At 37.1% G+C, this 72,089-nt stretch overlaps 1 protein-coding gene across 1 annotated transcript; it reads right to left on the bottom strand.

The window, feature by feature from the left end:
• Positions 1-25,413: 25,413 nt before the first annotated feature.
• LOC134528849 (uncharacterized) lies at positions 25,414-34,854 on the bottom strand. The gene is made up of 5 exons (XM_063362516.1): positions 34,138-34,854; positions 32,592-33,831; positions 30,601-32,182; positions 29,760-30,096; positions 25,414-25,449 (listed from the first exon to the last, which is right to left on the bottom strand). Exons 1-5 carry the CDS (start codon positions 34,852-34,854, stop codon positions 25,414-25,416), a joined length of 3,912 nt encoding a protein of 1,303 aa, XP_063218586.1.
• Positions 34,855-72,089: the final 37,235 nt, after the last annotated feature.

Genomic DNA, 72,089 nt, shown 5'->3' with positions numbered 1-72,089 from the left:
AATTTCAGTTCGACCCGGCAGATGACGCTGCGATTAGATTCAGGGAAATTTCCTGTAAATTTTCGAATTTAAAACGTTTGGACAGAACAATGTCGGTTAGGTCCGCTATAAAGATATATAGAGATATATATGTAGAAAGATATATAGAGAGGTAGAGATATAAATAGAAAGATAGAGAGAGTTATAGAGATATACAAAGAGAGATAGAGAATTAGAGAGATAAAGAGAGATGCTTAGTATACGTTTAAAAAATTACAAAAAAAATTGATTGAGGCATTGCAACGCATGCCGGGCATTATCTAGTTATACTATATAAAACCTCATTAAAATATCCCCCGTCTCTCTTAATCTTCATCAGAATAACACAGCGGACATAAACTTTGCATTCGGTGTTGAAGGAGGCACACCCATTAAATGATTTTAAAGTAACATTAGCAAGTTGGCCTCCTCCAACACAAAACGCTACATTTCTTCATTTCAGTAATTTCATCTTTTCTTCTTTTTGTGGTGTTGCAGCGCAACAGAGAAAGGTGTGGTTGAACTTAAAGTTTTTTGGTTATCAGAATCTTGTTTCACAGAGAAATAGTTTGACGAAGTTGGCATTTCTATGTCTGGTCATGAAAGACATAAACCAATGCTGTCCTGTCAATTTTATTTAATCCCTTCAAAGTATAAAGGTAAAGTTACTCTTTATAGCAAGAAGTAATGAACGATTCAAATTCATGGAATATATATTTGTTTTTCTCGAAGTTTTTATACGAAATGTAATGTAAGAGTTTTAACGTGTGGTTTAGTTTTTGTTTTATCCTTGGTTGTTGGTTGTTAAAAAAAAGAAATAATGTAAAAGGTAGAGAATATAAAATAATTTTAAACTTGAATTATTATAATTTTATTTAATGAAGTTATATATGAGACTAAATGTAAAATTTCTGGATTGTAAGTTGTTGAAATAGCTTGGGAAGTTGGGATTTATCGAAATCCTTGAAGATAAACTTTATACTACAGCGACGTGAAGATTGGTGCAGGAGCCACATACAGAATGGATGTTGAATTGATGAAGCTACCAGACGACTACTGAGAGTACGGTGCCATCATCGGGACGATGAAGAGTCGCAGGAGTGTTCTATCTGGTGTTCGTGTGCTACTTACATTGGTATACTTTTCAAGGTATTGATATAGAGATCACTCTACCAAAGGACCGGTTATTCAGTGGTGTAGCCAGGATTTGTGTATAGGGGGTGTTAAGAAGCACACCCCCCCCCCCCCGGAAATTTAAGTGGTTGGTCCGGGGGTCTTCCCCTGGAAAAATTTGAATTGTAAGATGTAAAATAATGCTATTTTAGCAGTTTTCGGTATTTAAATTTAAATATTGTAATGGTAAAAATTTTATTAATTTTTAATATGAAATTTGTTTGAGTGATTGATAAGAAAATAATTAATGATTTGGTGCTAAGGGGGGGGGGGGGTTCGAACCCCTAACCCCCCCCCCCGGTTATTCCCCTGCGGTTATATAAAATAACTTCTATGAGGTTGATCAGTTGGTTGAGATATGGAGAACTGTAAAATGTTACTATTTATAATTATTTAAACTGGAATCATACTCCAATATAATCATAGTTGCACTAGTGAAGGGCCCTTTGTTTATAATTAAATAGTAAGAAGTCAGTCGATTACTGGTAAGGATGAGTAGTAGTTTGATACCCGTATGATTGTCATTTGTTTAATGTCTTCTTTTAGTTTCTTTATCTCCACTTGTACAACCCCAGAGGAAAAAAAACTCCGACTGAGTTAACTAAATCTTGGCAAAAATAATATCTTAGTTTATTCAATATTCGTAAAATTAAAATAATAATTTATAGAGTATTGATATTAAATTTAGGAAATGAAATCAAATATCTAATTATTAACTCTGAGTACCACCTACCTTGAGCATTGGTATAATATAACTATTATCCAAAATCTACTTAAGGCAGTTGTACAGAAATTGACCGCCCAACGAGAGGCCGAAAGAGTTTGTACAAGTTGAGGATAAAATTTAAAAACTTTAAGTAATCATGACGGATGATGTAAGAACTAAGTATTTCTTAAGATGAAGTAATTCTAGAACTACTTTAGAAACAGACTCCACAGTAAATCCATAAATAATGGAAACCAATAATAATATGGAAGTACAGAATAGAGAAAGGGATTATACAGATCAAGATACTGCAGCAACACCAACGTCAGGCGAAGTAGTTTTACCGAGGATAGAGACTAATACGCTTAGTTTAGAACATGTACTGAGGTTCATGCAAGGAGCAGAGGAAAGGCGCGAGCGGGAAAAACGCGAAGCAGAGGAAAAGGAACATAACCGTACAAAAAGGGAAAATGATGAAATAATGGAAAATTAAGTTCTTGTTCACTAATAAAACTGAACAAATTCGTGAGGATTTGAATGAGACGTTGCAGGAAACGGAACAGTATTTTTCTATGGTATGTAGCAGACTAGAAGCATTAGAAAGCACTATATCTAAATTAGAAGAAAGGGTTGAAGACAAATTGAAAGAGCATGAAAAGAAGTTTCATGATATTGCTGTAGGTGTAGTAGATGATAAACTGGACTTGATTAACAGATATAATGAAGCTAAATTTCATGAGCTACATACACTACATAAAACATCACAGGAGAATGCGGAGACACGAGTCAACAAAGTAGAAGTGCGGTTAGACGAAATTGAAAAAGAGATACGTTTAAATAATGCTTCTTGTACGACTAGAGATATTGAAATGACACATTTACAGAATGGACCTACACAACACCAAAACACAAATGTAGACAGTTCAGCTGAGAACGTTCCGGAGTCGGGAAGTACTACTGTGTTAGTTAAATCTTCGACAACAGATCCAATACTATCTATGCATCATGCAGCCAAGAAATGGCTAGATAATATACCTAATTATTCTGTAAACAGTACAGAATATTCTATGCGATTCATTCGTTTATTTGAGGATTACTGTAAGACGTTTGCACTGTCCGAATCTGACAAATTAAAATTCATAGGTCGTTTGAAAAATACGGCATTTTTTTGGTGGGAATTATTACAGGATACAGTAACAGAATACTAACAGTTCAGAAAATTATTCTTGCAGCAATTCTGGAACACATGTATTCAGAGTAATTTAAGAGTTCAATTACATTCAGAAAAGTTTGACAATAGGAAAACGAAAAGTTTAGAATCACATGTGAGTGAGATGTATGAGCGAACTCGTTACATGGATTGTAGAATGGAGGACGAAGAGTTTGTGGCATTAATTTTGTCTCAATTACCAATTAAATATCAGTTACAATTAACTGGCAGATCATTTTCAAGTATAGCAGATTTTAAAGAACAGCTTCTAGCGTACGACAAACTTGAAAAATTAGAACGAGTGAACAGCAACAAAGAAGGTTACGAACGTCGTAATAATAGCCAACCAACACCGCTATATTAAAATTGGCATAGCAACAAATTTGATATTGCAGGTGAACTGGGACAACCACCAGCGAACACATTAATAGTGAACCAGTATAAGCGAAACTGGTACAATAGAAATCAATAGAATATGAGAAATTATTATCATTGAAAGATTTGTGCAATGGGAGTGCATGACTTGATGTAAGTTTTTGGACATACGCCATTGGTAAGCATTGCTTATCAATGGCGTATGTCCAAAAACTTACATGAAGTCATTAACTGAACACAATACGTAAATGCAAATACTGACGTCTACAGAAAACTCCCTACGTAACGAACACAGGCAAACGTACCACCGTGCTCACAAGACAAGTTGCTGTATGAACACATGTCACGACTGGCATAAGAATAACCACGGGGAATACGTGTGATTTGGGTGACGACGAGACATTTTGTGGACATAATTAAAACTTTAAGCCAACTTCAACGGATATAAAATCAGTTAAGCTTATTTATTATGGTAGCACAGGCAGTACTGTTTATTGCTTGTATAATATATTTTTATATCCCTTTTAGGTAATTTGTTTATGTACTGGGCAGTAATATTTGTTCAAATGTTTAAAATATTTATTTAAAAGTCACCCACTAAATCTATGGCAACCACTTTTGTGATTGACGATGTATGCGCTGTTGGTTGAACCGAGGCAGGCGACTTGATTAAGAGTGCTGCTTTGATAAATTATCACATTGTTCATTTGTTGTGTGTTTTTGTTATAGCCGTCCAGCGACGAGTATTCAACCCCACCACTCAGGGGTGCTGCTTCATAACAATCAATGTCAGTTCGACAGTGAGATGAGCTATTTGTTTGGAGAATATTGCTGTTAATAATATGTTGTATTGACGAATTCTACTGGGCATCTAATTTTCTGACACACTCGCATCCGTTCTTTCCTGCCTTGTTAGGGTTTCCCTATTCCTCTAGTGATACCCGTGACAATATCTTCAAGTGCAACTAATATCTACATGTTGGTGAAAAAAAATTGCTTGGCATCCAATATAACTCGAAGGTGTTAAAAGTGGACACCACGTGTAACGTTATTTATTGCTATGTGATAATTCAAATTATTTGAAATAGTTTTTTTACTAAATGTTATACAATAAATACTAGCGTAAAACAGAGACGTTTGTTAACTTGAAAAACAAGTCTGGACAGCTGAAATATTTTACTGACTAGTTTCACAAACAAATCTCCCAATTATATATTTTTTCTTAGGCATCTTTTCTTGATCAATTCTTGAATACAGTTTGAATATAATTTATTAAATATTAAAGAGAAGTGGAGATAAATAACATGTGCATTTGCAAATTTGACTTAAAAGCATATATTTGTTAGATAATTAAAACTTATATGAACAAAGCATTTGTGGACAATACGTGGTGTATATATATGTGTGTGTGTATATATATATATATATATATATATATATATATATATATACCAGGCCTAAAATTGATAATTTTTAATCATAAGATTGTGTTGGAAAGTATCAAATGCTTTGTTAATGTTGAAATAAATACAATCTTTTATTATATTTGGTACATATATTATATATATAATATGTGTGTGTGTTAAAGATGATCTTCCTGATTGAAAACATTTTTTTTTTCAGAAATATTATTTTTTAGGAATAAATTCATGTGCCAATAAATATTTTTTTCTCGAAAAATTCTAAAATACTACATAACAAATATATTGGTCCATAGTTTGTGACTAAATTTAAACTGTCAATAATACTTCAAGGAAATATATACCGATAAATGGATGAACACTTAACATTGGTATACAACCATTATTAAAATGAAGTGGTAGCTGAAATATTATAGAAAATTATGGCACAGCTTACTACAGCCTGAATCCAAGTCCGAAATATTAGAATCTTAAATAAATGCATACAAATAAAACATATTAATGAAACAAGACCCATCTTTGATTAAAGTGAAAAATTAACTAATATAATCAGCTGCTGCCATTCAATGAAAAAGAAATAAAAATATTGCTGCTACACCCATGTGGCATTCAATTTACTTGTGACTACCCGCGGGAGGGGGCCAGTAGGCTATTTTATCGAACACTATAATATATATATTGTGAATACATATTTCCGATATTATATTGCACTGTTATCTAAATGCTTTATTATTTTTAGAGAAATGAAAGTGGTAGTTACACGGAAAAGACCTGGGTTAAATTTTACAGTTGGCCTCCCTGTGTATGTGATGTCAGTGTCCTTTCAGCGAAATAATTTTTTTTATGTGCCAAAAATTACTGAAATAATAATTCTGGAATGTCCAAGTAGTTTTTTTTTACATCAATTGACCTACCTAACTTGGGTGAGCAAGAACTTATAAATAGGGGCAGGCATTTTTCGCGAAAAGATCTGAACACTTATTAGACTATAACAAGGTATACCCGCACCTGTGGTTTCTTCCTCGTGATTGGCGGCCGAATGCGAGAGAAGTCGTCACCTTGTTTGACCGAGCCACTCAGGAAGCGTTGGATTCTGCATTGAATAACTGTGATTGGTAAGGACCGGAAAAATTCGCGATTTCGACGGCCATCAGGATAGACTGCACATTCCTCTGTACACTCGGACAAATAACGCCAGTTTACTGGCTGCAGACTTGTAAGTCGTCTCAACTGGTATGTCTGTGATTCTATTCTTCTTTGGTTGGAGGTTTATAATTGGTTGAGATTCGTCTATATGAACATTAAGCCAATAGCAAAATCATCTTAAAGGTATATGTATTTGACTTCTAGCGTATCGCCGAATAAATCCGCGAATTTTTCCGGTCTCTAGTGATTGGTGATGTTACAATCGATATGTACCTGGGAGAAACTCTCCCAATAACGAAACAGAGACGATGCTACAGTGTTTAACTTTCATCTAGTCTCGAAATCTTTTCGCGAAATCTGTATCCCCCTACTTATAAATTTTTTAATATGTTCAAGCCCTGTAGCCTCTTGCTTTGTTTGCATGTCTTATGTGTTCCACGGTAATCCGTTAGCGGGGCGCCTGAGTTTCCGTTCTACTGTTGCTGGTTCCAGCTCAAGGTCGTGTCTTTGGTGAAGAATGTCGTCAGGAGGAAGGGGAATGGAATCCCGTGCGTCACGGCGGAACGGGGTGGTTGATGTAAACAGGATGAAAAGTACTATTATGGAAAACTACTACGGTTATAAGTATACAGGGCTGCTTTCTATAACCCAATTTTGGAAACATTTGTTTATATTAGTGCGCGATCTGTTGAGTTGTTTTATGACTGGAACTACAGAAAGTAACCGTCAGAAGCGCTTTTATTTTTGGTGGCAGATATTTGTTTTTAGACTTATGCCAGATTATATTTCCATTGTTTTTGTTACAAGATAACTTTAGGATTTAAATTAAAATCGTTTGAAAAATCGAAAATAGCCCCAAAAATTGTGTAAGGAGCTTTCAAGAAGCGGGGCACCCAGGTTCCCAATAGACCCAGCCTGCTGTCAGCTGACTGGTGGGCCACTTAGTCAACACATAACACTTAGTGATTAAAATGGACTGAATTCTAGCTTATTAAATATTAATAGTCCTCAATAAAAATATTATACAAACGTATAAAGTAGGCAAAGAACTTCCAATGTAGTAATAATTGTTAAATTAAATTATTACAACCCGTATTTCTACAACACAAAACATTACATGTTTCAATCTGTCCACTTGTCAAATAAATGATATAACCAAACCCTTTTTTTAATTTTAAATGTAATAGCAATACAATTTTTTTTATTTCCGTGATTATAACATTGGTTTAATAAATAAATAATAAGATATTTATATTATATAAAATCTCATTATAATATCCCTCGTCTCTCATGATGTTAATCAGACTAACACAGCGGACATAAATTTTGCATTCCGTGGTGAAGGAGACACACTCTCGTGATTATTTTAGAATAAAATTACAAGGATATGTCTCCTCCAACACAAAACACTACATGTCTTCATCAAATGTTACTGACAAAATTTCGTTCGATCTCGAGAAGGTCTCACGTTCTGTCATTATTCGCTTCTCTTATATATGAAACTTTGCATCAGGATATTTTTGTTGGCTTGTTTCTTGTCAATTTTGATTTATTAAAAGTTAATTTCTTCTTAGAATTGTTTTTATCAATTTGTTCTGGAGATGTCATGTGACAAGTTGATCCCTTTGCCCTAGTCAATATATTTTTTCTTTTCCTCTTTCTGTGGTGTTATCAGCAAAATAGAGAAGGATGTGGTTGCACTTAAAAAATTTTGGTTTTCAGAAACTTTTTCACAGAGAAATTGATTGATGGAGTAAGCATTTCTGATGACTGCACATGTTGTACCTACTGCAGTTTCATTGTCATGGTCACAAGGGATTGTATTTTCACAAAGAGAAGGTTTCCTCAAGGAAAAGTCATTTTTATGTCTGACCATGAAAGTAAAAACCAATCCTTCCCTGACATTTTTATTTCATCAATCCATCAGTTTTGTAAAATAGTAAACTTCCCTCCACACACTGACAGATAAGTGGCCAAAACCATGCCTAGAAAGTCTTTTGAGTCTATTCACCAGATCAGTGTCTTGCTCTGGTGAAAATATTTTGGGATTACCAATGGTCATTATTTTATTGAAAATTTGTGCATGGTTAGCATGATTCATTAAATCTCCTTAAAGACGAGCTTCAATGACTTCTTTTTGCAGAGTAGTGAATGGAGCATTGAAGTACAAAGCAGCACAGAACGAACCGCGGAAGTCTGTTCACGAAGCCGGGTATTACGAACAAGCACTAAGTCTAACTGGTGATAGTTATTGAACTTGTGTACGTATATAAAAACGTCGGATAGGTATTATCTCGATAAACCCGCAGTCACATGAGATCTTAATGTCAAAACTGATCTGCCGGTGATCACTGGAGGAATATTCCAACACCATCGAGTTCGTTTCCATTACTTGGCTGCCATTAATCCCAAACATAATGTCCAGGTGGGATTTGGTTCAGTGCACATTGAAGACATAAGTGAACAGTTGTATGGGCTCATTCTGTACAAATAAGTCATGGATCAGTAAATATCCATTCATGTTCTCTCCTTTGGCATCAGTGTGTGATAAATGACACAGTTCCTAGTTGGCATCAACGACTGCACATAGCAACAACCTAAGAATACTGAGCGCATCGAGACCAGATGTAGCCTTGCTTGAAAAAGGATAATATTAGTGTAATCTATTGTAATGCAATTTAGTTTCATCACCATTAGGTGATTGGTGGAAAGATGACCACACACCAACATGACTAATCCATCGTTTCGAACAAACATATCGGCCTTCAGGTGTTTCACTATCATGGCTTTTTTAACCGTGAGATGGAATATCATCCAGATTGAGTAAATTTTCTGGATTATCAGCTCATCAGGCTTAAGGTTTCAGCAGTAAGCCTCCAGTTCTGCCATCACCGTAGACCTCTGCATGTTCAACTGAAGACAACTAGTCATAGTCTAACTAGGATGTTTCAAGTGTTATAGCTTTGGCCAGCACAGGATAGTTCTGTGACATGACAAGGTGGACAAATTGTATGTGCCATATGCTGGCGTAATCTATACACGATTCTGTGGCTTGTGGATATCTCTCAGTCGTCATGTGCCCCTACTCAATCGAATGCAGACAGACCTAATTTTTCCTTAAAGATGAAAGGATGATGGTCGAATAATTGGTAATTTTATCAGCGCATGGGGTACGGTAATCCCCAAACTTTGCAAGAGGTGAACCTATGTATACTCTGCTTACATCCAAATGCATACTCCGGACTTCCACGAATCATTGCAGAATAAGTTTAACCTCGTCTTCCGCACAGTTTCTGTTCATGCGCTTGAAGTGGGAGTCTTTGGTAAACTCAGACAATGGCAGGGGAAATTCTATATTTTTCTTGAAGGTGCAGTAATTTGGTCAGTTAAATAGGAGCCACACTTCCGAGTAAAATTGCAGATAATGACCTTGCAGAGCAGTCATTTTTAGCTATACTAGTACAGACAGAGGATAGAGTGGCATGTTCTACAGCCTCCACTGCCACACCTCCAAGGGCACTGAATTTCATTCCTTAATACGGATTTCCTTCTCTACCACTGTAAAGCCTTTATGCACCAGCATCTTTGTGTCCTTAGATGCCGACGAAACGTTAACATGCCACATACAATGATTTTGCGAGCAGAGCGTTTCGAATCTGGTCGTGCGATTGACTGCGCCTCATTTGTTGTACCTTAGACAGTTAGTTGAGTAAAATGAACTGATCTCTAGCTTATCAAATAATAAGAGTGCTCAATAAAAAAATATACAAGCGAATATAGTGGGCCAAGAACTTCCAAAATAGTGATAATTATTAAATATAAAATTAATAAAACCCATATTTCAACAACACAAAACATTACACGATTTATTCTCTCCACTTGTCAGCGATTTTCTTTGATACCAAATAAATTAAATGATAAAACCCATTTTATAATAAATGTAAAAGCAATAAAAATATTTTTTTCAATTGCATGCATATAAAATTGGTATAAAAATAAAATATAAGCTAATTATATTATACAAAATCTCATTAAAATATCACCCGTCTCTCTTGATCTTCATCAGAATAACACAGCCGACATAAACTTTGCATTCGGTGTTGAAGGAGGCACACCTATTTAATGATCTTAAAATAACATTAAAAAGGATGGCCTCCTCCAACTCAAAACGCTACATTTCTTCATTTCATTATTTTCATCTTTTCTTCATTTTGTGGTGTTGCAGCACAACAGAGAAAGGTGTGTTTGAACTTAAAGTTTTTTGGTTTTCAGAATCTTTTTTCACAGAGAAATTGGTTGACAAAGTTGGCATTTCTGATGACTCCACATTTTGCTTTTTCAGTTTCATTGCCATGGTTGCTATGGAATGTATTTTCAAAAATGCTGGTTTCCTCAGAGAAATGTTATTTCTATGTCTGGCCATGAAAGACAAATCCAATTCTGCCCTGCCTTTTTTATTTCATCCCTTCAAAGCGTATTTATGTTCATCAATTTTGCGAAATTGTGCAGTGACCTCCTCACACTGACAGATGAGTGACCAAAACCACGGCTAGAAAGACTTTTGAGTGTATTCACGAGAACAGTTTCTTGCTCTGGTGAAAATATTGTGGGATGAACAATGACCATTCTTTTAATGAAAATTAGTACACAGTTTGAATCATTCATCAAATCTCCTTGAAGACGAACTTCACAGACTCTTCTCTGCAGATTAGGGAATGGAACATTGAAGTGCGAAGCAGCAGCTCTCATACTTAAATTGCCATTAAGAACACTAATTTTTGCTTGATTCATTCTTTCTTCTGACCACTTCGGTACGCATTCTTTACTTTTATAATTCCTCATTTGTATAATGTAAAAAAATAAAATAAATAATTTAAATTATAAAAATTTACGGTTTTTATTTCTTGTATTATGATTTCTAACTAAGACTTTGTTCTCGTAACTTGTGCTTCCTTTTTGCCTTTTTGTTGATGGAGCTTCCAAATGTGCTTCCTTTTTTATGGTGCTTCCAAAATGTGCTGCATAGGTGATGGTTTAGTTAAAATGTGCTGCCTTTTTGATTATGGTGCTTCCAAATGTGCTGCCTTTTTGTTGATGGTGCTTCAAAATGTGCTTCCTTTTTGTTAATAGTGCTGCCTTTTTTTATTGGATTCTTGGTCCTCTTGTAAGCGTAAAAAACATGGTCCGTTGGTTCAATTGAATATAATTAGCTGACGATGAGGAAGTACGTGAGGTTCGAAAATAACTGGTCTATACGTCTGACATTGATTATGACCTGGTCTCTCGGTCCGAAGACGCTTGGTCTATATGTATGTATGGCTTTGTATATCAACGGTTTAGAGGTTATTCAGATTATTGAAAAACTATACTTTTATGTTAGGCTTATCGGCAACATATTTAATTCGTTAAACATTGTCGTACATTGACTTGTGTTTTATTTTTGAAGAGAGAAAGATTTATAAACTCCACGAAAGGACATGGAAAATCAGAATATTAAATTTATTTAATATTTAGGTACTCTTGTCACTGTTCAAGTAACGCATCGAGGGAAGGAATCCAGCGATGCAATATGTAAATTAATGAGTGATTTTTTGATGAATTTTGGATTTTGTCCCGAATATCTAGCTAAATAATTACACGATTTAAAGATGGCACCCAAATTTCAAGATGGCAGAGGAAACTCGGTAATAAATGATAACTGCACTGTAGCGGGTTAGAATAAAATTATCCAGATGGAAATGTACTCTATAAGACGAGTACACACACAAGATAGTGTACTCCAGCAGGTGGTAGCTCCTGGTAGCATGTACTGAACTTAAAATTTCGGATCCATGATGGTCAACAAGGACAAAGTCAAATTTCAAGGCCAAGGTAAAATTCCAAGATCAAGGTCAAATTTCAAGGTTAAGGTCAAATTTCAAGTTTAAGGTCCAAGTTCAAGGTCAAAGTTCAAGGTCAAGGTCAAAGTTAAAGGTCAAGTTCAAAAGTCAAGTTCAAAGTTTCAGGTCAAATTTCAAGGTCAAGGTCAAATTTCATGGTCAAGGTCAAAGTTCAAGTTCAAGATCAAGGTTCAAGGTCAAAGTCAAAGTTCAAGGTCAAGGTCAAAGTTCAATGCCAACATTTGTGGACACGGGTATGGTGACCAGAAAATTATACTAACATGGTATCGGCACACTCTAGCGGACGAAAACAAGATGGTGGTTTCCAGCGGATGAAGACAAGATGGCGGACATGACATCATATCATCTGACGATGTATGTACCTTGGTAGATCAGTCTGTAGGTGGCATCTGTAGAGGATCTGTTGTTTGTATTTTATTTTTTGCACTTACTGGTTTCAAACCAAGGACCTTTGTCGATCTAATCAATCGTTATATTTATTGCCAACTTATTTAATGAATTTTGAACTTTTTCCCGCATCTTTTGCATTAAAATTACGGATTTTCAAGATGGCGTCCAAATTACAAGATGGCGGGTGTCACAGTTATAATAAATGATTACTGTACTCTAGCGGGTACGAATTAAACTAACATGGTGTCAGTGCTCTCTAGGATACGATACAATAATGATGGATTCCAGCAGACGAGGACAAGATGGCGGACGTGATGTCATGTAGCCTGTCGATATATATTCTATGACATAAGTGGTAGAGGTCAGTCTTTTAGCACCCACTACAAAGGAAAGATCGGTCAGAATTTTTAATTTTTTTTGCCCTCACCGGGTTCCAACCTAGGACTCCGAGCCATGTGTCTTAATGTATGTTTTTAAAAATATTTTTATTAAAATTTTATTATTTAATTTTTATAAATATTAATAATTTTTCATCAGAAACGGATAATAAATAAAAAGTTAAAGATGGCGGCCGTAACAGAAATAGCAACGGTGATGTCATAATTCAAAATGGCGGAAAACAAACTGCCGAAATGTTCGAGAAAACAAAATGACATCATCCAAAATGGCGGAACCAAAATAACCTCCGTGGTCAAGGTCAAAGGTCACGGTACGACTTGTCCCATTACGCTGATGGCCTCTAGTCATACATAAGCCAAGCACCAGCCGAACATAGCTGGTGACAGAGGCGGGTTTTGGCCAACATCCACGACTTCATCATTGCAGAAGTGGGAATCTGGGGTAACTTGAAGACTTGTGTGGTAGAAAATAATACCAGTTATGTCAAGGACACATGTACATACTTGGACTCTATCAAGGTTAAACTAATAAGCCATCTTCTAGAGGAAATTGAAGAGGATGGTCCACTCAAGTATTACATCGTTCTTGAGTGCAATTGTGAAAAGCCAATGGGTACGTGTGAAGACAAGAGGGCCTTAAAAACAACGAATGTTCCACTCTTTGCAGTTCGTGAAGTGGAGGATGCCATTACTGAATACATCTTTAATATATGTAAAGAGGAAGAATACTAATTATGAAAAGGGTCCGGATGGTCTTTATCTGATGTTAAGTGTCTACAACTACACATTAACAAGCTTGATCCACTTCGAACTAGCTCCTACATTGAAATACCTAACTGCATCAAAGAAAAATATGCGGTGGTCAATCTGTAAATACTTAGATGAGCACATACATTTTAAGTGTGAAATTCTGGTCAAGTTAGATGCGGGTGAGCATCTGAGCATGTTAATCAGTTCTACAATGACTTTGAGGGAAGGTTCAACTTCACTTACAACGAGTTTCCCAGTCCACTTCGCAAGATCCCTCTGTTCGAGAAACAGAATCCCCGTGCCTGCATAAACATCTATAGCATCGACGAAAACCAAATGATTGTAACATCACTTCTCGCTCTAGAAGAGAAAAGAACATCACTTCAAACTTATGTTCTTGGTCTTGAAGTATGAGGTTTTTGTGAATATTGTTTTGAAATATGCTGATTTGTGTTTGAAATATGATGAATTGTGTTTGAAATATGAAAATTTGTGTTTTAAATGTGTGTTCACATTAGTAATAAACACATTTGTATTATTATAGAGTAATAATTCTTAGTTAATAAATTAATTTATTGTAATGTGCTTCCAGTTTTTCTTGAGTCATATATCTTTTATTGAGTTTTATTTTTTATATTGGTCTTGGAATATATTGAGAGATATCCGTTTTTATTTTGAATTCCTGAAACCAAATAAGAAATTATTGCATCTTAATCAGGTGACACTTGAATAAAAATTTCCATTATTCAATCGTTAAATAGGTTAAGTACAGCCGTGAAACACTCGTTTGTAAGATGATTCTGTTCCCTCGTGAGGTCTGGCAAAGCCCTCTATCTGTAAAACAAGGCTGGTAATGTTAAGAATGGTGTGTCAATAAAAGCAAGGAAGTGAAATGGCAGCAAAATATTAGATGACTATAATGATCACGAGAAATGAGAAGATGATGATACTAATAGTACTATACCAGGTCTTGTTAATTATTTGGAACTAAAAGTTAACGAAGAAAGTAGTATTTTCATGGGGAATAAAAAAAAATTACACCAAGTTCTAGTCGCCTCCATGAAATTGAGAGCAGTTTAGGACAGTCTAAAGCTGAAAATGTCGAAGACTGCGATGATTCACCTGAAGCTTACAAGAACTAAGTCTATGATTAAGAACTTAAAGCTCACAAGATCGAATACTGTGATAAAGTATTGAGACCTAAATGATGGAAACGACTTTTTGAACTAAATTATTCAGATTAGACTTATGATGGTCAGTGGGGCTATTACAATGTTAATGACTTTGAGGCTGGTATTTAAAAGGAACTTCAGAGGTCTTAAAAGTATTAGTAATTAAAGTTTACGTAAGATGTTAGAAGCTTAAGAGATTTATTACACCACATGGAAATATTCTAACATATTGGTAGATAGGTTAAGACTTCTACTTGCCTCGCAAAAATGAAGAAAATTTATCGAATACCAAACAAATATGGTCTAAACTTCGTGAAATAAAAAATGCACGCCACATACAATAATGACTTGTTTTGCATGCATGTGTATAAAAGTGAAAAACAAAATTGGATAAAAAAGTTTGTTTTATTTATTGTAATCTAATTTCTAGCTAAGGTTGGGTTCTCGTAGTACAACTGCTAACTTAAAGACGTAAAATTCGTAATAAATGACTAACATAATAAAGAGTCATAATAACGTATTTACGGCAATTACGGTGGGTATGTGCTACATTGTTACTAAAATCATTTGGAGCCTAATGTGGTTGGAGGCATTGTAGCCTGCTTGAGCTGGATCCTATCGTTTTCTTTAGTATTTTAGCTAATGTATCCTAGATATCGTATCCTATTGAGTTGAATGTTTTATCCAAATGTGTGTCCGTTTCATTGAATGTTTTTGTCAAGTCTGTAGCCAGGGCTGAATATGTAATTGTTCAAAAACCACTTGGTCTTGTAGTAAGCATAAAATACATATTTCAAGAATGTTTCTGCTCTAAAGTAAGCTTTAAATTAGCTGAGTTGGTATTTTTATACTAAGATTTTTTCCCTGTGCGTTTTTGATGTATCCTTGTAGCCTCGTGGTCTTGTAGCCTGGTAGTATTGTAGGCTCGTAGCCGATTGGAACCTTGTAGCTTGTAGCTTTGTAGCCAAGAAGTATTGTAGCATTGTTCGGAATAAATGATTAAACTATGTTCACCGAGATAACAGGATTGGTGGATGAATGATTTAATCCAACTCTAAAGGAAGCCTTGTGAAGGGGGTTTGAAGCAAAGGGAGTAATGAGTGGATTTATATGTTACAGAAAACACAGAAAAATTGGCATGGCGCCTGTTAATGTAAAAGATAACTTACTCCTGGAAACTGTTTATTTTGATGCAAATAAACTAGGCGTAATGCAAACTTAGAGCTAAAATTGAATATTTTGTGTGTATTTATAAATGGTCGACATAAATATTCCGTGTTGTTAAAATAAGTAATTACCATCCGAGATGTTACTACTTGGAAGATTTACGATGTACGGCGATACGTGGCGAATTCTATAGGTAAGAAATTCAACCTACCAAGTACCTAAGCGATTATTAAGTAGAAAAATTGATATATTAGAAAGATGATCCCTTGTTTGTGAAGTGGCTAGGATTCGATAAATTTGAAAATCAGTTGTATACAATCTACTGAAGCCATATAAATTTTAATGTTTTGAAATGTTGTAAATTTTTATATTAATAAATGCAAGTCTAAAATAAATAAAAAATGTATTTATTTATGTACTGTTTGAAACTTTTCACTAGTTACCAGAGTTTAGGTTGTTTGTCGAAGGTGCTTAAAATGGTATTAGGAGGCTAGGGACGCGTGGCGACAGGTCTAAATGACGCAGCTATTTGGGGTGTGGATGGTTCTGGTAGAGGGGGGAGGGTGTATGTCTGCTGACGTCAAAGGCCGTGCGTCAGTGACATGTGTGCTTGGCACGCACGAACAGGACTGTAATAGAAAGGGTAGAGGGGTGGGGATAGTTGAACAAATGCAGCCTTAGGATGTATCATTAGTAGTTATCAACAGAGCTAGTAAAATGTGTCGTGCCAGCTATGAGAAGATTGATGAGGATGAGTTCTATGCGTGCTGTTAGGAGCCTACCTAGAGGCCAAGAAGAAGCTCTTGCGATGGATGAAGACGAAGAGTCGGAAGACATCGCAGATGTACATGTGAACATCTCCACTATAACTGTGGAGGATATTGGTTGGGGGGGGGGGTGGATATTTGACACTTATTCTTCAATTATCGACTTTGGATCTGTGTGATGCTTGTATAGTTGTGTGGACAGAGTAATTGATGGCTAGTATGGAAATTACTGCTGAGCGGTGTGTTGTAAAGGGGGTCGGTAACACCTTCTGAATGGTAATGTGTTAACAAGGGGGAGAAGATGGTGTGAAGCAGTGTGTGTTTTTTTTTAATAGTGTTAATTTTTTTATATTTTATTTTCTTCGACTTCTTGCCACGACTTAAAAAAATACTATTTTCATTTAATATGAAGTGCATCTCGTAGTGGCAGTAGGTAATGGCTTTGCTCGTAGAAACAGTAGGTATTGGCTGAGGTGAGTGTTGTAACTGCATCATATGCACTAAAGCGATCAGACATTAAGTTGAAACATAAAATGTTATGTGTCGGATGTGGTCTCTCTCGTGAAGATAAGGGGAACATCTAATACGGCACGAATGTGAATCGGTATTTTTGTTTGTAGTATAATATTCCCGTGAACGATTAAAGCTATGGGTGTTTTTTATATCATTAAAAATTTTAAGGGGGGTTGGGGTTTGGGTGGATATAACCCCAATCATTTTAAATTTCTGCTTCTGTGCAGTTCTTGTAAACACGTGTACGGAAACATGTTCCTACTTAGAAGAGATACTTATCTACTTGTGGGTTAGGACTCTGAAAATTTTCTGGTTCCTGTGACGGCTATGAAAAAGGAATTAATTAAATTGTATGGAAGAAAAAGTTATTAAGTATTATTACTTTAACCATCGCATCCGCAGTGCTGAGATCTTGTTGTACATAGTACCCGTTTTTTTATGTATAGTGTCTGTTGTGAAAACATGTATGCAAACATAAAAAATATCTGCTTCTATGCAGCTTTTAAAACACGAGTACGCAAACATGAGAAGAGAATATTACTTGTGAGTTAGGACGCTGATAAATTTCTGGTCCGCTAAGATGGAGTAATAAATGTTTTTTTTTTAATTATCATTACTTTAATTATCGCATCTACAACGATAGTATTGATAAAATATATTTTAGTTAAATCTATAAATTATAAGTCTTTAAGATAATATTGTGGTAACAACAACAAAATGACTGTGGATATTGTGGATTTTTGTGGATTTCAGTCTATAAGGGTCATAACGATTAAATGAATGTGGGTTTTGTGGATTTAAGTGGATTTATTCTATAAGGGTCATAATAATGTTGGTAGAGAATTGAAACTCGACCTAACATACACTAACATACTTTATAAACCTACACCCGATGAAACTTTCATCAGATGAAATCAAATTGGTGGTCTCCACTAAATAAGATGGCTGCCTCTGGCAGACAACGATGGTACATATTTTTATTTTGATAATAAATTTATTTTCAAGAATGGGGTGTAACGAAAAATTGTAACAGGGAGAAGTGGGGTGTTCGATGACGATGTCGCTGTAACAGAGGAGTGGGGTGCTAGATGGTGTATTCATAATGTAGAGGAGTGGGATGCATAGGATTTTAGTTAAAATTTTATTAAATAATATTTTTTTAAAATTTTATTTTAAAATTTTGATTATACTTTTTTTAAAAATTTGTAATGATTTTTATTAAAGTTGGATAATAAATAAAGATTTTCAAGATGGCGGACGAAACTCAAAATAGCAGAATGATCTAGAAAACAAAATGGCGGAATGTTCTAGAAAAACAAGATGGCTGCTGGGTTCAAAGGTCAAGGTCAAATCCAAGATGGCCGCCGGAAGGGACGTAATCCAAGATGGCCGCCGGAAGTGATGTAATCCATTATGGCCACTGTAACTTTTCGACTCCCCCTTCACCCACCGGTGTCCTCATATGAACTATAGGTATATACCTACTTATAACCTACAAAAATAACAGCCATTGCTTACACATAAATTTAATATTTGAATTTTACGGAAGTTCATTAATTTTTTTTCTTAGATAGTGAGGAATTATAAAAGTAAAGAATGCGTACCGAAGTGGTCAGAAGAAAGAATGAATCAAGCAAAAATTAGTGTTCTTAATGGCAATTTAAGTATGAGAGCTGCTGCTTCGCATTTCAATGTTCCATTCCCTAATCTGCAGAGAAGAGTCTGTGAAGTTCGTCTTCAAGGAGATTTGATGAATGATTCAAACTGTGTACTAATTTTCATTAAAAGAATGGTCATTGTTCATCCCACAATATTTTCACCAGAGCAAGAAACTGTTCTCGTGAATACACTCAAAAGTCTTTCTAGCCATGGTTTTGGTCACTCATCTGTCAGTGTGAGGAGGTCAGTGCACAATTTCGCAAAATTGATGAACATAAATACGCTTTGAAGGGATGAAATAAAAAAGGCAGGGCAGAATTGGATTTGTCTTTCATGGCCAGACATAGAAATAACATTTCTCTTGATAGAGTTCATATAAACTAATTGGTTATAATTGGTAACCTTAATTTACACAAATATCTTAAACAGAAACTAAAATGGTGTATACAAAATAAATATGAAAAATTATAAAAGATTTATTAACTTTTTGTTTAAGTTTCTTTACCAATTAATGTTTCTAGATTATTCAATAAGTGTTATGATTTTTTTTACAAATTTTACAGTTATTAATGGCTTTAAAAGTGTCACTAATTCTATAATTACAAGTTGAAATTCTTAATCCAAACCGAGATATGTCTGAAGCATCAATAATGGTAATGAAATGTATATAATAAAATGTGCATCACTGATTGAACGTCTAATAAATATAAAATGCAAATTAAATTAATATAGTAATGTAGCATATTTAAAAGTAACTTAATATCCTTAAATTTTTAAATATTAAGTTAAGAATTTTTTCCTGCATTTTTTCAGTTAAATTACAATTAAAATTAGTTATTTAATTCCAAATTACGACACAATATGCTACTTTATAGCTAATCAAATTGAAGTAAAAAGTATACAATCAGGTATTTATGCAGAAAAGTTATAAATTTAATAAGACTTAAGATTATCTTCAAGCGCAACTAATAGTATTATCTATATGTTGGTGAAAATAAATAGCTTGGCATCCAATATAACTTGAGGGTATTAAAAGTGGACACCACCACTCTTAATGTTATTTCTTGCTATGTGATAATTCTAATTAATTGAAATAGTTATTTTTACTAAATGTTATACAATAAATACTATCGTCAATCAGAGACGTTTGTTAACTTGAAAATCAGATCCGGACAGCTGAAATATCTTGCTGAATAGTTTCACAAACATATTTCCCAATTATATATTTTTTCATCAGCATCTTTTCTTGATCAATTCTTGAATACAGTTGGAATATCATTTATTAGATATTAAAGAGAAGTGGAAATAAAGAACATGTGCATTTGCAAATTTGACTTAAAAGCATCTATTTGTAAGATAATTAAAACATATATGTGTTCATGTATATATAAATGTATATATATATATGTATATATATATATGAACAAAGCATGTGATACTTTCCAACACAATCTTACGATTAAAAAATTATCAATTTTGGGCCTGGTCGAACAAATTTGATATTTCTTTAACTGTGAGATTAAGTTCGATAGTATAAAATGCTTTCTTCATGTTGAGATAAATACAATATATCATTATATTTGGTACACATATTATTTATATATATATAAATATATATATAGGTACGTGTGTGTGTTAAAGATGATATTCCTGATTGAAAACGATGGGTTTTTTCATAAATATTATTTTTTAGGAATAAAATTCATGTGCTTATAAATATTTTTTTCTAGAAAAATTCTAAAATACTTCATAACAAAGATACTGGTCAAATGTTTGTGACTAAATTTTAACTGTCAATAATACTTCAAGAAAATATATACCGATAAATTGATGACAACTCAACATTGGTTTCCAACCATTATTTAAATTAATTTAATGTAGAAAATTATGGCACAGCTTATTACTGCCTGAATCCAAGTCCGAAATATTAGAATCTTAAATAAATACATACAAATTAAAAATATTAATGAAAACAAGACACATCTTAGATTAAAGTAAAAAATTAACTAATATAATCAGATGCTATTACCCAGTGAAAAAGAAATAAAAATATTGCTGCCACACGCGTGTGGCATTTTCAGTTTGCATTTGACTACCCGCGGGAGGATGGGGGCAGTAGGCTATTTTATCGAACACTATTATATAATATATAAGTATATATATATGGTGTTACGTTTTACCGCGGGTTCGTAAAGGATAGCCCAATTAAAGATTTTATTTCACACACAGTTTTTTTTATTCTCACTACTTATCACTTACAATTAATCTTCTAAGATGGCAAATAATTTACAATACTTAAAGAAATGTCTATTCCCCAGTCCCTCGTTCCACACACCTCGCTGGGCCGCACCTCTGGCGCAACTGTCGCCACAGCACCCCTCGTGGGTCTCCGCCGCGGGACTCCGTCGCCACACTCTCTCACCGCTGAATCTCACTTCCTCTTCACCGAGATCCCACTCGACTCCTCGCTCGCAACTTCGTTCGGGACTCCGCCGCGCCCGCGACTCTATCGCCCGGAAACTCCGCCGCGGGAAAACTCCCGACTCCACTGAACTCACTCACTCCCTGCCCTGGAACCTTCGTCCAAGGACTTCGCAAATCTGCCGCACCCGCGGCACTATCGCCCAGATCTCCACCATGGGAGAACTCACTCAGTCTCCGACTCAGACTGACTCTCTCGAGGCCGCCGTCCTCGTTTTATCTATCAGCCGCAATTTCTGGAACTCACGAGAGTGGCCGGGGCCTGTCGCGTCACTCCGAGCCGTCCAGACGGCAGAAATCTCTCGAAAACACGTGTCGGCGGCTCGCGCAACTCCCAGCTGTCCGGTGTCAGTTACGTGTCAAAGGCAGGGCGCCGCGTGGGGAGTGATGGGAAGGAGGGAAGAAAGCGACAATCCTTGTTATCTTCCAGGCGCGCGCGGCACATATCATATTGCGGCAAACGCCAGCCAGCTATGCACCTCCATATGTCCCGGCCAATGTCATGTTCGTAATAATATATATTCTAAACACACCTTTCCATTAGTCCATATTTTCAAGTAAATCAGTGTGGTAATTAATTATAAAAAATGTTTAATATGAAACCCCGAACCAATTGGTGAAAGGCAAAAGTGCGAATTTTAGTGACTGTAAGCAAAGCATACGGTAGTTTTAATTTTAATATTATAGATTTTATGTCTGTAAATAAATATAAAAAATACTATATGTAAGTTATTTATGTATTGATTTATGTTAGAAAAAATTGAAAAACAATTTATAATTCAAACAAAATATATAATTTGAAAATTATATTTAACTGTTATCGAAATGCTTTATTAGTATTAGAAAAATTAAAGTGATAGTTGTACGGAAATGGCCTCGGTAAAATTTTTCAGTTGGTCTCCCTGTGTTTGTGATGCCAGTATCCTCTCAGCAAAATAATGTTTTTATTTGCCAAAATACTTGCTGAAATAATAATTCTGGAATGTTGAAGTAGATTTTTTTGCATCAATTGTCCTAGCTTGGATAGACAAGAACTTCTAAATTTTTCACTACGTTAGAGCCCTGTAGCCTCTTGCTATGTTTGCATGTCTTCTGTGTTCCACGGTAAATCCGTCAGCGGGGCGCCTGAGTTTCCGTTCTACTGTTGCTGGTTCCAGCTCAAGGTCCTGTCTTTGGTGAAGAATGTCGTTAGGAGGAAGGGGAATGAAATCCCATGCGTCACAGCGGAACGGGGTGGTTGATGTAAACAGGAGGAAAAGTACTATGAAGGAAAACACCATATTTTTACTTTTACAGATCGCAGTTATAAGTATACAGGGTTGCTTCCTATAACACAGTTTTGGAAACATTTGTTTCTATTAGTGCGCGATCTGTTCAGTTGATTTATGACTGGAACTACAGAAAGTAACCGTCAGGTGGGCCTTTTTTTTTTTGGTGGCAGATATTTGTTTCATGACTTACGCCAGATTATATTTCCGTGGTTTTTGTTACTAGATGACTTTAGGATTCTAATTAAATTGGTTTGAAAAATCGAAAATAGCCCCAAAAATAGTGTAAGAAGCTTTCACGAAGCGGGGCACCCAGGTTGCCAATAGCCCCAGCCTGCTGTCAGCTGACTGGTGGCCCAAGTAGTCAACACATAACACTTTGTGATTAAAATGGACTCAATTGTAGCGTATCAAATATTTAGAGTACTCAATAAAAATATTATACAAACGAATATAGTGGGCAAAGAACTTCCAATTTAGTGATAATTATTGTAAAATTAAATTATTACAAACCGTATTTCTAAAACTCAAAAAATTTCATGTTTTATTCAGTCCACTTTTCAGCGATATTCTTGATGCCAAATAAATGATATAGCAAAATCATTTTTATTATAAATGTAATAACAATATTTTTTTTTACTTCCGTGATTATAACATTGGTTTAATAAATAAATAATAAGATATTTAAATTATATATAATCTCATTATAATATCCCTCGTCATCATTATGTACATCAGACTAACACAGCGGACATAAACATTGCCTTCCGTGGTGAAGGCGACACACCCTTCAAATTATTTTAAAATAAATTTAAAAGGATATGTCACCTCCAACACAAAACGCTACATGTCTTCATCTGATGTTTCTGACAAAATTTCGTTTGAGCTCGTAGAGGTCTCTCATTCTGTCCTTGTTCGCTTCTCTTTTATATGAAACTTCACAGTACGACATGTTGTTGTCTTGTTTTCTGTCAATGTAAATTTATTAAAAGTTAATTTCTTCTTAGAATTGTTTTTAACAATGTGTTCTGGAGATGTCATGTGACACGTTGATCCCTTTTCTCTAGTCTATATATTCTTATTTTCCTCTTTCTGTGGTGTTGGCAGCAAAACAAAGAAGAATGTGGTACACAAATAAAGATTTTTGGTTTTCAGAAACTTGTTTCACAGAGAAATTGATAAATGGAGTTGGCATTTCTGATGACTCTACATGTTGTACCTACTTCAGTTTCATTGTCATGGTCACAAGGGATTGTATTTTCAAAAATTGCTGGTTTGCTCTTGGAAATGTCATTAATATGTCTGACCAAGTAAGACAAAAATCAATCCTTCCGAGCCATTTTTATTTCATCACTCCATCAGTTTTCTAAAATTGTACACTTCCCTCCTCGCACTGACATATAAGTGGCCAAAACCATGCCTAGAAAGTCTTTTGAGTCTATTCACCAGATCAGTTTCTTGCTCTGGTGAAAATATTTTGGGATTACCAATGGTCATTATTTTATTGAAAATGTATGCATGGTTAGCGTGATTAATCAAATCTCCTTAAAGACGAGCCTTAAGGACTCTTCTTTGCAGAGTAGTGAATGGAACATTGAAGTGCAAAGGAGCACCGAACGAACCGTGGAAGTCTGTTTAGGAAGCCGGGTATTATAAATAAACACTCAGTCAAAATTGTGCTAGTTAGTGAACTTGTGTACGTAAAAAATTCGTCAGATAGTTGTTATCTCATTTAACACACAGACACATGAGATCTGAATGTCAAAACTGATCTGCTGGTTATTAATGAAGGAATCTAGTTCGTTTCCATTACTTGGTTGTCATGTCTCCTAAGCATAATGTCCAGGTGGGATTTGGTTCTGTGCACAATAAAGACATATGTAAACAGTTGTATGGGCTCATTCTGTACATAGAAGTCATGTATCAGTAAATAAATATTTATGTTTTCTCCTTTGGCATCAGTGTGCGATAAATGACACATTTTCTAGTTGGCATCAACGACAGTGCATAGCAGCAACATATGAATACTGAGCGCATCAAGTTCAGATGTAGCCTCATATAACTATATTGCTTGAAATAGTATTATATCAGTTTGACTGTTTTGTTATGCAATTTAATTTCACCACCATTTTGTGATTAGTGATTAGTGAAAAGATAACCACATACCAACATAACTAATCTATTGTTTCTAAAAAAAACATACCAGCCTGCAGGTGTTTCACTACGATGACTTTTTGGGCCGTGAGATGGAAACCTCGTCCATACTGAGAAATTTTTTTTGATTATCAGCTCATCAAGCTTATGGTTTCAGCAGTAAGCCTCCAGTTCTGCCATCACCGAAGACCTTTGCATGTTCAACTGAAGACAACTAGTCATAGTCTAACTAGGATGTTTCAAGTGTTATAGATTTGGCCAGCTCAGGATAGTTCTGTGACATGACAAGGTGGACAAAGTGTTTGTGACATATGCTGGCGTAATAGACACACGATGCTTTGGCTTGTGGATATCTCTCAATCGACAGGTTCCCCGACCTCAATGGAATGCACACACGCCTATTTCTTCCTTAAAGATGAAAGGATGATGGTCGCATGTATGGTAATTTTATCAGCAAATGGGTTACGGTAATCCCGAATCTTTGCAGTAGGTGCACCTATAAATACTCTGCATACATCCAAATGCATACTCCGGACTTCCACGCAGCATTTCAGAATAATTTTAACATCATCTTTCACCCAGTTTCTGTTAGCGCGCTTGAAGTGGGAGTCTTTGGTAAACTCAGATAATTGTAGGGGAAATTCTATGTATTTCTTGACGTGCAGTAATTTGGCCAGTTAAATAGGAGCCACACTTCCGACTTACATTGCAGATAATGACCTCGCAGAGCAGTTTTTTTTTTCAGCTATACTAGTACGGAGGGACGCCAGGGTGGCATGTTCTGCAGCCACCAGCGCCACACCTCCAAGAGCACTTAATCTCATTCCTTAATACGGATTTCCTTCTCCACCACTTTCAAGCCTTTATGCACCAGCATCTTTGGGTCCTTAGATACTGACGAAACGTTAACATGCCATAATGAATGATTTTGCGAGCAGAGCGTTTTTAATCTAGTCCTGTGGCTGACTGCACCTCATTTGTTGTACCTTAGACAATTAGTTGATTAAATTAACTGATCTCTATCTTATCAAATAATAAAAGTGCTCAATAAAAATATTATACAAGCGAATATAGTGGGCCAAGAACTTCCAATGTACTGTTATTTATAAAATAAAAAATTAATAAAACCCGTATTTCAACAACACAAAACATTACATTATTTATTATCTCCACTTGTCAGCTATCTTCTTTGATGCCAAATAAATGATATGATAAAATCCGATTTAATTAAAATGTAAAATTAATACAAATATATATTCAATTGCATAAATATAAAATTGTTATAAAAATAAAATATAAGGTAATTATATTATATAAAATCTCATTAAAATATTCCCCGTATCTCTTGCTCTTCATCAGAATAACACAGCGGACATAAACTTTGCATTCGGTGTTGAAGGAGGCAAACCCATTTTATGATTTTAACATGACATAAAAAAGGATGGCCTCCTCCAACACAAAACGCTACATATCTTCATTTCAATATTTTCATCTTTTCTTCTTTTTGTGGTGTTGAAGCATTTCAGAGAAAGGTGTGGTTAAATTTAAAGTTTATTGATTTTCAGAATCTTATTTCACAGAGAAATTGGTTGACGAAGTTGGCATTTCTGATGACTCCACATTTTGTTCTTTCAGATTCATTGTCATGGTCGCTATGGAATGTATTTTCAACAATGCTGGTTTCCTCAGAGAAATGTTATTTCTATGTCTGGCCATGAAAGACAAAAACCAATTCTGCCTTGTCATTTTTATTTCATCCCTTCATAGCATACTTATGTTCATCAATTTTGCACAATTGTACACATCCCTCCTCGCACTGACATATAAGTGGCCAAAACCATGCCTAGAATGTCTTTTGAGTCTATTCACGAGATCAGTTTCTTGCTCTGGTGAAAATATTGTGGGATGAACAATGACCATTCTTTTAATGAAAATTAGTACACGGTTTGAATCATTCATCAAATCTTCTTGAAGATGAGCTTCACAGAATCTTCTCTGCAGAGTAGAGAATGGATAATTAAAGTGCGAAGCAGCAGCTCTCATACTTAAATTGCCATTAAAACACTAATTTTTGCTTGATTTATTCTTTCTTCTGACCACTTCAAGTACGCATTCTTTACTTTCATAATTCCTCACCATATGAGGAAAAAAATTATTGAACTTCCGTAAAATTCAAATATTAAATTTATGTGTAAGCAATGGCTGTAATTATTGTAGGTTATATTTACATAGTTTATAAAATGCAAACTAATCTTAACTACAAACAAAATTGCAATTAATCTATTCACAGTAATCATAAAATTTAATAAAATCGATTTTAATTTATTCTGTTATATTTTTATAATTTTTGTTTTTAAAATTTATTAAATTTAGTTTAGATATTGTGTACTTTTAAAAATTTAATTATCTACCGTACACCTTTAAACATGAAGGTATTAAAAGCAAAAACGAAGGTATCTTTCAGTGTAATTCAAATAGCCTCATCAAAAATAATTTAAATACCCCCATGTGAAAAAAGTTCTAAATTTCTAATAGTTTAAAGGAACAGTAATACATTTTGGTAAGTTGAGGACAATTTTATATGTTTTATTTAGAATAAACCTAATTGTTTTTTACTGGAAGATGTTTCCATTCAATTATTTAAAACCTTGAAATATATTAACTCAAAATTCCCAAACTAATTTTAATAAAATCTTAAAAAAAATACAAATTTATAATTATAATTTTCTAACTAATATTTAAAAAAACAGTTTAAAGAAGGATTTACGAATATTAATGCTTTCCGTTCTATAAGTACAGTGACTTAAAGATAGTTCACAATTAAGTTGCAACTATTTGGATCATTCTCTTTAAATGATCACAAAAGTTTACTTAAAGATATTAGTATCTTCATATTTACAATTAATTATCAAACATTGCTGTTAGTAGTATAGGAATGGCGGTCCGGGGACATGGCACCGGCGCGTGGAGCCGGAGCCGGTCCTCATCTCTGATTCTGAATAGTTTCTGGCTGTGGAGCCGGGAGCCAGTCCGCCATATTAGATTGTGTCGTCACGGCGGCCATCTTGGATGAGCGTAACGGGACACAGCGTAATGGGACACATCTTAATAAGACAAGTAGATCACGGCGGCCATAATGGATCCGACATCTTTAAATCGAGCGCCCCACTCATTATGATGAAATTTTCGTCTCTGTCGCCATATTAATTTTTTCTGTTCCACTGGAGGCCACCATCTTGGATACCGTCGACTCTGTTTCTATCGTTTGTTCCTAGGTAGTGCCAGCGTCGCTCTTGATTTTTTTTTCTGTTCCACTGGAGGCCGCCATCTTGGATACCGTCGACTTTGTTTCTGTTGTTTGTTCCTAGATAGCGCCAGCGGCGCTCATGTTTTTTTCTGTTCCGCTGCATGCCGCCATCTTGGATACCGTCGACTTTGTTTCTGTCGTTTGTTCCTAGAGAGCGCCAGCGTCGCTCTGTCTCATCACATAAGGTCGATGTTCCATTACCTACCATAGCTATTATGAACCTTATCAACATTTTAAATTTAATTTTTTATGAAAAATATATTGGAAACACTGTGATACGAACCATCGCAGCTCTGATCTCTAGGTTGGAAAAAATACGCCTTTAACCGCTCGGCCATCGAGACATTTACCAGACTGAAAATTAAATAAGGTATATATAAAAATAACATGCATATTTGGACTTGTATTTTTTTAAATTTAAAGTAATAATAGCACCACCTGTTCCAGACAGAACCACCATCTTGTATTAAGATGTAACTGTTGCAATTATCGTTATGGTCGCCATCTTGAAAATCTGTAATTTTTATGCTAGAGGTGCGGGGATAAGTTCAAAATTCATTAAATAAATTTACAATAAATATAATGATTGATTATATCGATAAGCTTCCTTGGTTCGAAACCGGTGAGGGCAAAAAATAAAAATAAAAACATCAGATCCTTCCTCCACAGAAGCCACCCACAGACTGATCTACCGTCACCAATACCAAAGTTCAAATATCGTCAGCTGATATGACGTCATGTCCGCCATCTTGTCTTCATACGCTGGAGACCACCATCTTGTTTTCGTCTGCTAGAGTGTGCTGATACCATGTTAGTATAATTTTATAGTCACCACACCTTTGACCTTGAACTCGAAATTTGACCTTGAACTTTGACCTTGACCTTGAAATTTGATCTTGACCTCGAACTTTGACCTTGACCTTGAAATTTGACCTTGACATTGAAATTTGACCTTGACCTTGAAATTTAACCTTGACCTTGAACTTTGACATTGAACTTTGACCTTGACCTTTAAATTTGACCTTGACCTTGTCGACCATCATGGATCCGACATTTTATGTTCAGTACATGCTACCAGGAGCTACCACCTGCTGGAGTACACCATCTTGTGTGTGTACTCGTATTATAGAGTACATTTCCATCTGGATAATTTTATTCTAACCCGCTACAGTGCAGTAATCATTTATTACCGAGGAGCCCCCCGCAATCTTGAAATTCGGCCGCCATCTTGAAATCATGTAATAATGTAGCTAGAAATGCGGGAAAAAATCCAAAATTCATCAAAAAAATCACTCATTAACTTACATAGCGATTCGATCCGCTCCAGTCCTTGGTTCGATCCTCGATCAATGCAATAATGTTTAATTTTATGAAAAAATAATAATTTCAATAAACCATGTTTGTTCATTAATGGACTATAAAACAGCGAATTGCACAAAACTATTTAATTTGGCGACCGATGTCGCCAGATAGCAAGAGTACCCGATAGCACCACTTACCACCATGCCTTTGTAGAACAACTGACTTCCGGAGGAAGCAGGGCAGCCAACTCACAGCAGCCAAATAGCAGCGCCACTATCGCCAGCAGCGCGGCGCGCGAGATTCAAAACTCAAGTGTGTTGACCAATGCCAACAATGTTTATAATGTCCAAGGTCTATTTACACGGAACCTATACAATATACATAACATACCGCCCACCTTGATATCACCGATTTCAACAGTCACAGGGGAGTGGGCATAATTTCACTGCTGGCCGTTTGACAGTGCCTGTGACAGTGCGTACAGTGGCCACTCGTGCCACGCCGTCCGTTCCATGATGAAGATCAACAATGCGCCCCAGCGGCCATTGCAGAGGTGGAAGCCTGTCTTCCTTGACCAGCACCATCTGGTTGGGGGCAAGACCTGACGCCCTTTTCTGCCATTTGCTACGTTGTTGCAGCGTGTGCAGGTAATCCCGATGCCAGCGATGCCAGAAATCTTGATGTAGTCGGGATACAAGCTGCCAGCGATGCAAACAGTTCATTTTTACCTGACGTAAATCTGGTTCGGGTATTGTCACTAACGGTTCCAGCGTCAGGAAATGGCCTGGGGTCAGAGGAGTGAAGTCCTTGGGATCCGCACTGAGGGGACACAACGGCCTTGAGTTCAACACTGCTTCAACCTGAGCCAATACTGTGTTTAACTCCTCGTACGTTAGTATCTGCTCTCCTATCACCCTCCTCAAATGGGACTTGAACGACTTGACACCCGCTTCCCATAAACCCCCAAAGTGAGGAGCAGCTGGCGGGTTGAAATGCCAAGTCACACCAAGATGTGCGAGCGATGAAGCCACTGTTGTTTGATGGGAAGACGACGTGAGGAGTTGTTGTAGTTCGGAGAGCTGATTTCGTGCCCCAACAAAGTTGGTGCCACAATCGCTGTAGATGTCCGAGGAACGTCCTCGACGTGCAATGAAACGTTTATAGGCAGCCAAAAACACATCTGTCGATAAGTCCGAGGCTAGCTCGATATGTACTGCCTTTGTTGCGCAACAGACAAACACGCATAGATATGCTTTCAGCACAGCAGCCTTGCAAAGACGGGCCATCTTAATTAAGAATGGACCAGCGTAATCAACCCCCGACCTTGAGAACGGTTTTACCTGCTGAACCCGCATAGCTGGAAGGTTTCCCATCAGCGGAGCAACTGATGATGGAGATGCACGAAAACAACGCACACAACGGTGCACAAGGTTGGTGATTGCACGCTTGTCCCCCATAATCCAGAACTTCTCCCTGAGAATGGCCTGGAGTGCTTGTATTCCCGGATGTTGATTAACTTCATGGTAATGACCTATGATCAGTCTTGTCAGGGGATTCGATTTAGGAAGAAGGGCTGGGTGCTTCTGCTCAAAGGGCAGATCCGAATGAGACAGTCTGCCGCCCACCCTAATCACTCCCTTGGAGTCAATGAACGGTAGCAATCTACGAAGTTGTGGGGAGGTGATTTGATCCTTCTTCAAGGCAATTAAATCACTTCGATAGCACATGGACTGAACATAACGTATCCAGAACTCTAGGGCAGTGTTTAGATCCTTCGATGACAGCTCTTCTATGGCCCGTCCTTCCAGTGGATGACGACAATTGTTGATAAATCTGAACAAGCAGGCAGTAACACGCAACAGCCTTGTCAACCGACTGAAACGTTCCAATAATGTGTCCAAGTCCCCAGGGGAGATAAAAGTTCCCAATGCCACTACCTTCCTTTCAAGCAGGATTACGTCAGAAGCCTTAATGCACGGAATACCTTCAGGCCACTGGTCCTCAGCCTTCTTCAGCCATGAAGGGCCAGACCACCACAGAGGATGAGATACAATTTGTGCTGGCAGAAGCCCACGGGATCCACAGTCTGCCGGGTTATGTTCCGAACGAACATGCTTCCACCATTCTGGACGAGTTAGCTCTTGAATGTGACTAACCCGGTTTGCCACAAAGGTCTTTAACTCATGTGGAGAAGAGTTTATCCAGGCAAGAGTTACCTGTGAATCAGTCCAGGCAGTAACCGAACTGAAGTGCAGTGTCGCTCCATAGGCATCAATGACATGGTGAAGCAGGCGAGCCAACAAAAGGGCCCCACATAGTTCTAAGCGAGGCAGCGACTGAACCTTGAGTGGCGCTACCTTCGACTTGGCAATCAGCAAGTGTACCAGAACTGTACCATCAGGGTTGTCAATGCGCAAGTACACAACTGCTGCGTAACCAATTTCGGAGCTGTCCGAAAATCCATGCAACTGGTAGGAACCTCCTGCCTGTCCTCGAATCAGTCGGGGAATGGTAACTGATGACAGTTGTGACAGCTGAGTGTTGAAGTTCTTCCAGTTGCTTAGGATGTCATCCGGTGGTTCAGTATCCCAGCCCAGGTTCCGTGCCCACAAGACTTGGATCAGGTGCTTTGCAAACATACTCAGTGGGGTGAGCCACCCAAGAGGATCAAAAATCCTAGCCAGATTTGACAGGATTGTCCTTTTTGTGGCATTGCCAGAACTAGGCTGTATCTTGTAGGAATATGTGTCCGACACAGGATTCCATTGCAGACCCAAGACCTTAATGACACAATCGTCTGAATCCAATGAAAATGGTTGTGGGATCTCAATATCCTCCACTGGCAACCAATCCAGAAGAGCTTGGTGGTTGCTCATAAATTTGCGCAGCTTGAAGCCTCCTTTTCCTAGGAGTGTTATAAGCTCCCTCTGAATGGCCAAGGCAGAAACAAACCGAATTAGATCCAGTGACAACATCGTCAACGTAGACATCTGTAAGTAAGACCTGTGATGCAGTTGGGAAGTGCTCGGTTTCATCCTGTGCCAATTGTTGAAGTGTACGTAATGCGAGAAACGGTGCTGCAGAGACACCATAGGTTACAGTCTTGAGACGATAATCCTTCACAGGTTCAGCATCATTAAACCTCCAAACAATGCGCTGATAATCCTGATGACGAGTGTGTACACCTATCTGTCTGTACATCTGTTTGATGTCACCAGTGAAGACTACTACATGCAGACGAAAACTCAACAATAGGTCAACTATGTCCCGTTGAAGCCGGGTGCCAGTAAAGAGCGCATCGTTCAGCGAAACACCTGAAGAGCTCTTGGCGGATGCATCAAAAACCACCCTCAGTTTTGTAGTTGAACTTTCAGGTTTAACCACACAGTGATGGGGAATATAATACGACTCTGACGGAATCTGTGACTCTGTTACTTCTTCCATGTGACCACTAGCTACATAATCACTCATAAACTCTGAATACATGGCCTTCAATTTGGGATCAGACTTGAGACGATTTTCAAGACGAAGAAATCTGTTAAGAGCCTGCGGCCTTGACGCACCCAATTTCAGAAGAGGTTGCCGAAAGGGCAGTGATACACTGTAACGCCCATCTCCAGACCTCAGATGAGTTTTACTGAACCATTCCTCACATTTGACATCTTCAGGAGACTTGTGTGTTGTCACAGGAAACTCCTCTAATTCCCAGAACCTTTTTACTACCTCATCCAAAGGAGGGTGTGAAGTGAGAAGAGAGATACACAAAGATGTTGCAGTCAATGATGGGACTTGTGTGTCCACCTGTCTCATCAGTATCCACCCAAGCACAGAGTCCAGAGCTACGGGAGAACCGTCAATTTTGGCCCCAGTAAGGAGTCTAGGAACTAACTCTGCACCAATTAACAGATCAACAGGACCAGGGGTGTCAAATGCAGGGTCGGCAAGTTTCAAATGTGCCACTGCACCACGGACCCTGGCGCTCAGCTTGGCACTTGGCAAACTGGAGGTGATTCTCGAAATTACAAATACATCTACTGCAAACTGGGGGCTCGTGCTACCAACTGGTGCCATAACAATGGAGGCGCATGACTTGGCCACATTCACTGAAGTGTTAGCTAAACCTTGTACTGGTAGATGAGATCTTCTACGAGTAAGCCTCAATCTTTGCAGACAGCTCTCTGTGACGAAGCTAGCTTGGCTGGCAGTATCCAACAGAGCCCTCACGACCATTGGAGTTCCACTTGAATCAAACACGTGTACCTGTGCTGTTGATAATAACACTGTTCTTGCTTCACTTGGTAGAGCGGCAGCAACTGCAACAGTTGCAGGGTTTGGTTCAATGAGTGTGGTTGAAGCATCCTTGCCCGGACCAGGGTTGATGGCTGTCTGTTGCTCGAAGTGCAACAGAGAATGATGCCTGGATCCACAATAACGACACGATGATGATGAACAATCCTTGGATGCGTGAGATGGTGACAAGCAATTCAGGCATAATTTGTGCTCCTTAGCTATCTTATATCTGTCCTTGGGACTACTCTTGATGAATTTAGGGCACTTAAAAACAACATGGGTACTGTTACAAACGCAACATGATTGTGGAGAGCTGACCAAACTTTTCACAGATTGACGAGCCTGTCTCCAGCTTGGCATTTGATTCCTTGACTGTGTAGGTCCTGCACCTGGAACATGTGACCGAGAAGCTGTCACAGTTTCCTGGGCCCGACAATGGGTTTCGATAAAGGACAAAAGGTTTTTTACAGTTGGAAGGGCATCGGTTTGAGTAAGCTCCCACTGTGTTTGAAGGACAGAGTCTAACCGCTTGCACAAAATAGGGAGCAAAATCAAGTCCCATTGGTCTACAGGGACATCCAGTGCCCTAAGGGCCAAGAGGTTCTCGTTTACAATGGTTAACAAATTGCGCAGAGCCTTGGGTGAGTCAGACGCAGCCATTGGGGCCTTCAAGAGGGCCTCTACATGGACTGAGACAATTAGCCTCTTATTCTCGTAGCGGCCAACAAGAAGCTTCCACGCGACCTCGTAATTCGCTTCAGAGATCGGCAGAGATTGCACCATTCCAAGTGGTTCCCCATTAAGGGCGGTCTTGAGGTAGGCCAGTTTTTCCACTGATGATATATCAGCATTGTTGGCTACCAGGGTGATAAATAAATTAGAGAAATTAGCCCACTGCTGAGGGCTCCCATCAAACTTGGGAAGAGAGATTTTTGGAAGAGCCACACGAGATTTGCTCACCTGAGTAGTGGGTGTGCCTGGTGATACTACCTTGACCTCCTCAATGGCTTCCAATGTTGACATCACTTCAAAATATTTTTCTTCAAAGTCAGCCAAGCGTGCGGTGTGCGCCTCAGCATCGAATCCATCTTCGGTCGTTGCGGTTGTTTCAACGATGACGAAGTCCGTTTCGAACCTTTCTCGGATGCAGTGAAGGTCGCGCGCTGTGGCGCGAAACAAATTTATTTTTGAGCTATCACTGGGAACCATCTGCGCGAGATCAAAGGCTCGCTTAATATGACCTTCAGCAAGACGGATGCGCACCAGCGCCGACTGCCCTTCAGCCATGGTGATTGACTACCAAAGGGTTCAACGATCGTTTTCAAATGAAACGGAAGACATAACCTCAACCTAGAAGTTAGAGTCGTCGAACGAACTAGTTAAAACGTTTCAACCACAGCCGAGACACTGATCGCTGCTCCCGCCAACCAAATAACGAGCACTTCAGAGTCACAAACTGTTAGTCAATGTGCGAGAATTCACTTCACACGAGGCTAACAACGCCGCGATAACACGAACGAAAATTACACAAAAAAACGAACGAAAATACCGGAACTAGATCCGGCCCGGAGGACCAAAAATGTTCATTAATGGACTATAAAACAGCGAATTGCACAAAAATATTTAATTTGGCGACCGATGTCGCCAGATAGCAAGAGTACCCGATAGCACCACTTACCACCATGCCTTTGTAGAACAACTGACTTCCGGAGGAAGCAGGGCAGCCAACTCACAGCAGCCAAGTAGCAGCGCCACTATCGCCAGCAGCGCGGCGCGCGAGATTCAAAACTCAAGTGTGTTGACCAATGCCAACAATGTTTATAATGTCCAAGGTCTATTTACACGGAAACTATACAATATACATAACAATGTTCAACATTCTTAAAGAGACTTTAAATCCTCTACTACCATCATCCTATCAGACATCAAGACCACAATATTGGAAATTCGTAATTGTAATGCTAGAGATTCGGGAAAAAGTTCAAAATTCATTAAATAAAATAGTAGTCTATATACTGATTGATTAGATTGACTAAGGTCCTTGGTTCGATCCCTGGCCAAAACAAAACAACTTTAATTTTAAAAAAGTACCAGAAAAGTGTAAGGTTCGAGAAATAAAACACCACAGTATTTTTAAAAAAACTTTTATTACATACATACTACACAACTACAAGTACAAAAAAACAAAGACAAATTACTAAAGTTTTGGTTAAGAATTTTTTCCGCATTTAATCTTGTGCTGTTCAAGACACTGTATAGCTGTAAGTCCTGATTTTCGAGGTCGATTTGCGAAATACTTAAAGCACATCTTACACACATAAATCTTATGTTGATGTTTTGTAACCTGGGGTCTCACAAGTCGGGAGAAGTTTTTGATGTAGTAGTAGTGTGCAGCACCGCTTTCATTTGTCACAAGCAACAAATCGAAATTATTTTTTCTTTCTTGTTTGGTTACCCGAATCGGACACACCTTATTATCCTCATTTAGCGCATACACATTAACTGAGACATCAGGGTTATTTTTCTCAAAAACTTTTATTTGATTTAATGGTGTCGGATAGCACAGTCCATCGAAGTTGTACTTATTCTCCAAAGCATAATACCTCTTATCAACACGGTTTTGATGACTTCCCTCGGCAAATCTTGCCAAAATACTCCATTTAAAACAAAACTAGTCCTTCAAGTTTTGGCAATTGACTACTGCTCTTTTGTTGACTATCGCCTCAGGTAAAGCAATAAATGATGATGTCTGATGGTATGGAAGCATACTATCACTTGATTCGTTTCCTATGCACATAATCTTGTGACTGTCCAGACTGTTACAATGCGAAAAAACCTTATCGCATTTGTCGCACTTATATGTCTCTCGAGAGATTGTCAGAGACCTACTGCAGGTTGTTGATGCACCACAGTATTTGGATTGATGCGATGTACGATCTTCATTAATCGATGTCTGGAATGCAGATGATGAAACTTCAGCTGATGATGGAACAGCACGTATCGTTGTCTTCTCTGCAGTCGGTATCGGGATCTCCACAGCTGTCGACACCACACCCGTTGAGTTCTCCGCTGCCGTGGTCTCCTCTGCAGTCGGTATCAGGATCTCCGACTCCATCATCGTTGCTGCCATCGAGGTCCCCGCTGCTGACGGTAGACAGTTTATTCCGGTCGACATAACTAAACCTCATGAAACTACCTGAAGAGAGCAAGTCCGTACTGCACCGCGGCCAGAGGTGAACTGCGGGTCCAGTCGTCTGAACCTCGCTTATATACCCGTGGTCTACTGGTATACTACATTAGTCAAAATATTGTCTGTATTTAAAATTAAATACAGTATTTAATGCCGCACGCACTGTATCATGGACTCCGGTTCCAACTGGTTCGCAGGCAACGGGATCAGGAACACAGGTTTCCACCTGGTCATCTTTTGCGACGTAAACTCCGACAAGACATGGTCGATGATGTCTGTGACCACGTCTACGCCTGGGCTTTGGCTCAGTGCTAGTTGGGACAGATTCACTGCCTGAACTGCGACGAAGAGACGCACACCGTTTGGACGTCTGCGTAGAAGCATCACAGGTCGCAACAGGTTGCAACACGTCCATGTTTGGTGTTGCACATGCAGACGAGGCGACTACCTCAGCGATGCTGGCAGGAAGGATTGTGTGTGGTCTCATGTGATAGACGGCACAGTTTCCAGGTTCGCAACAATCTACCAGCTGCTGAGTCGGTTCGTAGGACACAGGAAAGTGCGCAAACCGCCAATGCTGAGCGCCTCCATCACAGGTTTCTGTATATGTGCGTAGATACCCGGAATCCCAGTAGCTATACTCGACACTGCTGAAGCTAGGTCTTGCGCTCACGTACACGTTAGCAGGATGAAACGTAAACATCTTCTTGCGGGTAGAACGTCAACTGAAGGCACGTACGGATGTACACCATTTATATATGCAGGCTCATACTAACTCTGCGAGTGCCATTTCTGCATTAACTGCGAGTTTGTACAGGCACAGACAGGTTCAAACTTGTCAAGTGGCTGCACGTCATACATTTCACTAAGCTTGCGCAGGGAAGGACAGCCGTAGTCGGTCTGTAGGTCTACAATTTCAACAGGTACTTCACACAACTTGCTCAGCCATTTCTTCTGTTCAGGTCCGGCTACGTAAATTATTTCGTTTTCAACTAGTAAATCTTCAATAGTGTTTTTCACTTGGTGGTATGGAATTTTCCCTTCGTCCCACTCTAGTCCGTGATAATATTTACATAGCCATTCATTCGACCGTTTACTTTTTTCGTCTAGTAGTTTCCAAGGATACGGAGGTCGGAAAGTGCGTGTTCGATTCTTGTCTCCGGAGGTGACGCTAATTTCCGTGAGCACGAATCCATTTTGAATCTGGAAACCTTGCAGGTTGCAGTACATCCTGAATCCAACTGATTATGTAATGATACATGCAGTCGTATTTATATGTTTTTTAATCTTGTTCAATATTTCACGAGACCTGAAAACACATCGTAATTAATTACTCTGTCGTGTAGGATTAGACAGTACGCCGTTGTAAGTGGCAGTACGTCATATTTCGTGAAAATTTCCAATCGACAATCAATCATAGAACTGCGAATCGATTCGTCTTGTTTGGAAACGTCAAACACCATTAACGGAGCCTTTTTCTTGAAACTGTCGGGACTCAGTATCGGTGACTGTCTCCGCCCATAGTAAGCTTGCTGAAACTTGGCATACATTTGATATGCGAGAGGAAATCTTCCACTTTCAAAGTCCATGTTCATGTCAACGTACGGATAACATTCGCTGTTTAAAAATATTTTTACATTACGTATTTGACAGTTATCGAATACGGAGCGACTCACTCCTGCATTGAGCTGTCTTCCGGTCTGAAGAACGACGATGATGTATCTTGGTTTTTCCGTAGCGAAGCTGGACTTTACTATCCAATTGATACGCTGACTATGAGGCAAGCCAGGATAAGATTCCAGGCTCCAGGATCGGAATGGTACATCGAAGTTCTTGCCATTTTATATGTTCTTCAACATCTTGACTCGTTCAACAGTGCTCACTTGGATGTGGGGCAGCATCCACTCGATAGACTGAAGTGTTAGCGAGACATCTTGAGGGTTTTCTGCAGCGGCGACAATTGCATTAATGTGCGTGTTGGCTAGAAGCAGTACGAGCTCTTGTTTCGAAATAATGATTATATGCTTGTAGTCCTCGGCGAATCCAAGAAGCATGGACAGCGGAACACAAACTTCGAACTTCCCTTCGGCATAAACCGGAAGCTTATATTCATCCTCGAGAGCCCAACCGGCCATCTTTGCAGCAGACAGTTTCTTTGGGGTGAGCGAAAGGTAATTTTTCATAGCAGATGTTATGCCTAAATCTCTCGTCTGGTCCACCTCGACGCCATTGAGTACATAAGTAAAGCGCTCGATTAGGTGAAGTATACCATTGCAGGATATTGATGTCGTTGTCGGGTGCGTACCATCCGCTTTTGTCAGCGTGCCTCTTATACGTAGAAATGACTGCGAAGGTAAAGTAAAAATATTTTGGTGCTGTACAGCAATGCGTACTTCCAATGGTAGTGCGTACGGTCCGAGCAGGAAAGGCTAGTACTCGTGCAATTCCATTATCGTAATGGTGTCATCAAAAATGACCGGATCTTCCACGTTGAGGATTTCGTCTTCCATATTTACTCGGCACATGTCCAATACTGAGAAGATACTTTATGCTGTCAGGTGTTAATGCACCGATGTCTGGTAGAGAACTGTTCTTATTAACGCCAATACGATTTCTTTTATAACTGTTCGGTGTTACGAACTTTATGCCCATCGCTTCAAGTGCAGACGTAATGTAATTTCTTCGTCTTGAAAATTCACCAATCTTCCTCGCTGGTCAACGATTCTGACGACGACTTCGTGTGCGCACTTCACGACGACTGGAACGTAAATGATACTTTGCGGTACTTCGGCCAGTTTATATCCTGGCGGGACCATCGGCGAAAACTCGTGCAGCATGTTGCTTAGTCTTCCGTTGAGATACGTTCCACTTGCCAAATTACAGTTTATTCTTATGACATTCACAGGCAAAATGTTTACTGCGCGCGTAGATTCGTACATTCTTCCTGTATCATACACCTTTGATTCGAATCCGAGCATCGTACCTATGGTGCCAGGTTTCGTAAAGTCGACATTTTCACTGCATGTTAGAATGCTTTTTTGAGTGTTTGGATTTCCACGCAGTTGAAAGTCTACATCCTGTGGTAACATATCCCCGATGTAATTTGCAATGTCGTCAATTTCGTAAGAGCCATCAGGTAACCATATTTCATGAGTGGTCCCGTCGCTTTTCAGGAAGCAGATCTTGCAGTTATCCTCGTCGATATTCGGTATGGCATTATACGTTTGAAAATCTACGAGTCCGATACACCATTCTCCGTCTAAATCCAGAGGCGGGAAATGAACCGCCCGCAGCTCAGATGCGTGACCTGTCAATGTTAGTGTTATCGACATGACTACTAAATTATCATCACTGCACAACCTTTAAGTAGCAATTTTTATTTGTCAGCTAAGTTTTGTTTGTTAAAAAGCGAAGACACAAGTGTCCGCAATTTGTTTGATTAGGCTTCTGCTCCGTTTCATAATTGTAAAACAACGTAGTGGAGCGGCCCAGGTACAACCTAAGTTCTAGAGGAGGCCATAAATTTCCAAAACTATCGTAGTACTCGGCCATTTTTCCAGACTTTATGTACGCCACCCAGTGCGTGCCGCGACCTGCCGACGTGTCTAAATTTATTATGGCGCGCTCACGTGTCTTTGGCTTGCTGGGCAAAGTGTCTCGCATAATAATGCCGCGGAAATTTGGTATTTTCAGTTTTCGAGCATACCTGAACAAATCTATATTTGTGAGCGGACGTTTCGGCAAAGATCTTAGGATTTTTTCATTCGTTTCTTTCCCATGCCTCGGCCTGCCTTGTGAGGCCGTTAGCACAGTCCTGCGCCGTTTTTTTTTTTACCCATGACAATGGCTTCCATGCTGGCATTGTGTCGATGTGCTTCTTTTAACTGCTTGTGCTCATTCTTCGAAGTGTTGACTGCCTGCACTATACCGCTCGTTGCTCCGATGATGGCGCCGAGAGCACCCAATGCAGGCAAAAGCAAAGGAAGAAATCCTCCTATAATCTTCTTGTCGAGAGTCTGTAATTTTTGCTTGGATTTTTGCACGCCCCTCACCAGTCTTGCGTTTGGTCTTGCGTGAGTTAGTCTTTGACTTGATGGAGCTAGCTCGACGAGCACCCAGTCCTAATTTCGTCTTTGCCTTCATGATTTTGGAAACGCCCCACGCTGCGATTTTCTCTCCTAGTCCCGCGTTCGACGATTTACTAATATCTTCGGCTTCCTGTGCCAATATCTTAATGAATATGCGATATCGTGCTGCTTGCACTTTTCGTCGAGAGAATTAATGCCCATGTCACGGCTAGCTAACCTTTTCGCTAGTTTAGTGCCGGGGCCGCAGAATCTGTAGCCGGGAATGTGTAGCTCGAATGGCAGATTGTTTATCAGCGAGTTCACGAGTCCTGCATCGATGTGTTTTTTGTTCTTACCTCTTCGAGTCATTGCACACAACTGCCCAGAAAGTATAACTGTGTTTGATTTTATACAATTTATTTAATACAATGCAGGTCGTCAAGCAAGATGTTTGTTTGCCCGTGCGCATTACGCAAGACGATGTATTTAGTGCGCGTGAATCACGACATGGCTTACTGTTGCCTTCTGTCATACGTTGCATAATGGCGGGTTCGTCCAACTGTGGCAAAACGTGCGTTCTGCTGAGTTTACTGGAGGAACCAATCGGTCTTCGGTTCGAGAACGTTTACTTGTATTCCAAGTCGTTGCAACAGCCAAAGTACCAGCGCCTAGCTACGGTTCTACAATCGGTGGATGGTCTGGAATATTTTCCATTTAATCATAATGCGGATGTGGTACCTCCAAGCGAAGCAAGAGTTAATTCTATATTTGTTTTCGACGATGTAATGTGCGAAAGGAAGCAAAGCATTATTCAAGAGTACTTTTCCATGGGCAGACACGCCAAGGTAGACTGCGTTTACCTGTGTCAGACGTACAGTCGTATTCCAAAACATCTCCTACGAGACAACGCGAATGTCATAGTTTTGTTTCGCATGGACGAACTTAATTTACGTCACGCTTATGACTATCACGTAAACACCGACATGACATACCAGGAATTTAAAGACATGTGCTCCTTGTGCTGGAAACACGAGCACGGATTTCTAGTCATCGTTAAGGACTGGCCGCTATATAAGGGCAGGTACAGACGAGGTTTCGATCAGTTTATCGTCAAACAATAGTCAAAGCATTTCGAAATTTGGACGCAGCAGTCGAGACTTACGTACTGCTCTCAAGTCTCATGACGACGTTATCCGCAAATACATTTCGCTACTGGCTCAAAAAGTAGAAAGTGTGAAAAAGGAATTACTAGAGTATCTCGTTGCCATCGACCAGCGTGTGAGAGCCTCGTATTCTCGCATTCGCGACATGATCGAATTTTCGAATGCACAAAGACGTGACTATATGAGATCTTTTCAAAGTAGTCTGAAAGCATCACTATCTCACTTGTCAACAAATTCAGATTTAGCCAAACACAAGAAAGAAGTTTCTGTGAACGAATAAAAAATTATATAAGGAGGTCTTGCAATATGTTTTCAGCCAGTACAATGTTGGACCTGGCCAGTGACCTTCATCGAGCTATACAGTCTGTTCGTGAAAAATATTTACTTGCTAGACGAACCAGACTTGCACGTGAGATTGAAAATGAGGAGATATTTAAACCAATCACTAGTCGCCTCGACGAACTTAACAGCAAGGAAGAACCAGCCATCATTGTGAAGACAGAAGTTGAGGATGAAATGCCAACTGTAAAGAAGAGAAAGTATGAACCAGATCGAGAAGAAGAGGACTTAACAAGTACAGAGTCTATGCACAAGAAGAAAATACCGAAAAAGGGACATCAAGTGAATGCAATGGTCCGACCATACCTGATATCGTTTACGAGCCGGAATAATGACACGACCTACGGAGTGTACAGATAACATAATAAGTGGTTACTCGGTGCTAAAGAAATAGACTTTCTACCAGGAAATATCGTGCGCGTAGAAGCGTTCAAAACGCGCGGGACGCCGGGTCTGTACGAATTGCTATTTCGCAGGGAGCCTAAAGGATATTCTCACAAAAGACTTACAAGAGTACAAAAAAATGCTAGAGCTAATCAATGCACATTTTCGCGATAACGATCCAGATAGTGGTGTGTATAAAGACGAAGATCATGAAAAAATCGACATTCTCGCTAATCTCTTCAGTGAACTAACAATACATGGCGAAGGTTTAAAAAAGCTTGAAAGTGGTCAGATATTTGACTATGTATATTGGGACGACCCCAATGAATTAGTTGATCGCCTTAGAATTCTACATGCTTCGCTTAGTGTAGGAAACTATTCGCACATTAACGAAATAGTCTCCATACTTGAAGAACTAAAGGAAGCCGGCTACATACAATGAGTCGAACCGGAATCGCTCACGAACTTCATGCTCCTGCTAGACGGAAATACCTTCGTCGCAAAGTCATAGTTCGTGGAATTGATGATTTATTCCAGGCGGACCTTGTTGAGATGATACCATATTCCCGATTGAATAAAGGTTTCAATTACATGTTGACAGTCATCGATGTTTATAGCAAGTTCGCTTGGGCGAGACCTGTCAAATCAAAGACTGCAACTGACGTAGCCAAGGCCATGAACAATATTTGGCGTGATGGACGTGTACCGTCGCACCTGCAAACGGACCTCGGGAAAGAATTCTACAATGCAACCTTCAAGGCTTTGATGAAGAAGTATGGCATCAAACACTACTCTACATTTAGTAACGTCAAAGCCTCCGTTGTCGAAAGGTTTAACAGAACTTTGCGTTGCAAGATGTGGCGGCGGTTCACGGCTAACGGAAATTACAAGTGGCTTGACATCTTGGCGAAACTAATAAGCGAGTATAATTCCACGGTGCATTCTACCACGAAAATGAAGCCAAAGGATGTAACGGACAATCGACTGCTTCAAACAGTGTTTTCCAACACGAAGAAGAAAGATCCATGAAAGCGTAAAGCTAACGTCGGTGACATTGTGCGAATCTCCAAGCAGAAAGGTATCTTCGAGAAAGGTTTCACTGCAAACTGGAGTCCCGAACTTTTCCGTGTGACACATGTTCGTGAATCAGAGCCTAGAAGATCTGGACCGCAAACCTATCCGTGGCGGCTTCTATGCCGAAGAGATTCAGCCTATGTTGTATCCCGATACGTACTTGGTGGAGAAGATTATAAAACGAAGAAATGGACTGACCTACGTCAAGTGGTGGGGCTTTCCACCTCGCTTTAATACGTGGGTGGCAGATGCAGACGTCGAGAAATCCACAAGACTTCAGTAATTTGTCTGTGTATTTTTTTTGTACTTGTAGTAGTGTAGAAAGTGTGTAATAAAGTTTTTTTAAAAAGAACTTGCGGTGTTTTTATTTTCTCAAACCTGCCACTTTAGTGGTACTTTTTTAAAATATTAAAATTGTTTTGTATCGGCCAGGGATCGAACCATGGACCTTAGTCGATCTAATAAATCATTATATAGATTACAAATTTATTTAATGAACTTTGAACTTTTTCCCGAATCTCTACCATTGAAATTACGAATTTCGAATATGGTGGTCTTGATGTCTGATAGGATGATGGTCGTAGAGGATTTAAAGTCTCTTTACGGATGTTGAACATGGTTTATTAAAATTATTATTTTTTACATAAAATTAAACATTATTGCATCGATCGGGTATCGAACCGAGGACAGGAATCCATCGAATAAATATGTTAATTAATGAGTGATTTATTTAATGAATTTTGGAACTTTTCGCGAATTTCTAGCTAAATAATTACGGATTTTCAAGATGGCTGCCAAATTTAAAGATGGCGGGCACCTTAGTAATAAATGATTACGGCACTCTAGCGGGTAAGAATTAAACTAACATGGCGTCAGCGCACTCTAGCCGACTTTACAATGATGATGGCTTCCTGCATCGAAGACAAGATGGCGGACATGACATCATACTAGGTGACGATATATTTGCTTTGAAAAAAAGTGGTGGGAGTCAGTCTGCCTGCAACCACCATTGAGGAAGGATGCTGTCGCCAATTTTAATTTTTTTTTGCACTCGTCGGGGTCGAACCGAGGACTCCGAACTCCGTGTCATAAATGTTTGTTTTTTAAAAATGTATTATAATTTTATTAAGTGAATTTTTTAATAAATTTTAAAATTTTTTCCATTAAAATCGGATAATAAATAAAAAATTAAAGATGGCGACCGTAACGAAAATTGCAACGGTGATGTCATCATCCAATATGGCGGAAAACACATCGCCGGAATGTTCGAGAACAGAATGACGTCATGCAAAATGGCGGATATAAGATGGCGGGTCCAAAATAGCCGTCGGGGTCAAGGTCAAAAGTCAAGGTCACAACCATCCAAGATTGCCGCCGTGACGTAACAATCCAAGATGCTGGACCGACAATCACAATCCACACCCTGAACCTTGATATCGGAGGAACTATCCTATACTACTGCTGTTTGCCAGAGTGGTAACGTTTTCGTCACTTAAATCACGAAGCATTAACCCTCTAGATCAGTTGTTCCCAACCTTTTTTTGATCAGGGACCACTTTAATTTCATTATTATTAGCAGGGACCACAAGATTAAAAAATAATCTGTATCAATCTAAAAATAAACTTTGAGCTTAATCGTTCAATATTATTCGAAACGATTAACATAAGCAATCTAAAAAACCAAAATAAACATTAATTAACAGTGTTATGATTGAAAACATATATTTTTAGTACACATTTCAGTTTGCATCAATGATATTTTTGAGCTTGCATCTCCTCTACAAGATCTTGAATTCTTGGGGTAATATTTTTGCTCAAAGCTACACGCATATCATCACTTTCAGTCGATTCCTGGATTTGTTTTTAATGATCAGTAATGCAGAAAATTTTTGTTCGCATAAATAAGTTGTTGAGAAAAGCATAAGATAGCGCAAAGCGATTTCTCGAATTTTAGTATATGAAATTGCTTTCTTACACCAAAACGTCTCCAAAAGCGTCCTTACAGTTCCTGTCATTTTGTAATTCAATAAGTTCTTCTTGGATTTCTTCTGCAACTTCTCTAGCATTAGTGCCAAAAGGGTTGCGTATCTGTTTTTGGTCCACATTAGCTTTTGTATTGTTATATTCTGGGAAGTAACAGTTGAATTCATCAACCAACATTTGCAAATGACATTTGCTGTTTTTTTATATGCTTTCCCTAAACATGGCATACTTCTTGTCGTCAAGGAGTGCCTTCAATGTTTCAAACGCACTATAATTGCCCTCGCCAACTTGACTAATCCATAACTTTAGTTATCAAATAAAAGCACGAAGTTTATCTTCAAAATTAAAAATATTTTCAACGCTTTCTAATTGTCTGTTTCCTGAACCTTGCATTTGCAAGTTCAACTAATTTATTTTATTTTAAAGTTCTCGTGAAAAAGTTATATAATTTTTAATGGATTGGCGTATGAATAGGGCATGGTTATCAAAGTAATATTCTTGGCACTAAGAATTTCGTGGGAAAATATAATCTTTACAACTATTACAAAAAATATTTTCAACCCACAATAAACAACAATAAAGAATAACTGCCAATTTATAATATCCACGAAACTGCTTAAGTATTATTTTTTGATAAAGCAAATTAATAATTTGTTTGTCAGAAATATATAATTTTTGTAAATATTTTCAAAATAAATGTTTATAAGCAGGAACACATACTTATGTAGAAAATAATTAACAATTATAATTTACGAAAGAATCAAAATATAACTTTTTTAAAAATAAAAGTTGAATTTCTCACAACGGAAAGTTAAATTTAAAACGAAGAAATGCGCACAAATGCAGTACCAATCTGTTTCACATGCTGTTCGAAAACAACATGAAAACCCTGCTCTCTATCAGGGAAGGAAGACAGAAGCGTGACAGCTCTGATCTCTATTTTGAGAAAAAGGAACTCAATAGTAGGGCGAGTCAAACCGACAACGGTAGAGTGCGCTGCAAGTGGTGATTTATCCGACTTTGGCATTAAAAGAGTTAACAGTGTTTTTATTTCGTCATGAAAAACCTAAAACAGCATAATTTTATGATAGCATAATTTAAAATTTTTTATGGCTGGCTCCACTTTTTAATTTGGGAGGCCAGTGTTCTTTTACTATTTTAATTTTTAATTTCATATCACTATATTTTATATATAAAATGTTTAGTCAGTTGCTTGCCCTTCCCCCGGTCGCATGCGCGCCGCGCTCGCTTTTGTACACCGACGCGCGTTCATTCAAAGTTTGAAATCTTTCACGGACCATATTTTAGCTCTCGCGGACCACTGATGGTACGCGGACCACTGGTTGGGAACCACTGCTCTAGATGCTTCACAGGTTAACTTTAAAGCTTACAGATAGCGCTTCGACCGTGATAGTTGCAATAACATATCATTTCCAGATCGCAGACGAGAAGAAACAAATGTTTCCAAAAATGTATTATAGGTATCACGACGATTTAAATAAAACAAAACAAAAAAACAACAGTCAGTATTCTATTCTGCGAAAATTCCTTATACATTCAACGGAATGAGGAAAACGGCCTTACTCGTAAAATCGTAATGTAACTAGCTTCATACAATTTACATTTTTGCACACTGGAATAATTGAAGTATTTGTAGATCATTATTATTAATCAGTGCAAATTCAACACAAATATTCAAGGGTTTTCTTATGTAATGTTTTCATTGTTAGGGTGAAAGAACTCAAAAAACTCAGATATTAAGTTTTTAAATATCCGTATTAAATTATTTTAAATCTACAAAATGTATTTTTAAGATGCTGAAATTCGAAGGAAATATTTTTGTGTAGTCTAGAAGTCACAGGTCAAGCACCTCAGGCACTCTAGGGAAGACATAGGCTCGTTCATGGAATGTTTGTGGGTTTGCACAGGCCTGCAGTCTTTAAATATAAGCTCTGCTAAAATTGAAGTAATTTTTCTATTATTAAATAAAAAATATATTACTATGCGTAGTATATTGTTCTGCTTCTTTAAAACTGTCAGATCGAATTGAAATTTTTTTCATGTGCTTTACGACACTTTATAAACGAAATATGACACATGCATTAAAAAAAGATACGATATAAGCACATAGAGTAACAACCAAAACACATTAACACAAGACTTACACTGATACATATCAATAACTTTACGACAAAACACGAAACAACACAACACACAGATAAATAACGATTGATAGAGTTCATATAAACTAATTGGTTATAATTGGTAACCTTAATTTACACAAATATCTTAAACAGAAACTAAAATGGTGTATACAAAATAAATATGAAAAATTATAAAAGATTTATTAACTTTTTGTTTAAGTTTCTTTACCAATGAATGTTTCTAGATTATTCAAAAAGTGTTATGATTTTTTTACAAATTTTACAGTTATTAATGGCTTTACAAGTGTCACTAATTCTATAATTACAAGTTGAAATTCTTAATCCAAACCGAGATATGTCTGAAGCATCAATAATGGTAATGAAACGTATATAATAAAATGTGCATCACTGATTGAACGTCTAATAAATATAAAATGCAAATTAAATTAATATAGTAATGTAGCATATTTAAAAGTAACTTAATATCCTTAAATTTTTAAATATTAAGTTAAGAATTTTTTCCTGCATTCTTTCACATTATGCTACTTTATAGCTAATCAAATTGAAGTAAAAAGTATACAATCAGGTATTTATGCAGAAAAGTTATAAATTTAATAAGACTTAAGATTATCTTCAAGCGCAACTAATAGTATTATCTATATGTTGGTGAAAATAAATAGCTTGGCATCCAATATAACTCGAGGGTATTAAAAGTGGACACCACCACTCTTAATGTTATTTCTTGCTATGTGATAATTCCAATTAATTAAAATAGTTATTTTTACTAAATGTTATACCATAAATACTATCGTCAATCAGAGACGTTTGTTAACTCGAAAACCAGGTATGGACAGCTGAAATATTTTGCTGAATAGTTTCACAAACATATTTCCCAATTATATATTTTTTCATCAGCATCTTTTCTTGATCAATTCTTGAATACAGTTGGAATATCATTTATTAGATATTAAAGAGAAGTGGAGATAAAGAACATGTGCATTTGCAAATTTGACTTAAAAGCATCTATTTGTAAGATAATTAAAACATATATGTGTTCATGTATATATAAATGTATATATATATATGTATATATATATATATATGTATATATATGAACAAAGCATGTGATACTTTCCAACACAATCTTACGATTAAAAAATTATTAATTTTAGGCCTGGTCGAACAAATTTGATATTTCTTTAACTGTGAGATTAAGTTCGATAGTATAAAATGCTTTCTTCATGTTGAGATAAATACAATATATCATTATATTCGGTACACATATTATTTATATATATATATAGGTACGTGTGTGTGTTAAAGATGATATTCCTGATTGAAAACGATGGGTTTTTTCATAAATATTATTTTTTAGGAATAAAATAAAATAAATAAAATTCATGCGCTTATAAATATTTTTTTCTAGAAAAATTCTAAAATACTTCATAACAAAGATACTGGTCAAATGTTTGTGACTAAATTTTAACTGTCAATAATACTTCAAGAAAATATATACCGATAAATTTATGACAACTTAACATTGGTTTCCAACCATTATTTAAATAAATTTAATGTAGAAAATTATGGCACAGCTTATTACTGCCTGAATCCAAGTCCGAAATATTAGAATCTTAAATAAATACATACAAATTAAAAATATTAATGAAAACAAGACACATCTTAGATTAAAGTAAAAAATTAACTAATATAATCAGATGCTATTACCCAGTGAAAAAGAAATAAAAATATTGCTGCCACACGCGTGTGGCATTTTCAGTTTGCATTTGACTACCCGCGGAAGGATGGGGGCAGTAGGCTATTTTACCGAACACTATTATATAATATATATATATATATATATGTATATATATATATATATGTGTGGTGTTACGTTTTACCGCGGGTTCGTAAAGGATAGCCCAATTAAAGATTTTATTTCACACACAGTTTTTTTTATTTCCACTACTTATCACTTACAATTAATATTCTAAGATGGCAAATAATTTACTATACTTAAAGAAATGTCTAGTCCCCAGTCCCTCGTTCCACACACCTCGCTGGGCCGCACCTCTGGCGCAACTGTCGCCACAGCACCCCTCGTGGGTCTCCGCCGCGGGACTCCGTCGCCACATTCTCTCACCGCTGAATCTCACTTCCTCTTCACCGAGATCCCACTCGACTCCTCGCTCGCAACTTCGTTCGGGACTCCGCCGCGCCCGCGACTCTATCGCCCAGAAACTCCGCCGCGGGAAAACTCCCGACTCCACTGAACTCACTCACTCCCTGCCCTGGAACCTTCGTCCAAGGACTTCGCAAATCTGCCGCACCCGCGGCACTATCGCCCAGATCTCCACCATGGGAGAACTCACTCAGTCTCCGACTCAGACTGACTCTCTCGAGGCCGCCGTCCTCGTTTTATCTATCAGCCGCAATTTCTGGAACTCACGAGAGTGGCCCGGGCCTGTCGCGTCACTCCGAGCCGTCCAGACGGCAGAAATCTCTCGAAAACACGTGTCGGCGCCTCGCGCAACTTCCAGCTGTCCGGTGTCAGTTACGTGTCAAAGGCAGGGCGCCGCGTGGGGAGTGATGGGAAGGAGGGAAGAAAGCGACAATCCTTGTTATCTTCCAGGCGCGCGCGGCACATATCATATTGCGGCAAACGCCAGCCAGCTATGCACCTCCACATGTCCCGGCCAATGTCACGTTAGTAACAATATATATTCTAAACACATCTTTCCATTAGTCCATATTTTCAAGTAAATCAGTGTGGTAATTAATTATAAAAAATGTTTAATATGAAACCCCGAACCAATTGGTGAAAGGCAAAAGTGAGAATTTTAGTGACTGTAAGCAAAGCATACGGTAGTTTTAATTTTAATATTATAGATTTTATGTCTGTAAATAAATATAAAAAATACTATATGTAAGTTATTTATGTATTGATTTATGTTAGAAAACATTAAAAAACAATTTATAATTCAAACAAAATATATAATTTGAAAATTATATTTAACTGTAATCGAAATGCTTTATTAGTATTAGAAAAATTAAAGTGATAGTTGTACGGAAATGGCCTCGGTAAAATTTTTCAGTTGGTCTCCCTGTGTTTGTGATGCCAGTATCTTCTCAGCAAAATAATGTTTTTATTTGCCAAAATACTTGCTGAAATAATAATTCTGGAATGTTGAAGTAGATTTTTTTGCATCAATTGTCCTAGCTTGGATAGACAAGAACTTCTAAATTTTTCACTACGTTAGAGCCCTGTAGCCTCTTGCTATGTTTGCATGTCTTCTGTGTTCCACGGTAAATCCGTCAGCGGGGCGCCTGAGTTTCCATTCTACTGTTGCTGGTTCCAGCTCAAGGTCCTGTCTTTGGTGAAGAATGTCGTTAGGAGGAAGGGGAATGAAATCCCATGCGTCACAGCGGAACGGGGTGGTTGATGTAAACAGGAGGAAAAGTACTATGAAGGAAAACACCATATTTTTACTTTTACAGATCGCAGTTATAAGTATACAGGGTTGCTTCCTATAACACAGTTTTGGAAACATTTGTTTCTATTAGTGCGCGATCTGTTCAGTTGATTTATGACTGGAACTACAGAAAGTAACCGTCAGGTGAGCCTTTTTTTTTTTGGTGGCAGATATTTGTTTCATGACTTACGCCAGATTATATTTCCGTGGTTTTTGTTACTAGATGACTTTAGGATTCTAATTAAATTGGTTTGAAAAATCGAAAATAGCCCCAAAAATAGTGTAAGAAGCTTTCACGAAGCGGGGCACCCAGGTTGCCAATAGACCCAGCCTGCTGTCAGCTGACTGGTGGCCCAAGTAGTCAACACATAACACTTTGTGATTAAAATGGACTCAATTGTAACGTATCAAATATTTAGAGTACTCAATAAAAATATTATACAAACGAATATAGTGGACAAAAAACTTCCATTGTAGTGATAATTATTGTAAAATTAAATTATTACAAACCGTATTTCTAAAACTCAAAACATTACATGTTTTATTCAGTCCACTTTTCAGCGATATTCTTGATACCAAATAAATGATATATCAAAATCATTTTTATTATAAATGTAATAACAATATTATTTTTTTTATTTCCGTGATTATAACATTGGTTTAATAAATAAATAATAAGATATTTAAATTATATATAATCTCATTATAATATCCCTCGTCATCATTATGTTCATCAGACTAACACAGCGGACATAAACATTGCCTTCCGTGGTGAAGGCGACACACCCCTCAAATTATTTTAAAATAAATTTAGAAGGATATGTCACCTCCAACACAAAACGCTACATGTCTTCATCTGATGTTTCTGACAAAATTTCGTTTGAGCTCGTAGAGGTCTCACATTCTGTCCTTATTCGCTTCTCTTTTATATGAAACTTCACAGTACGACGTGTTGTTGTCTTGTTTCCTGTCAATGTTAATTTATTAAAAGTTAATTTCTTCTTAGAATTGTTTTTAACAATGTGTTCTGGAGATGTCATGTGACACGTTGATCCCTTTTCTCTAGTCTATATATTCTTCTTTTCTTCTTTCTGTGGTGTTGGCAGCAAAACAAAGAAGAATGTGGTATACAAATAAAGATTTTTGGTTTTCAGAAACTTGTTTCACAGAGAAATTGATAAATGGAGTTGGCATTTCTGATGACTCTACATGTTGTACCTACTTCAGTTTCATTGTCATGGTCACAAGGGATTGTGTTTTCAAAAATTGCTGGTTTGCTCTTGGAAATGTCATTACTATGTCTGACCAAGTAAGAAAAAAATCAATCTTTCCGAGCCATTTTTATTTCATCACTCCATCAGTTTTCTAAAATTGTACACTAGAAAGTCTTTTGAGTCTAATCACCAGATCAGTTTCTTGCTCTGGTGAAAATATTTTGGGATTACCAATGGTCATTATTTTATTGAAAATGTATGCATGGTTAGCATGATTCATCAAATCTCCTTAAAGACGAGCTTCAAGGACTCTTCTTTGCAGAGTAGTGAATGGAACATTGAAGTGCAAAGGAGCACCGAACGAACCGTGGAAGTCTGTTTAGGAAGCCGGGTATTATGAATAAGCACTCAGTCAAAATGGTGCCAGTTAGTGAACTTGTGTACGTAAAAAATTCGTCGGATAGTTATTATCTCATTTAACACACAGACACATGAGATCTGAATGTCAAAACTAATCTGCTGGTGATTAATGGAGGAATCTATTTCGTTTCCATTACTTGGTTGTCATGTCTCCTAAGCATAATGTCCAGGTGGGATTTGGTTCTGTGCACAATAAAGACATATGTAAACAGTTGATGTGCTCATTCTGTACATAGAAGTCATGTATCAGTAAATATATATTTATATTCTCTCCTTTGGCATCAGTGTGCGATAAATGACACATTTTCTAGTTGATATCAACGACAGTGCATAGCAGCAACATATGAATACTGAGCGCATCAAGTTCAGATGTGGCCTCATATAACTATATTGCTTGAAATAGGATTATATCAGTTTGACTGTATTGTTATGCAATTTAATTTCACCACCATTTTGTGATTAGTGATTAGTGGAAAGATAACCACATACCAACATGACTAATCTGTTGTTTCGAAAAAAAAACATACCAGCCTGCAGGTGTTTCACTCCTATGACTTTTTGGGCCGTGAGATGGAAACCTCGTCCAGACTGAGAAATTTTTTTGATTATCAGCTCATCACGCTTATGGTTTCAGCAGTAAGCCTCCAGTTCTGCCATCACCGAAGACCTTTGCATGTTCAACTGAAGACAACTAGTCATAGTCTAACTAGGATGTTTTAAGTGTTATAGATATGGCCAGCTCAGGATAGTTCTGTGACATGACAAGGTGGACAAAGTGTTTGTGACATATGCTGGCGTAATAGACACACGATGCTGTGGCTTGTGGATATCTCTTAGTCGACAGATACCCCACCTCAATGGAATGCACACACGCCTATTTCTTCCTTAAAGATGAAAGGATGATGGTCGCATGATTGGTAATTTTATCAGCGAATATGTTACGGTAATCCCGAAACTTTGCAGTAGGTGCACCTATAAATACTCTGCATACATCCAAATGCATACTCCGGACTTCCACGCAGCATTTCAGAATAATTTTAACATCATCTTCCACCCAGTTTCTGTTAGCGCGCTTGAAGTGGGAGTCTTTGGTAAACTCAGATAATTGTAGGGGAAATTCTATGTATTTCTTGACGTGCAGTAATTTGGCCAGTTAAATAGGAGCCACACTTCCGAGTTACATTGCAGGTAAGGACCTCGCAGCGCAGTCTTTTTCAGCTATACTAGTACGGAGGGACGCCAGGGTGGTATGTTCTTCAGCCACCAGTGCCACACCTACAAGAGCACTGAATCTCATTCCTTAATACGGATTTCCTTCTCCACCACTGTCAAGCCTTTATGCACCAGCATCTTTGTGTCCTTAGATACTGAAGAAACGTTAACATGCCATATTCAATGATTTTGCGAGCAGAGCGTTTTGAATCAGGTCCTGTGGCTGACTGCACCGCATTTGTTGTACCTTAGACAATTAGTTGATTAAAATTAACTGATCTCTATCTTATCAAATAATAAGAGTGCTCAATAAAAATATTATACAAGCGAATATAGTGGGTCAAGAACTTCTAATGTACTGATATTTATAAAATAAAAAATTAATAAAACCCGTATTTCAACAACACAAAACATTACATTATTTATTTTCTCCACTTGTCAGCGATCTTCTTTGATGCCAAATAAACTATATGATAAAATCCGATTTAATTAAAATGTAAAATCGATAAAAATATATATTCAATTGCATGAATATAAAATTGGTATAAAAATAAAATATAAGGTAATTATATTATATAAAGTCTCATTCAAATATTCCCCGTATCTCTTGCTCTTCATCAGAATAACACAGCGGACATAAACTTTGCATTCGGTGTCGAAGGAGGCACACCCATTTTATGATTTTAAAATAACATTAAAAAGGATGGCCTCCTCCAACTCAAAACGCTAAATTTCTTCATTTCAATATTTTCATCTTTTCTTCTTTTTGTGGTGTTGAAGTACAACAGAGAAAGGTGTGGTTAAACATAAAGTTTTTTGCTTTTCAGAATCTTGTTTCACAGAGAAATTGGCTGACGAAGTTGGCATTTCTGATGATTCCACATTTTGTTCTTTCAGATTCATTGTCATGGTCGCTATGGAATGTATTTTCAACAATGCTTGTTTCCTCAGAGTAATGTTATTTCTATGTCTGGCCATGAAAGACAAAAACCAATTCTGCCTTGCCATTTTTATTTCATCCCTTCATAGCATACTTATGTTCATCAATTTTGCAAAATTGTGTGCTGCCCTCCTCTCACTGACAGATGAGTGGCCAAAACCTTGCCAAGAAATTCTTTTGAGTCTATTTACGAGATCAGTTTCTTGCTCTGGTGAAAATATTGTGGGATTAACAATGACTATTCTTTTAATGAAAATTAGTACACGGTTTGAATCATTCATCAAATCTTCTTGAAGACGAGTTTCACAGACACTTCTCTGCAGAGTAGAGAATGGATCATTTAAGTGCGAAGCAGCAGCAGCTCTCATACTTAAATTGCCATTGAAACACTAATTTTTGCTTGATTTATTCTTTCTTCTGACCACTTCAAGTACGCATTCTTTACTTTCATAATTTCTCACTATCTGAGGAAAAAAATTATTGAACTTCCGTAAAATTCAAATAATAAATTTATGTGTAAGCAATGGCTGTAATTATTGTAGATTATATTTACATAGTTTATTAAATGCAAACAAATCTTAACTACAAACAAAATTGCAATTAATCTATTCACAGTAATCATAAAATTTAATAAAATCGATTTTAATTTATTCTGTTATATTTTTATAATTTTTATTTTTAAAATTTGTTAAATTTAGTTTAGATATTGTGTACTTTTAAAAATTCAATTCTCTACCGTAGACCTTTAAACATGAAGGTAATAAAAACAAAAACGTAGGAATGTTTCAGTGTGATTCAAATAGCCTCAACAAAAATAATTCAAATACCCCCACGTGAAAAAAGTTCTAAACTTCCAATAGTTTGCAAGGAACAGTAATACATTTTGTTTAGTTGAAGACAAATTTATATGTTTGATAAAGAATAAACCTTATTGTTATTTACTGGATGATGTTTCCATACAATTATTTAAAACCTTGAAAAATCTTAACTCAAAATTCCCAAACTGATTTTAATGAAATCTTAAAAAAAATACAAATTTATAATTATAATTTACTTACTAATATTTAAAAAAAACAGTTTAAAGAAGGATATACGAATATTAATACTTTCTGTTCTATAAGTACAGTGACTTAAAGATAGTTCACAATTAAGTTGCAACTATTTGGATCTTTCTCTTTAAATTATCACAAAAGTTTACTTAAAGATATTAATATCTTAATATTTACAATTAATTATTAAACATTGCTGTTTGCCAGAGTGGTAACGTATTCGTCACTTAAATCACAAAACAGTAATGTTTTTATTTATTGGTACCTGCCCCGCCTCGAGTTAATTTTTTGCTTATGTAATTTTTTTTATTTAGGTTCTATGTAAGTCTCATATTCTATGCTCTTGCGTATTTTTTGGGTTGAATTTTAATTTCATTTTTTTTAAAAGGATCTGTATTTGCAAGTTTATATATTTTTTAATTTGCTTATATTGATTGGAGGTGGTCCAGTTTATGTGTAAATTTGTAAACTTTAAGCTATATGTATTTTCTTAGTTTTCTAAGTTACGTTCACAATCGTACCAGGGGAGTACCATAATTAATTAGGCATATGGATGTGGAGCCTACCATAACTTATTGGGGCGTCGACGGAAGACTGCCTTATCGGAAGACTACCATAATGGCTGTATTCCACCTGATCTCTTCGAAAAAGGCTGAAAAGTACCATAACGGAAATCTGCCATACCTCCAGGACGAGATGGAATTCTGCCATATTTTCTTACACCCTTCATGGAATTAGTACAGCAGCATTGTCCTCAAAGTAGTGTATAGAATACTCGGTAGGTAGCGCAGTCAACCCTCTAGCTGCTTCTCAGGTTAACTTTAAAGCTTACAGATAGCGCTTCTGACGGTGATAGTTGCAATAACATATCATTTCCAGATCGCAGACGAGAAGAAACAAATGTTTCCAAAAATGTATTATAGGTATCACGACGATTTAAATAAAACAAAACAAAAAAACAACAGTCAGTATTCTATTCTGCGAAAATTCCTTATACATTCTACGGAATGAGGAAAACGGCCATACTCGTGAAATGGTAATGTAACTAGCTTCATTGAATTTACATTTTTGCACACTGGAATAATTGAAGTAATTGTATATCATTATTTAATGAGTGCAAATCCAACGCAAATATTCAAGGATTTTCTTACATAATGTTTTCATTGTTAGGTTGATAGAACTCAAAAAAGTCAGATATTAAGGTTTTAAATATCCGTATTAAATTATTTAAAGTCTTAAATATGTATTTTTAAGATGCTGAAATTCGATGGAAATATTTTTTTGTAGTCTAGAAGTCACAGGTTAAGCAGCACAGGCACTCTAGGGAAGACTTAGGCTTGTATATGGAATGTTGGTGTGCTTTGCATTGGCTTGCAGTCTTACAAAAATAAGCTCTGCTAAAATTAAAGTAAATTTTCTATTATTAAATAAAAAATATATAACTATGTGAAGCATATTGTTATGCTTCTTTAAAACTGTCAGATCGAATTGAAATTGTTTTTTTTTTTTGTGCCTTACGACACTTTATAAACGAAATATGACACATACATTAAAAATAGATACTATATAAGCACAGAGAGTAACAACCAAAACACTTTAACACAAGACTTACACTGATACATATCAATAACTTTACGACAAAACACGATACAACACAACACACAGATAATTAAGAATGATTGATAAAATTCATATAAACTAATTGGTTATAATTGGTTACCTTGGTTTTCACAAAAATCTTAAACAGATACTTAAATGGTGTATACAAAATAAATATGAAAATAATAAAATATTAAATAACCTTTTGCTTATTTTTTTTACCAATGAATGTTTCTAGATTATTCAAAAAGTGTTATAATTTTTTTAACAATTTTATAGTTACAAATGGTTTTAAAAGTGTCACTTATTCTATAATTGCAAGTTGAAATTCTTAATCCAAACCAAGATATGTCTGAAGCATCAATAATGGTAATAATACATATATAATAAAATGTGCATCACTGATTGAACGTATAATGAATATGAAATACATATTTAATTTATATAGCAATGTAGCATTTTTAAAAGTAACTTAAAATCCTTAAATTTTAAAATATTAAGTTAAGAATTTTTTTCCTGCATACAATCAAAATAGTTATTTAATTCTTAATTACGACACAATATTCAACTTTATAGCTAATAAATTTGAATAACTAAGTATGCAATCAGGTATTTATGCAGAAAAGTTATAAATTTAATAAGACCTAAGAAGTTTGTAACATGTGTACCTTCGTACACACTTGGAATCGACAGTGCGCCTAACAAGTCTGTGGATGCCGCCCGCGCAACACTGAGCACGTTGGTGGGGGGCGGGGGTTTAGGGAGTCGGCCATCGTTCCCCCAAACGTACGAGACTATTCTGTTCTAGCCTGGTAAGGAGTTCTGCGAGTATAAAAGGGCAATGCTTCGAGTCAACAGAAGGCAGATCAACTGGGACTCACCGAGGCAGGCCGCCAGGCTGCCCGGACACCGCTCGCCGACCTACGCTGTCAACATGGTGGAGTCACCGCCGCCTAGAGACCCCGACGGACTTCGTTTTGGTGAGACCTTTTCATGGCATAACGTTGATAGAGACAAGTGAAGGAAGATAGTGTCGCTTCTCCAGCATAAAACTCTGAGAGCAGTTAGAAACTGAATCAAGTCTCTAGTTAGAAGTCGTAATAGGGAAGCGCAAGGCAACTTCCAGGAGGGCGAGCGAGTGGGGGCTTCAGAAAACATTAACTGAACACAATACGTAAATGCCAATACTGACATCTACCGAAAACGCCCTACGCAACGAGCACAGGCAAACATATAGTGTGCTCACAAGACAAGTTGCTGTATGAACACATGTCACGACGGGCATAAGAATAACCACGGGGAATACGTGTGTTTTGGGTGACGGCGAGACATTTTGTAAGAAATAATTAAAACTTTAAGCCAACTTTAGCGGATATCAAATCAGTTAATTATAATTGGTATTCATATGGTAGCACAGCCAGTACTTTTTATTCATTGTATAATATATTTTTATATCCCTTTTAGGTTATTTGTATATGTACTGGGCAGAAATATTTCTTCAATTGTTTATAATATTTATGTAAAGGTCACCCAGTAAATCAATGGCAACCACCTTTGTGATTAACGCTGTATGCGCTGTAGGTTGAGCCGAGGCAGGCGACTTGATTAAGAGTGCTACTTTTAATAAATTATCAGATTGTTAATTTGTTGTGTGTTTTTGTTATAGTCGTCCAGCGACGAGTATTCAACCCCACCACTCAGGGGTGCTGCTTCATAACGATCAATGTCAGTTCGAGAGTGAGATGAGGTATTTGTTTGAGAGAATATTGCTGTTAATAAAATGTTGTATTGACGAATTATACTGGACAACTGATTTTCTGACATATTTCCTGCCTTGTTAAGGTTTCCATATTCCTCTAGTGATACCCGCGACAAGATCTTCAAGTGCAACTAATAGTATTATCTACATGTTGGTGAAAAAAAATAGCTTGGCATCCAATATAACTCGAAGGTATTAAAAGTGGACACCACGCTTAACATTATTTCTTGCTATGTGATAATTCTAATTATTTGAAATAGTTTTTTTACTAAATGTTATACAATAAATACTATCGTAAATCAGAGACGTTTGTTAACTTGAAAACCAAATCTGGACAGCTGAAATATTTTGTTGACTAGTTTCACAAACATATTTCTTAATAATATATTTTTTCATCAGCATCTTTTCTTGATCAATTCTTGAATAGAGTTGGAATATCATTTATTAAATATAAAGAGAAGTGGAAATAATAAATAACATGTGCAGTTGTAAATTTAGCTTAAAAGCATATATTTGTATATGATAAAAAAATCATATATATAAATAAATAAATAAATAAATATATATATATATATATGAACAAAGAATTTGATACTTTCCAACACAATCTTACGATTAAAAATTATCAATTTTAGGCCTGGTCGAACAATACGTGGTGTTTATATATATGTGTATATATATATATATGTATATATATATATATAAATGATCTTCCTGATTGAAACGATGGGTTTTTCAGAAATATTATTTTTTATAAATAAAATTCATGTGCCTATCAATATTTTTCCACGAAAAATTCTAAAATACTACATAAGAAAGATATTGGTCAATAGTTTGTGACTAAATTTTAACTGTCAATAATACTTCAAGAAAATATATACCGATAAATGATTGAACACTCATTGTTAGTATACAACCATTATTAAAATAAAGCTGTAGCTGGAATAATGTAGACAATTATGGCACAGCTTACTACTGCCTGAATCCAAGTCCGAAATATTAGAGTCTTAAATAAATACATACAAATTAAAAATGCAAATGAAAACAAGACACATCTAAGATTAAAGTGAAAAATTAACTAATATAATCAGCTGCTGCCACTCAGTGAAAAAGAAATAAAATATTGCTGCCACATCCGTGTGGCATTTTCAGTTTGCTTGTGACTACCTGTGGGAAGGGTGGGGGCAGTAGGCTATTTTATCGAACAATATAATATATATATATTGTTAATACATATTTCCGATTTTCCATATTTTCAAGTAAATCAGTGTGGTAATTAATTATAAATAATATTCAATATGAAACCCCGAACCAAATGGTGAAGTGACAAAGTACGAATTTTAGTGACTGTAAGCAAAGCATACGGTAGTTTAAATTTTAAATTTATAGATTATATGTATGTAAATAAATATAAAGTACTATATTTAAGTTATTTTTGTAATGATTTTTGCTTAAAACAATTGAAACACAAGTTTATAATTCAAACAAATTACATAATTTAAAATTTATGTTGAACTGTAAACCAAATGCTTTTTTAGTTTTAGAGAAATGAAAGTGATTGTTGTACGAAAAAGGCCTGGGTTGAATTTCACAGTTGGTCTCCCTGTGTTTGTGATGCCAGTATCCTCTCAGCAAAATAATGTTTTTATTTGCCAAAATACTTGCTGAAATAATAATTCTGAAATGTTGAAGTAGATTTTTTGCATCAATTGTCCTAGCTTGGATAGACAAGAACTTCTAAATTTTTCACTACGTTAGAGCCCTGTAGCCTCTTGCTATGTTTGCATGTCTTCTGTGTTCCACGGTAAATCCGTCAGCGGGGCGCCTGAGTTTCCGTTCTACTGTTGCTGGTTCCAGCTCAAGGTCCTGTCTTTGGTGAAGAATGTCGTTAGGAGGAAGGGGAATGAAATCCCATGCGTCACAGCGGAACGGGGTTGTTGATGTAAACAGGAGGAAAAGTACTATGAAGGAAAACACCATATTTTTACTTTTACAGATCGCAGTTATAAGTATACAGGGTTGCTTCCTATAACACAGTTTTGGAAACATTTGTTTCTATTAGTGCGCGATCTGTTCAGTTGATTTATGACTGGAACTACAGAAAGTAACCGTCAGGTGGGCCTTTTTTTTTTTTGGTGGCAGATATTTGTTTAGACTTACGCAAAATTATATTTCCGTGGTTTTTGTTACTAGATGATTTAGGATTCTAATTAAATTGGTTTGAAAAATCGAAAATAGCCCCAAAAATAGTGTAAGAAGCTTTCACGAAGCGGGGTACCCAGGTTGCCAAAAGACCCAGCCTACTGTCAGCTGACTGGTGGGCCACTTAGTCAACTTATAACACTTAGTGATTAAAATGGACTTAATTCTAGCGTATCAAATGTTAAGAGTACTCAAAAAAAATACTATACAAACGAATAGAGTGGGCAAAGAACTACCAATGTAGTGATAATTATTGTAAAATTAAATTATTATAACCCATATTTCTACAACTCAAAACATTACATGTTTTATTCTGTCCACTTTTCAGCGATATTATTGATGCCAAATAAATGATATAGCAAAAGCCTTTTCATTTTAAATGTAATAGCAACACAATTTTTTTTATTTCCGTGATTATAACATTGGTTTGATAAATACATAATAAGGTATTTAAATTATATATAATCTCATGATAATATCCCTCCACTCTCATGATGTTCATCAGACTAACACAGCGGACATAAAGTTTGCATTCCGTGGTGAAGGAGACACACCTTCATAATTATTTAAAATAAAAAATTACTCTGCAAGGATATGTCACCTCCAACACAAAACGCTACATGTCTTCATCTAAAGTTTCTGACAAAATTTCGTTCGAGCTCGTAGAGGTCTCACATTCTGTCCTTATTCGCTTCTCTTTTATATGAAACTTCGCATTAGGCATTGTTGTAGGCTTGTTTTTTGTCAATGCTAATTTATTAAAAGTTAATTTCTTTTTATGATTGTATTTTCAATGTGTTATGGAGATGTCATGTGACACTAGTAGTATACGATAGTATTTCCTGAAACAGGCGCCGGCGCGTGGATTGTGATTGTCTGTACGCCATCTTGGAATGTGACATCACGGCGGCCATTTTAGACTCAAAATTCCTTAAAATTCCTCAAAAATTATTCAATATGACTCAAAATTTCCCGTTTTAGAGGGAAAAATTCCCGTTTCGAGGAATAATTAGGATTTCGAAAAACCACAAAAGTCGTTTTGCCTTAAAAACCACAAAACTCCTGATATAAGCTTAAAATCCATGTCTTCAGCCTCCGATAAGCCTCTTTTAGGAGTATGACGTCACCGTTGCAATTTCTGTTACGGTCGCCATATTGAAAATCCGCAATTTTTATGTTAGAAAATCGGGAATAATTTAAAAAAATCATTACAAAAATTTAAATAATCGAATTAAATAAAAATTTCAAAGCCACTGTTGCAGTTATCGTTACGGTAGCCATCTTGGATTATATAAATGTAGCATATTTCGTTACACCCGCCATCTTGGTTGAGTACCATGTCATTCTTACACTTTACTTTATGACCACCATATTGGATCATATTAATGTTGCAATCATCATAATGGTCGCCATCTTGAAATTTAGACGCCATCTTGGAAATCCGTATTTTTTATGTTAGAAAATCGGTAAAAACTCCAAAATTCATCAAAAAATTAACCTATTAGAATTCTGATTGATTATATCGATTCACGTCCTTGGTTCGAAACCGGTGAGGGCAAAAAAAAACACATCAGATCCTTCCTCCAGAGAAGCCACCTACAGACTCACCTACCACCACCAATATCAAGGTATTTACCATCAGCTGGTATGACGTCATGTCAGCCATCTTGTCTTTGTCCACTGTAGGCCACCATCTTGTTTTCGTCTGCTAGAGTGTGCTGGTAACATGATAGTATAATTTTCTGTTCTCCATACCTTTAACCATTACTGTTGGCATTAAACTTTGACCTTGACCTTGACCTTTGACCTTGACCTTGAAATTTACCTTGACCTTGAACTACGACATTGTCCTTGAAATTTTACCTTGACCTTGAACTTTGATATTGTCCTTGAAATTTGACCTTGACCTTGATCTTTGACTTTGACCTTGATGTCCATCATGGATCCGAAATTTTGGTGGTCATTGCCACCATCATGTTTTCGTCTGCTGGAGGTCGCCATATTGTGTGTACTTGTCTTACCATCATGTTAGTTCTATTCTAACATGCTACAGTGCAGGAATCATTTATTATTACTGAGGTGCCCAACATCTTGAAATATGGCCGCCATCTTGAAATCATGTAATTATTTAGTTAGAAATGCGGGAAAAATTCCAATAGTCTCCGAAAAAAATCAATTATTTATTTTCAAATTGAATCGATGGATCCCTGTCCATGGTTCGATTCTTGACCAGTGACAGTTGTAACAAATTATTAAATAAATTTTAGATTCTGTTTTCCAAAAATTACAAAAAATACATAAATAGATTCTGCTAGCTTGTAAACTTATCATTGTTGAGCAAAGATAGAGTTTTAGTACAAGTCAGAATTTTATGTATTTTTTGTAAAAAAAAATTTGTTTTTAAATTTTTTACTAATTTATTTTTATTTTTAATTTTTTTTAAATTTATTATATCAAAGAAAACGTGTGGCGGATTTCTCCGAGTGCTTCTGATTAATCTGGACAATATTATGGTGGTTTTCTACGTGAGCTCGTGATTATTCTTGCCAATATTATGATGGTTTTCTCCATGAGCTCCTGATTATTCTTGTCAATATTTTGATGGTTTTTCTATGTTCTTGTTTACATTCCTGTAGTTTCTTCAAGTGCTTCTGACTATTCTCAGAAACCGCTCTCTGCATGGATTTTTTTGTCTAATGAGACATGTCATTTTATTTGAAGTTACATTTAATTCGATAATTTCTGCTACTAAATCAAAACCTCCAATATTTTTATCAGGTGGAATTAAAAAAAAAATGTAATTACTCAGTTAAATTAATAATATGCTTTGAGAAATCTGTGAAACACTGACTGGAAGAACAAACATACTTTTCCTTGGAGTCTAGCGAAACCATCGTTCTATTGCGATCGTTAGTGAGCATCCCGCATCCTGCATAAAAGAAATAAATAATATTTACCTGTAAGCAACACGCGGCGTCATCTGATGACAATAATCGACAATACTTAAACAGGTTATTTTGCATGAGATAAATTAACTCACACCACTGAATGGTGCTATTGTAGTCAGTTAGAGTCATGTAGTTTCGTAGCCATGCGGCCTTTTAGCCATGCAGTCTCGTAAGAATGCGTTCTGGAAGCTTCGTAGTCCTATAGCCTCGCGATCATGTAACCTTGAAGACTAGCAATCGCATAGTCTCGTAACCTCATGGTCCGTAGTCTCGTAGTCATGATGTATTGGAGCCTCGTAGACATGAAGCTACGTAAGCAAGTAGCCTTGTAATCTTATAACATAATGCTGATGGTACAGATGTAGCAAAAGATAAAATTCCGTCGAAGATAGATGTGACAATTGGAGCCTTGTAGACGAGTAGCTTCGTAGTCAAGTCCTCATGCAGACATGCAGACTTGTAGACTTCTATCCTCGTAGTCACGTAATCTCGTTTTCTAGAGACTTCGTAGCTCTGTAGAATCGCAGTCTCGTAAACTTGCAGATTCGTAGTCACGTAGTCTCGTAACCTCATGGCTCGAAGTCGTGTAGACAAAATGTCTTGGGACTTCGTTGAATTGTAGCCTCGCAGTCTCGTAACCATGCATTCTGGAAGCTTCGTAGTCATGATGCTTTGGAGCCTCGTAGACTTGAAGCTACGTAAGCAAGCAACCTTGTAATCTTATAACATAATGCTGGTGGTGCAGTTGAAGCAAAAGAGAAGATTCCGACGAAGACAGATTCGGCAAATGGAGCCTTGTAGACGAGTAGCTTCGTAGTCAAGTACTCATGCAGACTTGTAGACCTCTATCCTCGCAGTCACGTAAACTCGTTTTCTAGAGACTTCGTAGCTATGTAGCATCGCAGTCTCGTAAACTTGAAGATTCTTAGTCTCGTAAACTCGTGTACTAGAAGCTTCGTAGCTCTGTAGCCTCGCAAGGCATGTATAACACGTAACCAGATAGATCATTTTAGACTCGTAGCCATTTGGTCTCATAGTCTCTTAGACTCGAAGAATTCTAGCCAAATATGTTAGTAGCCAAAAGACTTTTGGAACCAAAATACTGTTGGTGTCAATGACTGATAAGGCCAATGAATATTGGAGCCAATGAATATTGGAGCCAATGAATATTGGAGCCAATGAATTTTGGTGCCAATGAATATTGGAGCCAATTAATATTGGAGCCAATGAATTTTGGTGCCAATGAATATTGTAGCCAATGTCTATTGGAGCCAATGACTATAGGAGCCAAAAGCCTGTTAGAGCCAAAAGACTGATGGAACCTTTGGAGTCTTTTGGAGCAATGGAGCCATTTGCAGCATTTGGAGCCTTTTGTAGCCTTTGGGATCTTTTGGAGCATTTGGAGCATTTTTAGGAATTTGAGCCGTTGGAGCCTTTTGTAGCTTTTAGAGCCTTTTTGAGCATTTGGAGCCTTTGTAGCATTTGGAGCCTTTTGAAGCATTTCGAACATTTTGGAGCAATTGGAACCTTCGGAGACTTATGGAGCATTGGAGCCATTTGTAGCATTTGGAGCCTTTTGGAGCAATGGAGCCATTTGGAGCATTTGGAGCCTTTTGTAGAATTTGGAACCTTTTGGGACCTTTTGGAGCATTTGGAGCATTGGAGCCATTTGGAGCATTTGGAGCCTTTTGTAGCATTTGGAGCCTTTTGGAGCATTTGGAGCATTTTGGAGCAATTGGAGCCTTTGGAGCCTTTTGGAGCCAATGAATATTGGAGCGAGCGAGCGAATTAATCGAGCCAATGAATATTGGCGCTAATGAATATTGGAGTCAATGAATATTGTAGCCTAAAGACTGATGGAGCCTTTTCGTTGATGGTGCTGCCTTTTCGTTGTCGGTGCTTCCAAATGTGCCACCTTTTCGATGTCGGTGCTTCCTTTTTGTTGATTGCGCATTGTACAAAATGTAGTAACTGAATATTTACTAGTTTAAACAACTTGGTGTTACTAAAATATTTTTCAAGGTCACTTTGTCCTTTAGTATGTATAAAAATGTCACGATGGATTAATTGAATATAATTTGCTAACGACGAAGGTCATGCGGTCCTGAAATGACTATTCTATACGTCTTATAATGACATGACTCGGTCTCATGGACTGAATACAATTGATCTATATGTGTGGCTTTGTACATGAACGGCTTATAAGTTATTCAGATTATTGAAAAATTAGACACTCATAATAGGCTAATCGGCACTGTAAAAATTCGTTGGTCAGGTATATTGACATGAGTTGTTTTTCGTAGAGTGAATGATTAATAAACTCCGCGAAAGGTAATGGAAAACAGAATCTAAAATTTATTTAATAATTAGTTACAACTGTCACTGGTCAAGAATCTAACCGTGGACAGGGATCCATCGATTCAATTTGCAAATAAATAATTGATTTTTTCGGAGACTATTGGAATTTTTCCCGCATTTCTAACTAAATAATTACATGATTTCAAGATGGCGGCCAAATTTCAAGATGATGGGCACCTCAGTAATAATAAATGATAACTGCAATGTAGCATGTTAGAATATAACTAGCATGATGGTAAGATAAGTACACACAATATGGAAACCTCCAGCAGACGAAAACATGATGGTTGCAATGACCACTAGCACGTGGTAGCTCCTGGTAGCATGTACTGAACACCAAAATTTCGGATCCATGATGGACATCAAGGTCAAAGTCAAAGATCAAGGTCAAGGTCAAATTTCAAGGACAATGTCAAAGTTCAAGGTCAAAGTAAAATTTCAAGGACAATGTCGTAGTTCAAGGTCAAGGTAAATTTCAAGGTCAAGGTCAAAGGTCAAGGTCAAGGTCAAAGTTTAATGCCAACAGTAATGGTTAAAGGTATGGAGAACAGAAAATTATACTATCATGTCGCCAGCACACTCTAGCAGACGAAAACAAGATGGCGGCATACAGCGGACAAAGAAAAGATGGATGACATGACGTCATACCAGCTGATGGTAAATACCTTGATATTGGTGGTGGTAGGTGAGTCTGTAGGTGGCTTCTGTGGAGGAAGGATCTGATGTGTTTTTTTTGCCCTCACCGGTTTAGAACCAAGGACGTGAATCGATATAATCAAACAGAATTCTATTAGGTTAATTTTTTGATGAATTTTGGACTTTTTACTAATTTTCTAACATAAAAAATACGGATTTCCAAAATGGCGTCTAAAATTCAAGATGGCGACCATTATGATGATTGCAACATTAATAGGATCCAATATGGTGGTCATAAAGTAAAGTGTAAGAATGACATGGTACTCAACCAAGATGGCGGGTGTAACGAAATATGCAACATTTATATAATCCAAGATGGCTACCGTAACGATAACTGCAACAGTGGTTTTTAAGTTTTTTATTAAATTCGATTATTTAAATTTTTTAATGATTTTTAAAATTTTTCCCGATTTTCTAACATAAAAATTGCGGATTTTCAATATGGCGACCTAACAGAAATTGCAACGGTGACGTCATAATCCTAAAAGAGGCTTATCGGAGGCTGTAGACATGGATTCTTAAGCCTATATCAGGAGTTGTGGTTTTTAAGGCAAAACAACTTTTGTGGTTTTTCGAAATCCTAATTTTTCCTCAAAAAGGGAATTTTTCCCTCGAAAACGGGAAATTTTGAGTCATTTTGAGTCATTTTTGAGGAATATTGAGGAATTTTGTGTCAAAATGACCGCACGTGACATCACAATCCAAGATGGCGGATAGACAATCACAATCCACGTGCCGGCGCCAGTTTCAGGAAATACTATAGTATACTACTGACACTTTTATCCCTTTTTTCTAGTCTATATATTCTTCTTTTTTTCTTTCTGTGGTGTTGGCAGCAAAACAAAGAAGAATGTGGTATACAAATAAAGATTTTTGGTTTTCAGAAACTTGTTTCACAGAGAAATTGAAAAATTGAGTTGGCATTTCTGATGACTCTACATGTTGTACCTACTTCAGTTTCATTGTCATGGTCACAAGGGATTGTATTTTCAAAATTTGCTGGTTTGCTCAAGGAAATATCATTACTATGTCTGACCATGAAAGACAAAAACCAATACTTCCCTGCCATTTTTATTTCATCACTCCATCAGTTTTCTAAAATAGTTCACTTCCCTCCACACACTGACAGATGAGTGGCCAAAACCATGCCTAGAAAGTCTTTTGAGTCTATTCACCAGATCAGTTTCTTGCTCTTGTGAAAATATTTTTGGATTACCAATGGTCATTATTTTATTAAAAATATATGCATGGTTAGCATAATTCATCAAATCTCCTTAAAGACGAGCTTCAAGGACTCTTCTTTGCAGAGTAGTGAATGGAACATTGAAGTGCAAAGCAGCATCGAACGAACCGCGGAAGTCTGTTCACGAAGCCGGGTATTATGAATAAGCACTCAGTCAAAATGGTGCCAGTTAGTGAACTTGTGTACGTAAAAAATATGTCGGATAGCTATTATCTCATTAAACCCACAGTCACATGAGATCTGATTGTCAAAACTGATCTGCTGGTGATCACTGGAGGAATATTCCAACACCATCGAGTTAGTTTCCATTACTTGGTTATCATGACTCCCAAGCATAATGCCCAGGTGGTATTTGGTTCTGTGCACTTTGAAGACATATGTGAACAGTTGTATGGTCTCATTCTGTACATAGAAGTCATGTATCAGTAAATATCCATTCATGTTCTCTCCGTTGGCATTAGTGTGCGATAAATGACACATTTCCTAGTTGGCATTAACGACTGTATATATCAGCAACATATGAATACTGAGCGCAACAAGTTCAGATGTGGCCTGATATAATTATCTTGCTTTACATAGGATTATATCAGTTGGACTGTATTGTTATGCAATTTAGTTTCACCAACATTTGGTCATTAGTGGAAAGATAACCACATACAACATTTAATCTATTGTTTCTAAATAACATACCAGCCTGCAGGTGTTTCACTACTATGACTTTTTTGGCCGTGAGATGGATATCTCGTCCAGACTGAGTAATTATTTGGATTATCAGCTCATCAGGCTTATGGTTTCAGCAGTAAGCCTCCAGTTCGGCCTTGATCACCGAAGACCTTTGCATGTTCAACTGAAGACAACTAGTCATAGTCTAACTAGGATGTTTCAAGTGTTACAGCTTTGGCCAGCACGTTATAGTTCTGTGACATGACAAGGTGGACATAGTGTATGTGCCATATCCTGGCGTAATGTACACACGATGCAGTGGCTTGTGGATATCTCTCAGTCAGAAATTTGCTCCTCCTCAATGGAATGCAGACAGTCCTAATTCTTCCTTAAAGGTGAAAGGATGATGGTCGCATGATTGGTAATTTTATCACCGCATGGGTTACGGTAATCCCCTAACTTTGCAAGAGGTTAACCTATCTATACTCTGCATACATCCAAATTCATACTCCGGACTTCCACGAAGCATTGCAGAATAAGTTTTACCTCTTCATCCGCACAGTTTATGTTCACGCGCTTGAAGTGGGAGTCTTTGGTAAACGCAGACAATGGAAGGGGAAATTCTATGTATTTCTTGAAGGTGCAGTAATTTGGCCAGTTAAATAGGAGCCACAATTCCGAGTTACATTGCGGATAAGGACCTTGCAGAGCAGTCTATTTCAGCTATACTAGTACGGACGTAGGATAGGGTGGCATGTTCTGCAGCCTCCACTGCCAAACCTCCAAGGGCACAGAATCTCATCCTTTAATACGGATGTCCGTCTCCACCACTGTGAAGCCTTTATGCACCAGCATCTTTGTGTACTTAGATGCCGACGAAACGTTAAAATGCCACATTCAATGATTTTGCGTGCAGAGCATTTCGAATCTGGTCCTGCGGCTGACTGCACCTCCTTTGTTGTACCTTAGACAATTAGTTGATTAAAATGAACTGATCTCTAGCTTATCAAATTATAATAGTGCACAATAAAAAAAATATACAAGCGAATATAGTGGGCCAAGAACTTCCAATGTAGTGATAATTATTAAATAAAAAATTAATAAAACCCGTATTTCAACAACACAAAACAGTACATGATTTATTCTCTCCACTTGTCAGCGATCTTCTGTAATGCCAAAGAAATTATATGATAAAACCCCTTTTAATTTAAATGTAAAAGCAATACAGACATATTTTTAATTGCTTGAATTAAAAATTGGTATAAAAATAAAATATAAGGTAATTATATTATATAAAATCTCATTAAAATATTCCCCATATCTCTTGCTCTTCATCAGAATAACACAGTGGACATAAACTTTGCATTCGGTGTTGAAGGAGGCACACCCATTTTATGATTTTAAAATAACATTAAAAAGGATGGCCTCCTCCAACTCAAAACGCTACATTTCTTCATTTCAATATTTTCATCTTTTCTTCTTTTTGTGGTGTTGAAGAACAGCAGAGAAAGGTGTCGTTAAACATAAAGTTTTTTGATTTTCAGAATCTTGTTTCACAGAGAAATTGGTTGACGAAGTTGTCATTTCTGATGACTCCACATTTTGTTCATTCAGATTCATTGTCATGGTCGCTATGGAATGTATTTTTAACATTGCTGGTTTCCTCAGAGTAATGTTATTTCTATGTCTGGCCATGAAAGACAAAAACCAATTCTGCCCTGCCATTTTTATTTCATCCCTTCATAGCATACTTATGTTCATCAATTTTGCAAAATTGTGCGCTGCCCTCCTCACACTGACAGATGAGTAGTCAAAACCATGCCAAGAAATTCTTTTGAGTCTAATCACCAGATCAGTTTCTTGCTCTGGTGAACATATTGTGGGATGAACAATGACCATTCTTTTAATGAAAATTAGTACACAGTTTGAATCATTCATCCAATCTCCTTGAAGACGAGCTTCACAGACTCTTCCCTGCAGAGTAGGGAATGGAACATTGAAGTGCGAAGCAGCAGCTCTCATACTTAAATTGCCATTAAGAAAACTAATTTTTGCTTGATTCATTCTTTCTTCTGACCACTTCAGTACGCATTCTTTACTGTTATAATTCCTCACCATCTGAGAAAAAAAATTAATGAACTTCCGTAAAATTCAAATATTAAATTTATGTGTAAGCAATGGCTGTAATTATTGTAGGTTATAAGTAGGTATATACCTATAGTTAATATGGGGACACTGGTGGGGGTGGAGGAGTCGGTGAGTCACGGCGGTTATCTTGGATTACGTCACTTTCGGCGGCCATATTGGATTACGTCACTTCCGGCGGCCATCTTGTTTTTGAACTTGACCTTTAAACCCGGTGGCCATTTTGTTTTTCTAGAACATTCCGCCATTTTGTTTTCTGT

This window comes from Bacillus rossius, chromosome 2 (assembly GCF_032445375.1).
Source record: "Bacillus rossius redtenbacheri isolate Brsri chromosome 2, Brsri_v3, whole genome shotgun sequence".
Classification (NCBI taxonomy): Eukaryota; Metazoa; Arthropoda; class Insecta; order Phasmatodea; family Bacillidae; genus Bacillus; species Bacillus rossius.
This window is presented reverse-complemented; position numbering and strand designations above follow the sequence as displayed.

Bases quoted from the DNA above. Each gene is read 5' to 3' on its own strand.
- LOC134528849 (XM_063362516.1), bottom strand. From the start codon at position 34,854: ATGGCTGAAGGGCAGTCGGCGCTGGTGCGCATCCGTCTTGCTGAAGGT. The intron at 33,832-34,137 runs GTAGACCAATGG...GTTGTTTTTAAG, and splicing joins TTAGGGCACTGGATGTCCCT to TGCCCTAAATTCATCAAGAG. The intron at 25,450-29,759 runs GTACGCACTGTC...TGGTGGCTGCAG, and splicing joins GCGTGGCACGAGTGGCCACT to AACATGCCACCCTGGCGTCC.